Source organism: Pinus tabuliformis, chromosome 1_1 (genome assembly GCF_031772625.1).
Source record: "Pinus tabuliformis cultivar Carrire ecotype Pingquan chromosome 1_1, CPIR1, whole genome shotgun sequence".
Classification (NCBI taxonomy): Eukaryota; Viridiplantae; Streptophyta; class Pinopsida; order Pinales; family Pinaceae; genus Pinus; species Pinus tabuliformis.
The window spans coordinates 680,865,424-680,937,512 of NC_142297.1; positions in this window are offsets into that span (position 1 = coordinate 680,865,424).

Genomic DNA, 72,089 nt, shown 5'->3' on the forward strand with positions numbered 1-72,089 from the left:
TATATATATATATATATATATATATATATATGTATATATATATACATATACATATGTATATATATATATATATATATATATATATATATATATATATATATATATATATATATAAAGTAGCAAGAACTATAAGAAAAAATAAACTTCTTTACTTTAAGGGTACTTACACTTTATTTTTTAATTTTCAATTATTATAACAATAATTCTCTCTCTCTCTCTCTCTCTCTCTCTCTCTCTCTCTCTCTATATATATATATATATATATATATAACTCTTAATTTTAATTTAATATAAGATTCTAATATTATATTTTATTATAAATCGTATTTCAAAACAAACATCTATTTCTATGATTAATAATATTATTTACGTAAATAAAATTATGGAAATCAAATTAAAATAATTCTTATTATTATATTTTTTATCCTTTTATTTCAATATTATATTTCTTTTTAAATATAACCCATACATATATAATTAATAAAAATTATAGTATTATATTATTATTTTATAGATCATATTTTAAAATTGGCACCCATTTAAATAGTTATATATATATATATATATATATATATATATATATATATATATATATATATATATATATATATATATATATATATTAATTAATTTAATTATAATTATCCTAAATCCATCTTAACATCGGATCTATCAAGCACTGAGAGGGATCGAATCTTTCAAGGTGAAAACCTATTTTTTGAGTGCAAAACTTGAGGGAAGCTTTACACATCGAGAGATTTGATCTGTCTCGGCACTTGATAGATCCGATGTTAAGATGGATCTAGGTTGATTTTAGTTCTGTGCGGCCATACAAAATTTATTGAACATCCAATTATTTTGATCATTTTAAATATGCTAAATATGTCTAAGATTAATTTGGTCACTTTAATTTAGAATTTTCTTCGTTACCTTAGTTTGTTGAGATGAGAGACTGTTAGTAACTTGAATGATGAGAAATGATGAAATACAAATTTTGAGTGGAAAGTGTCAATGTAACAATTTTGATAGATAGAAAATGTGAATACTAAGAATATAGTCAATTACAAACAATCTTCATTGCAATCAATTCGAAATTATTTTCTTCTACTATTCCTATTGCCACACCTATTAGTTTTTCCTTTATCTCATATCGATCATACGAAAAGAGTAGTTGGAATCATAAACCATTCAAATATTTAACTCGAGCTATTGTATTAATCAACATACCTTGTCTCTGTTTCTCTCGAATATTAATAGTAGTTTTCTCGAAGTTCACTCATTGTGATTTATGGAGTGTTAAACCCTAAATAATTTTCAATGGTAGTTATTTTCTATTACCGCATTTGAATCCAAAGTAGTTAACAATGTTGAATGATGGAAAATGGGAATAATAAGAATGTACCAAATTATAAATATTTTATAGTTTCAAGAAGAAAACATTGGGGGTAAGCAAACATTTTATTCAGGATGAAAATTCAAGTATTGTATTTATGGTTGAATAGTTTTTATGTGCTTACACTAAGAGAGTGTGTGTATGTTTTTGGGGTGAGAAGGAGAGACAATGGGAGATAGAGATATATATGGGGGGAGAGGGGGTAAGAGAGAGGCAAATACAGGGAGGGAGGAAGAGTTATCGATATGGAGAGAGAAATGTTAGAGAGAGAGAGAAGGGGAAGAGAGAGAGAGGGAGGGGAGAGGGAGGGAAGGAGAGAGAGCTAGTTAACTATGGAGAGAGAGTGTATGTGTACAGGATGAGATAGAGAGATAAAGAAGGAGACACAATGGGAGATAGAGATATAGATGGAGGAGGTATAGATGTTCTTACACCGAATTCAATGCACACTATTAATCTAATTACATTGAAATTAATGTAGATCATACATCTTGTTGCATCAAATTAGAAATAAACATCTACACTAAAACCAATGCATCTAGTGCAAAAAATCGAGTAGGATTAGAAATCAACATATATATTGAAATCAATGCATCTACTGCAAGAAATCAAATAGGACTAGAAATCAATATCTACACTGAAGCTAATGCATCTAATGCAAGAAATCAAATATGAGTAGAAATCAACATCTACAGTGAAATCAATGCATCTAGTGTAAGGTATTAAATACAATTCAAAATTGAAATCAAACTGAAATCAAATCATGTAGTGAAAGTGATCAAATAGGATTAGAAAGATCAATGTCTACACTAAAACCAATGCATCATGTGAAAGCAATCAAATAGGAGTAGAAATCAACATCGAATTAAAATCAATGCATCTAGTGTAAGGTATTAAATAGAATTATAAATCGACGTCTACACTGAAATCAATGCATATAGTGCATGTAATCAAATAGGATTAGAAATCAATAAGCACATTGAAAATCTAAAATATTCATGACTTTCAGGATATAACTTCTATATTTGTATTTGTCTCTGTGAGACTCTTTCTTCTTCCCCCTTTCTCTACCTTCCATTCCATGTCTCTCTCCCTCCCCCTCTCCTTCTCTCTCTTCCCCTCCCTCTCTCCCCTCCCTCTCTTATTTCCTCTCTCCCCCTGCTATCTATATTTATACCTCCATCCATCTCTCCAGATTTGTCTCTCTATCTCAAACACCTAAAAATATGACATGCTCTCTCTCTCTCTCCCCATATCTATCTATCTATATATCTATCTCTCCCTCTTCCTTTCCCTCTCTATCTCTTCCCATTCTCTCTCTCCCTCCCTCTCTCTCTATCTGCACCTTGCATCTATATCTCTATCTCCCATTTAGCCCTCTTCCTTCATCCCTCTCTTTGCCTCTCTCTTCTTCCCCTTCCCCTAACCCATCTATATCTCTATCTCCCCTTGCCTCTCCTTCTCACCCCCAAAACATACACACACTCTCTCCCTCCCTCTTCCTCTCTCTCTCTCTTTCTATCTCTCCCCCTCACGAACTCTCCATCTCTCCCTTGTCACTGCCTCTCCACCTTTCACTCTCTATTTCTATCTTCCCCTTCCAACTCCATCTCTCTCCCCCCTCTCTCTCCCCTCTCTCTCAAGTCCTCTCTCTTTTTCCTTCCTCTCTCTCCCCCTCTCTCTCCTCTCTCTCAATTCCTCTCTCTTTTCCCTTCCTCTCTCTCCCCTTCTCTCCCACCTACCTTCATCTCTCCTCCCATCATACACACACTCTCTCTCCACCCTCCAACTCTGTCACTATCTCCCTCCCTATCTCATTATCTCTCTCCTCCTCTCTCCCCCCTCCATATCTATGTCTCTTTGTCTCTCTCTTTCCCTACTTTCCCTATATTTATCCTCTCCTTTTCTCTCTCTTCCCCTGTCTCCTCTCAACCTGCTTAAAATATGTCACTCTCTCTCTCTCACCCCCATATATATCTATCTCTCTCTCTCTCTCTCTCTCTCTCTCTCTCTCTCTCTCTCTCTCTACCCCCTCCATATATATCTCTATCTCCCATCTATCTCTCTTCCTACATCACTCTCTTTGCCTCTCTCTTCTACCCCTTCCCTCGCCCCATCTATATCTGTATCTCCCCTTGTCTCTCCTCACCCCCAAAACATACATACTCTCTCTCCATATATATATCTATCTCTCTCTCACTCCCTCTTCCTCTCTCTCTCTACCTCTTCCCCTCACTGACTCTCCATCTCTCCCTTGTCACTCTTTCTCCACCTTTCTCTCTCTATGTCTTTCTTCCCCTTCCATCTCCATATCTCTCCCCCCCTCTTTCTCGCCTCTCTCTCAAGTCCTCTCTCTTTTTCCTTCCTCTCCCCTTATCTCTCACCTCCCTTCATCTCTCCCCCCATCATACACACACTCTCTCTCCACTTTCCAACTCTATCACTATCTCCATCCATCTCTCCTTCTCTCTCTCCTCCTCTCTTCTTGAGGAAAGCTGGCATGTAGAGGGTTTTTGCTTCCATGTTTTTTTTCTGGGAAAAGCGAACAACTAACACAAGGCATGAAAAATGTACAATTAGCAGGTCCTACTCAAGACTAACAGAAGGCATTCGTCAAAAGGGGAGAGGGAGAAATTTTTCAAATTCTAGATTTGGGCTAATCCAAAACAGTATTCAGAATTGTTTAATGCTTCTATCTTATCTTGGCAGGTAGAGGGCTTTTGCTTCCATGTTTTTTTTTTGGAAAAGCGAACAACTAAATAAATTTACAGTTGTCGATTGCCACTCATGGCCCCAACATTTTCTGGAAAAGAAAAAACAAGTTGGTCTCGCTCCAGCTGCAATAGTTCGGGTGCAGAGAGAAGTGGATAACATGCTCAAACCCCTGAATATGAATCGAACTTTAGTGGCTGGTGAGTTTTGAAATCGAAACTTTATTAATGTCCACAGATTATCAAAGTAGGTAACTGGGACGCATGAATTCTATCTTGTCCATAGGAATTTGCAGGCTTAGCCATTTTTTCTCATTTGGTTGCTGCCAGGATGGTTGATTCAAAGTTTCCCTTTGTGTTTGGATATTGTCTGACCCATGCGGGTAGGGCCCATACACAACTTTCATTTACTATTGCAGACAAAAGAATTTGGGTAATAACCTTCGACACGAAGGAATAAAATCACACTATTTGTGAAGTTAGGTATTGCCTATGTGATGTCCCATTGCTCTTAGCATCAGACTGAACCTGTAAACTCTTAATATATCCTAACAAGAAATGTCAAGAAAATATGACAATTACGAGATATTAATAAAAAATGAATTAAGACCTGTGGGAGCTATCAGACAGGGGTTTACATTCTAGGGTAGATGTGAGATTTGTCTAAGACTATATTTCGAGAGACAGAATTTTCTCCTTGAGTCATGGATTGGATACTTTACCTAGTCATGTCAAGATCTAAACACAATTCCTGAGTGGCAAAGAATATCTATTTTGCTAGAGAAGCATAGATACTTAAAGAGCATCTCACAAGTTTAGTCAGTTAGTTACCATCATGTTAGGACACATCCATTTCTTGATATATACAATCAATGATAATAATTGATTTACTTCTTATGTACTTCTGGTTCAAATTTTCTTTCAATGTACCTCAACTGTTTGGTTGTAATTGTATAGCTAGGTTTTTAGTATGTTTGGATTAAGGACTTTTGAAGACAGAATAAGAGATATTGCCTTTTGTTATAGAATACAGTTGTTTGTTTCCATGGCATTTCCAATCAATGTGTAGTTATTGGAGGTTACTAAACAAGCAAGAAAATGATTCAAACTGAATACAACCACATAAGTAAAAACTTAAGATTTATGTTGTAAAACCCTGACAGGGTGTCAAGGAAACATCCACGGGGCATTGGATTGGAATTTATATTTAATCAATAAATAATTCACCTTACAACAGTTCGAGTATTCATCAGTTTTATATGAGCCTCCTCATTTACATAACTATTGATTCAGTATGAAACTAACTTTTCAATAACTAATAAAATTGTTGCCCAAATTTACATTAATTATTGGTCAATTACCAACAAACTCCACCTTGACAACAATTTTCCTTATCCCTTTCCAATGCCCATTCATCATCTCTTCTGCAAGCCAAGAGAAGTTAAACATCATCGCAGTTTCTCTACTATAACTGGCTTTGTTAATATGTCTACATAATTCTCCAATGTATGGACCTTTTGAAGAGTTGCTTTTCTGCCATCGATCACTTGTCTCAGAAAATGATACCTTACATCAATGTGCTTGGTTCTGCTGTGATAAGAAAGATTTGTAGCCATGTGAATAAAATTCTGACTGTCACAAAGTACATTCACTTTCTCCTGCATCCTTCCAATCTCATCAAGTAGACCCTTTAACCAGATTGCTTCTTCACTGACATATGATGATCTGATAATCACCCTATGAGTGACATCAGTTTCAAGATTTAATTAGTGAAGGGTATTACAGACTCATGTGCTAGTGTGTGTGTTTTGTGTTATTGAAACAATGGATCGATCAGATTGCCAATACATAGAAAATAAAGGGAAAGACAGCAGAGAAATATAGTAAGCAACATAAAGACACAACAATTTTTAATAAGGAGTTCACCCTATCCTCGAGAGCTACATCTCCGGTCCAGCTTCTAGTGGTGGCCTTGTTCTATTGTGTCTTCAAGCAGAGAATTACAATTATAGGGACTCAATGCGAGTTATCCTGAAGGAGGTTTGCTTGGTAGGGTGGTTCTTGGATTCCCCAAGCCACTCAAAGTACACAGACTCTTGTTCTTCCTACCAGCTCTGTGACCCTTGTTCTACAGTGGAAAGAGCCAACTGTGATGCTTAATCTGGACAGATTCGTCTATGGGAAGGCTTGAATCTTCAAGCTCTCTGGTGCTCGATGCTGCCTTTGGTCAGCTCGGCCCTCTGTTGCCTCTGCTTGGCTTTACTGCTCTCTGTGTTCAGTCCTCCTCTCATGGTTCACTGTTCGCTGTCTCTCTCGGTCGCTCGAACTCTTCTCTGTTCTCCCTTCTCTATGTTCGACTGTTTTTGTTCATGGCTTTAGCCATTCGATCCCTGTGCATGTTCGGCTCCTCTCCCACCTGCGTTGATTCACCTTCTACAGCTGCGCTTGGAGTTCCTTGTTCGACATCAGCATGAACGCTTGGGAAGTGGCCACGTGTCTCCATCTAACTAGTGCCAACATGATTCGCCAGTTCGTTTCTTCCATTACATTGTATATGTGTCCTTTCTCCACCGTGGCGGTCAACCGGACTCCAAATCCTTTTAGAATGCGGCTTAATCCCCCATCGATTCTGCTTCCTCCATCGGGCGTGATCTCAACTCTCCGATCTAGGCTCCTCCATATCCAATTTCATATGCACGTCAAGCGCGGTTGACTTGCTCGACCAATAGTGCATGATCACTGTGGTTTTTCTCTCACCTCCGCTGCCATGCGTCGATCACTAAGTGGGATTGCTCCACTCCCCTCCAAAACCTCTTACCATTCAAGGGTGCCCCGATCAATACCGCTGGTTTTCCAGAGCGCGGGTCCCGCCTTTTGTCCTTTAGCGCTTTTTCCTTCTCTGCCCGCAGTTCTCTAGCTCCCAATGTGACCGAGTGCTTAAGGCTTTTCCACTTTAGCCCTTTTTGCCTAGCGATGCACGATTAGCACTAAGCGCTAATCGCACATAAAAAACCGCCTACTTTTCCTGATCTAAGGCTCCCACGGGCTGTTTTGACCTCCTGCACAGTCTCCATGGGCCTCGGTCAGCAGGCTTTGACCGAGGTCCTCGCCGTTCCATGTTGGTGGCCATTGCCACTGGTTCAAGGCGTTTTTTGATCGTTGTTTTGGATTTCATTAGAGATTTGTTCAACTTGTTGTTTTTAAGGTTCTTGACAGTCTTTTTGTGGATCCAATTCAGATCACGACCTCCCTACTAAAAAATCTTTTGGAAGACCAAAAGTTGGTTTTCTTCAAGCATCGACTAAGTGAGGAAACTGTTGCCTCACATGTCCAATCTCAATCCACTTCGCACAACTCGGCTTCAAATCTTTAAGCCCAATCCTGAGGTATTCCACTTTTCCACTGCGTGTTGTCCTTACCTTCCTGTCCAGCACTGTGTCTTCCTGTAACTCATTAAGATATTCGGGTAGCAGGTCATCAATAGAAGGTAATTGACTCTGCTCTTCAGGGTCCTTAATCATTGAAGGTTCAAACAATCTCAATCAATCTACGTTCATGACTGGGTAGATGTGCATGTAGGCTAGTAGATCAAGGCAAAAACCATTTTCACCAATCTTCTCAAGTATCTTGAAAGGTCCATACCTAATAGGTTTTATCTTTTTACCTTCACCTTGCATCATGTCCTTGCTGATATACAGCCAGACTTGGTCTCCAACTTGAAAACTATGCTCCATCTGATGGTTATCATGCCTAGCCTTGTACTTGGCCTGGATCTTTTCCAGCTATTCCTGTACTTCCTGGTGGATCTCCTAGATCTGTTCAATGAACCTAGTTGCCTTGTCGACATCACTATGTCCTTCAACCATGGTATCTTTACTAAAGACAAAATCCAAAGGAGACCTTGGTATGAAACCAAAACAGGTCTCAAAAGGAGATCTATGTGTAGAAGAGTGTTTGGCTCTATTGTAATCATGCTGCACATAACACAAGTGATCATCCCAAAGATTAGGATGTTTGCTGCAATATCCTCTCAGTAACTGGATCACCGTCCTGTTAACTACTTCTGCCTGGCCATTTGTTTGTGCATGAAAAGTTGTGCTTTTCTTTAATTTGGTGTCCATCAGTTCCCACAGACTTGACCAAAACTTCCCCACAAATCGGGTGTCTCGATCAGATACAATAGAAGTGGGTAATCCAAAATGAGCCCATACATATTCCAAGAATAATTTTTCAGTTTGTTTAGTTGTAATCTATTTACTACAGGGTATCAAGATACACATTTTGCTGAACCTATCCAAAACAACATATAGATAATCATGACCTTTTCTAGACATAGGTAGTCCTCCAACAAAATCAATGGAAATGCTTTCCCAAGGGTGAGAAGGAACTGGTAATGGAGTGTATAAGCCTAGTTTTCTGTTAATGGGCTTGCTTTTAGCACACATAGCACATCCCTTTACATATCTGGAAACTGTCTCATTCATTTTTGGCCAATAGCAGAATCTTCGTAGTTGTGCAACTGTTTTACTTACCCCAAAGTGACCTAATATAAGAGAAGTGTGTGCTTCCCTAATTATCTTTACTCTCGTAGTTTGTGGAATGCAAAGTTTCCCATAATGATATAAGAGTCGGTCCTTCACATGATAGTCAAATTCTTCTACTGTTTTGCCTTGACTCAAAGTTGCATATACATCTTTAAAGTCCATATCCTAAGCATATTGTTCTATGTAGTTTTCATGCAGCACAAAATTATGCTTAAGTAGGGTAGATGCATTTATAATGGGTCTAGATAACATGTCTGCAACTTTGTTATGTATGCCCTTTTTATGTCTAATGACTAAATGAAATTGTTGCAGAAAACCCATCCATCTGTAATGTCTTGATTGTTGCAACTTAGTTTGGGAGTGTAGGTATTGAAGTGGCTGATGATCAATATGTATTACTGTCTCTTTTCCCATTAAGTAATGTTTCCACTTTTTCACACTCTGAACTAATGCATACAATTCTTTATCATAGGTAGGATAGTTAACTACTGCAGGATTAAAAGCCTCAGAATGATAACATATGGGTTTACCATGTGGTGTCAACACTGCTCCCATGGCATAGTCATTGGCATCAGTTTGGATCTCAAATGGTCTTTTTAGATCTGGCAGTGCTAGTACAGGTGCTGTACTATTCTTTTCTTTCAAGGTGTCTAAGGATTTTTGTTGTTTGCGACCCCACTGAAATACCTTGTTCAATCCTGTCAAAGCATGTAAGGGAGCTGCAATTAAGGAAAATTTTGAAATGAACTTCCTCCAATATTGTGCTGCTCCTAAGAAGCTTCTCACTTCTATAGCAGACTTGGGTTTAGGCCAGTTTACAATGACTGCCACTTTAAAGGGATCTATTTTCATTTCACCTCCCCCTACTATATGACCCAAATAATTTAGAGAGGTTTTGCCAAATTCACATTTCGAGAGTTTAACATAAAGTTTTTCTCTTCTCAAAACATCTAATGTCTACTTAACATGCTTTAAATGTTCTTCCCATGTTTTACTAAAAATCAGAATGTCATCCAGATACACAATAACAAAATCATCAAGAAAAGGTCTAAGTACATCATTCATTAATCTCATGAAAGTAGCAGGAGAATTAGTTAAGCCAAAAGGCATAACCAGCCATTCATACAATCCCTACTTTGTTTTGAAAGCAGTCTTCCATGCATCTTGCTTTGCAACTCTGACTTGACAGTATCCACTGTGCAAATTCAGCTTGGTGAAATAAACAACTTCCTTCAATTGATGTAAAAGATCATCTATGCGAGGAAGAGGATAACGATTTTTTATTGTTATCTTATTCAGTGCTCGGTAATCAATGCACATTCTCCACGAGCCATCTTTCTTTCTCACCAAAATGATTAGTGACCCACATGGTGATGTGCTAGGCCTGATGAACCCTTTCTTGAGCAACTCCTGCACCTGCTTCTTGATTTCAGCATTCTCTAAAGTAGATAACCTGTACATCCCAATGTTAGGCAAAGGAAAATCTTGCTGCAAAATAATATCATGTACTATTCCCTTTTTTGGTGGTAGACCTTTAGGTTCTTGAAATAATACATCATACTCTGAAACAATCTTTTCGATATCAACTTGCTGACCAGCATTACAGCCCTCAAATACATTGGTTTTATCAGATTTCTTTTCCTTTACAACCATTAGTAAGAACTGTTTGCATGAATTTATCAATCTTTTCATCTGTCCTGAGTTTATGAGAGTATAATTATTCATGAGCTTGTGAGCTCTTACAAAGTATTCGATTCCATCTTTGACAAGTAGATACTTGTTCTCAACTCTATAGAAAATATCCTTTCCGTCATACAATTAAGGGCTTCCTAAAACAATTCCACATATATCTAAAGGAATTACATCTAACTCAACCTCATCTACAAATGCTGGCCCAAAAGAAAACTTGAGTTTGCACTATCTAGTCATTTGTAGTTGTGATTTATTGTTCAACCATCCTAATGAGTATGGCTTCTTATGAGGTGTAGTTGCTAATCCAAATTTCTTTACAATTGCTTCAGAAATTAGATTTACTTGAGCCACTATCAAACAAAGTATCAATATTTTGATTTTTGGAAACAACTCGAATATGGAAAAGCTCATGTCTTTTTCTCTCATGTTCTTCATCAATAACAGATTGAGCAGAATTACTAGTAGATGCTTCAGAATTCTTACCTTTTATACTTATGGCTACAACGATTGTTTCATCTCTCGAGTATGACCCCAAATCTTTCTAAATAGCTGCAGCAACCTTCTTCTTCTTGCCCTCGGACTTCTTAGGTCCCAGCTCTGGATACAGAATCCAATAGTGCTCATCATCATGCCCCTCCTTGTTACAGTGAGTGCATGAAGCTTTTCCTTCTTGTGCAGTGTTAGCCTTCCTTGCTTTCCACTTCTACTTTTTCTCCTTGCTCTTGCTTACATTGGGTTGGGATGGTCCCCCAACTTCAGGATTTCCATTCTTTCCTCTAGCTTCTAGATGAGTAGCTTGTACAGATACCTCATCTATACTAGTGGGATTAAGCATGAGGATGGTATGCCTCATGTAGCTGTGTAGACCACTAATGTACTTCAAAAGAGTCTTTGGTGTGTCAAATGAGATGCCCAACATCAGTGCTCTCTTTCTGAACTCTTGAGTATACCCTTGCACACTTTGCCCTTTCATCTGCCGAAGAGTTTTCCAACTAATCATGGCTTGTTGCATGTAGGCCAATGGATAAAACTGCCTTTTGATTGCAACAACAAATTCGCCCTAGACAGAGATGGTCTTAGCATTTCTTTTCATATCAGCGTGGGTTCTACCTTCCCACCAAACCAAGGCAGTGCCTCCTAGGCGTAGGCTTTCTAGCTGAATCTTACTCTTGTCTGAGTCTATGTTCTGTACTCTACAATACACATCAATCTGTCTAATCCAATTTTCCAACTTTTCAGCATTTAGCTCTCCATCATATATAGGAAAATCAAATTTAACATCTAACTAAATCAAAGATGCCTTCTTATTATGCACAGGGCTATTAGGAGGTATGAGAAATCTTTCCTCTTTCCACTTTCCTTTGGAGTGGTCATGGGAATGAGACTCATCTTTTTCCTTATCTTATTTAGAACCTGATGAATCTTCATCCTTATGCTTTCTAAAGTCCATATACATTTTTTCTACCATAGACTTTATAGCTAGGAAACATTCTATGAATTGAGGGTCTGGCCCCACAGAATCTTGCTCTGACATTGTCTTCCGAGAATAGACTCTTCCAATTTCAGGATTAGTTTCCACCAACTCTCATTCTCCTAATTTGAGCTTTGATCTAGTGAGCATTCACAGCTAAACCAACACAGGCTTGTCTAACCTTATAGCCTAAAGCTCTGATACCACTTGATCTAATAATCACCCTATGAGTGACTTCAATTTGAAGATTTAATTAACAATAGGTATTATAGATTCATGTGCTGGTGTGTGTGTTCTGTGTTATTGAAACAACAGATCAATTAGATTCCCAATACAAAAAAAATAAATGGAAGGACAACAGAGAAATACAGTAAGCAACAAAAAGACGCAACAATTTTTAATAAGGAGTTCACCCTATCCTCGAGGGCTACATCTCCGGTCCAGCTTCCAGTGGTGGCCTTGTTTTATTATGTCTTCAAGCAGAGGATTACAATTACAGGGACTCAATACAAGTTCTCCTGAAGTAGGTTTGCTTGGCAGGGTGGTTCTTGGATTCCCCAAGCCACTCGGAGTACACAGACTCTTATTCTTCCTACTAGCTCTGTGACCCTTGGTCTACAGTGGAAAGATCCAATTGTGATGCTCAATCCAGACAGATTCCTCTATGGGAAGGCTTGAATCTTCAAGCTCTCTAGTGCTCGATGCTGCCTGTGGTTAGCTCAGCCCTCTGTCACCTTTTCTTGCCTTTACTGTTCTCTGTGTTCAGTCCTCCTCTCAGGGTTCACTGTTCACTGTCTCTCTCAGTCACCTGAACTCTTCTCCATTCTCCCTTCTCTGCGTTCAACTATCTCTATTCATGGCTTTGGCCATTCGATCCCTGTTCCTGTTCAGCTCCTCTTTTGCCTACGTCGATTCACCTTCTGTAGTTGCACTTGGAGTTCCCTATTCGGCGTTAGCATGAATGCTTGGGAAGTGGCCCCGCGTCTCCATCTAACTAGTGCCAGCATGCTTCGTTAGTTTGTTTCTTCCGTTATGTTGTATATGTGTTCTTTCTCCACCGTGGTGGTCAACTGGACTCCAATTCCTTTTAGAATGCTGCTTAATCCCCCGTCAATTCTGCTTCCTCCATCAGGCGCAATCTCAACCGTCCAATCTAGTCTCCTCCAGATCCAACATCATACGCACGTCCAACACGGTTGACTTGCTCGACCGATAGCATGCAATCGCAACGGTTTTTCTCTCACCTTCGCTACAACGCATTGATCGCTGAGTGGGATTGCTCCACTCCCCTCCAAAACCTCTTACCATTCAAGGGTGCCCCAATCAATACCACCAGTTTTCTAGAGTGTGGGTCCCGCCTTTTGCCCTTTAGCACTTTTTCTTTCTCCAGCCGCAGTTCTCCAGCTCCCAACGTGACCAAGTCCTTAAGGCTTTTCCACTTTAGCCCTTTTTTATTGCGCATCGAAAACCGCCTTCTTTTCCCGATCTGGGGCTCCCAGGGGCTGTTTTGACCTCCTGCGTAGTCTCCATGGGCCTCGGTAAGTGTGCTTTCACTGCGGTCCTCGTCGTTCCACGTTGACGGCCATTACCACTGGTTCAAGGCGTTTTTTGATCGGTGTTTTGGATTTCATTAGAGATTTGTTCAACTGGATACAGTCAAGGTTATTGACAGTCTTTTTGTGGATCCGACTTGGATCATCTAAAACAACTATATATTCTGCTTCAGCAGTGGGCAATGCAATTGTTTCTTGAAGATTTGACATCCAACTAATTTCTCCAGCCACAAGAGTAAATACATAACCTGTAGTAGATCTTATTTTGTCCAAATCACCTGCATAATCAACATCTACATATCCGCAGACTGATCCTTCACTACCATTAAATATGACACAATGGTGACTTGTGCCTCTTAGACATCGAAGCACCCATTTCACTACTCACCAATGTTCTTCACCGAGATTCTCCATGAACCTGCTGACAACTCCAACTGCATGTCAAATGTCAGGTGTTGTAGATACCATCGCATACATTAAGTTGCCTACAAAATTTTCATATGGTACATGAGACGTATACTACTTTTCTTCATCAGTTCTAGTACTCAAAACCGAAGAAAGCCTAAAATGTGAAGCTAATGGAACATTAACAGGTTTCACATTGTTCATACAGAACTTTTCAAGTACTTTCTCCACATACTTCTGTTGTGATAACCAAAGCTTACCATTTTTCCTATCTGTGTGTATCTCCATGCCCAAGATATGTTTTGCTACTCCAGGATCCTTCATATCAAACATCCTAGAGAGTTGAGCCTTTAACCTATTGATCTCTTCCATGCTTTCGCTTGCAATAATCATATCATCAACATACAAAGCTAAGATAATGAATATGCCATTGAAACTCTTGAAGTTTACACAATGATCATACTCACTTCTAATAAAGTTATGGCTCACCATGAAGGAGTCAAACTTATTCTACCATTGTCTGGGAGACTGCCTCGGACCATACAATGATTTCTTGAGCTTGCAAACTAATAATCTGTTGTAACCTTGTACAAAACCTTCTGGTTGTTCCATATATAACTCTTCGTTCAAATCACCCTGTAGAAAAGTTGTTTTAACATCTAACTGTTCTAACTCAAGGTTAAGTAATGCAGTTAGTGCCAACACAGTACGAATAGAAACAAGTTTTACACCTGGTGAAAAAATCTCATGAAAGTCGATACCTTCAACATGAGAATACCCTTTTTCTACAAATCTCGCCTTATACCTTTCAATACTTCCATCAAATTTCTATTTGAGTTTGAAGACCCATTTGCATGCAACAACACTTCTCCCTTTAGGAAGTTCTAAAAGATCCTAGGTATTGTTCTTGGCTAAGGAATCCATTTCTTCTTCCATAGTTGCTATCCGTATCATCTATTGCTTCTTGATAACAAGAAGGTTCCCCATCTTCAGTAATCAAAGCAAAAGATGAAGCAGAATATTCATACCTTTTGGGAGTTTTCCTTTCCCTTGTAGACCTTCTTAGAGTGACGGGTTGTTGAACTGGTTCAGAAAATTCGATAGCTTCCTTTGTATTTACAACACTTTTTTCTCCAGAAATCTCTTCTTGCTTTTGATTGTCATCGAAAGGTCTAGCCTCCAACTAAATTTGTTGATTTGGTGACACCTCTTCCTGTTCAATTCTTTCAACATTTGATTTTAAAAGAGAAGATTCATCAAATGTTACATCTCTGCTAATGAGTATCTTTCGTGATGTAGGATCCCACAACCTGTACCTTTTCATCACATAGTCATACCCAACAAGGACATAACATTTCAATTTAGGATCTAATTTTGAACGCTAATTTTTAGGAATAAGAGCATAAGCATCACAACCAAATATCCTTAAATGTGAATAATCACAAGACTGATCTGACCAAACTTCTTCAAGAATCTTACATTTAATTGCTAATGAAGGTGATCTGTTAACTAAATAACAAGTAGTGGATACTGCTTCTGCCCACAACTCCTTTTGCAAGTTAGCATTGTTGATCATGCTTCTGGATCTTTCCATAAGAGTCTGATTCATACGTTTAGCAACACCATTTTTCTGAGGAGTATAAACAATATTTTTATGTCTAAAAGTTCCTTCATCCTTACAGTATTGTTCAAATTCTATTAAAGTAAACTCACCACCATTGTTAGTTCTTAAACATTTAATTGATTTGCCTGTCCCTTTTTCTACCATTGCTTTAGATTGTTTAAAGACATTGAATACATCAGCTTTCTTTTTCAGCATAAAAACCCAAAATTTACGGGAAAAATCATCAATAAATGTTAAAAAATATAGAGCACCTCCATATGATACAACAGGAGATGGTCCCCACAAATCATAATGAATATAGTCTAAAATTTATTTACTATTATGACTTCCAATTTTAAATATCCGTATACACTATTTTCCATACACACAATGTTTATAGAAATCCAACCTCAAAGATTTCAGATCAAGAATTGATTTACATTTCATCAGTACCTGAAGACCTTTCTCACTCATGTGACCCAATCAGTGATGCCATAAGTGAGTACCTTCTTCTTCTTTTTCTGGCACAATCACTGCTTCACTGACCTAAGTACCTCCTTTGAGTCTGTAAAGGTTTTCAACCTTTCCTACTTTCATAACAAGTAGGGCACCTTTAGAGACTTTTAGCACTCCATTTTTACCTGTAAACTTATAAACATCAGAATCCAACACTCCCAAAGAAATCAAATTTTTCTTTAATTCAGGTACATGTCTAACACTAGTTAATGTTCTAACCGTGTTATCATACATTTTAGTCCTGATATTTCCCAACCCAGTAGTCTGACATGTTAGATTATTACCCATAAACAAAAAACTACCATTTACATCTTCATATGAAGTAGAGCAATTTCTGTGCGGACACATTTGATGAGAAGCACCAAAGTCTAACAGCCAACTTTCAAAACCCTTAGAGACATTACATTCAGGTAATGTTTCATCTATCATACATAATTCTTCTCTAGATAAAACTTCATCTATCATACTTGAATCAACTTGATTTGCTTCTTTCTTCGGGTTCACAGACTCTTTGCCTTTCCAACAGTCTCTCTTAAGGTGTCCAATTTTGTCGCAGTGCCAACATTTTGCCTTACACTTCTTTCCCTTTGATTTAGATCTGGAAGACCCACTTGTTTTTTCTCCTCTTTCCTTTAACTGTCCTCTAGCTATCATGGCTTCTAGTGCAACTGTTTCAGTACTGGATTTCCTTCGTACTTCTTCAGACAAGAGAGCTCCCACAACTGATTCAAATTTCAAAGAATCAGTGGTGCTCAAACTAATTGAAGTTACAAAGTGGTCCCATGACTCGGGCAAAGAACACAACAAGGTTATAGATTTGTCTTCTACCTAAATTTTAACTTCCATATCTGATAATTGACATATAAGTGTATTAAAAACATTTAAATTCTCTGGAACTTTTGAACCCTCCTTCATTCAAAGACTATACAATTATCTTTTCAAATATATTCTATTGGTTAACGACTTTGTCATATATAGTTTTTCCAGTTTTTCCCATAATCCTGAAGCTATACTCTCTTCAACAATGTTGAAGAGAACTTCATCCGCCAGGCATAACTTGATGGTACTGAGAGCTCATGCATCCAAGTTCTCCCAATCCGAATTTGTCATGTTTGTAGGTTTCTTACTCACCTTGTCCAATGCCTTGTCCAACCCTTGTTGCACTAGCAAATCCCTGACTTTTAGTTTCCAAACAGCAAAGTTGTTCTTGCCAGTAAATTTATCCACCTCGAACTTTGCATTCGTCATCTTGCCCATTTCTATCTAATTCGCTTCTAAATTGTACTTTTAGGGTTTATTTATGAATTTGAATTTCTCCACAATCTACCTCCAACTAGTAACTAGGGTTTCTTTCTTTTCAACAAAAAAACTAATTTTGTTTCCCCTTTTTAAACCTTGATTTTTGTCTTCAACTAGGGTTTCTTTCTTTTCAACAAAAAAACATAATTTTGTTTCCCTTTTTTTAAACGCTGATTTATTTCTTAGAATTTCTTTTACACTTATTGATTACTTCAAATATACATGAAACAATTCAATTTCCAGAAAAATTGCTTCAAACCCCAAAAAATTTCATATTCACCAGCATCTCAGCAACAAATTCTTATTTCTATTGTTAAAAAAAAACCAGACTTATTTCTGCTGATTGAATTCCTCTGGCAGCAAGCTCTTCGACAGGCCAGGCTCTGGACAAGACAGCAAACACACGAAGGGTATGCACTAGCATGTAATGGCCTCCTCGCTCTGGTTCTGCTCGACAGCTCTATGCCAGCAAGAGCTCCTCACTCCGCTCCAGTTCTGGATAGGGCCAGCAATGTGGTCAATGCAGAGAGCAGATATGACTTCGTCGACGGGTGGCAATGGGTAGCAAATGGGCCTCCTCGCCAGTCCACACAGAGACATGGGCTCTAGCTTCCTCGACCAGCATGCACAAGTCTTCGATGTAGCCAGTAAACACACACAGGCTACACAGTAGCACATAATGTCCTCCTCACACTGGTTCTGATCGACAACTCTAGGCCAGCAACGGCTCCTCACTCCACTATGGTTCTAGACAAGGCCAGCAACCTAGTCAATGTAGAGAGCAGCTTTGACTTCCTTGATGGGTGGCAACAGGCAGTAAACAGGCCTCCTCACCAGTCCATGCAGAGACATGAGCTATGGCTTCCTCGACCAGCACACAGAGGTCTTCGACGCACAACGGTGCACTCCTTTATGGCTTTGGTAGCACGCAGAGGTATTCGATGAGTGGCAAGCTCTTTAAGCTCTGGTCCATGCACACGGAGAGGGCAGAGAGAAATCGTTGGCCTCTTCGTAACATGCAGCAGGTCCTAGATAGTTCTGGACAACCTCTTCATAACACGCAGTAGGTCCACGATGGTTCTAGATAGCCTCTTCGTAACACGCAGTAGGTCCATGATGCAATGTTCCCTTCCTCGATGGAGTGTTACCTTCCTACTCTCCTCGACGCAAACCAGTAGTTCTTTCACTAACATTTCAACTCAATTGCTTCAATACCATTTGTAGTTATTGGAGGTTACTAAACAAGAAAGAAATTGAAACTGAATTCAACCACACAAGTAAAAACTCAAGATTTACGTGGTAAAACCCTGATAGGGTGTCAAGGAAACATCCACATGGAAAGGGATTGGAATTTCTATTTAATCAGTAAATAATTCAACTTACAATAATTTGGGCATTCATCAGTTTTATATGGGCCTCCTTAGTTACATAACTATTGATTCGGTATGAAACTAACTTGTCAATAACTAATACAATTATTGCCCAAATTTGCATTAATTAGTTATCAATTACCAACACAATGCAGTTCAAACTAAATGAAAATGATAGAGGCCTGAAATAACTTTCACCCTGAAATTTATCGCAGGATAGTGACTCTTCTCTTCTGTTATAGGATAACGTTATTTATTTACATGGTTTTCAAAAGCAATGCAATTCAAGCTAAATGAAAATGATGGAGGCTTAAAGTAGTGGTCACTCTAAAATTAAGGGAATCATCCTTTGTCTCTGTTTAATTAACTTCGAAAATTTCAACCAAGTGATTGTTTTTATCTACAAGTAACTTTTCTTTCATGTTAAATGACATTGAACCATTGGTGTCTATATCTGCTGCCCCAAACAGTTTGGGAAATTAGTGATTAGTGGCCTTCTCATATTACTAATCTTTAGTCCATCTTTGAAATGAAAATAGTAGAGTTATCTCTAACTTCTCTAAATCCAGGCCAATCGAAACAGTATCAGGCTAATGAGAACATACACAGAACAAAACAGAGGATATAAGAGAGGGAGATAAAATAAAGAAAAATGACCTATTCAACCTAATGTTTTTTTGTATAACATGAGTCAAACATGCTAAGAGGAACAATGTATTGCAGTGAAATTACTGGCATAAGGCTTCTAGTTTTCTTTTCCAAGGACTGATTGCTCTGAAATTGGATGATTAGGATTTTGCATATTGCAACTGATTGATGTGCTTTTGATGCTATGGGCATGACTATTCTGGCTTTTTATGTAATTGAAATAGTTTTTCTATCGATGTTTCTTAAAGATCCTACAACCTAAACTATTTGAGATGGTAAATTATATCACAGATATCTGGTCATACAGTTGGTGAAGTAAATTATGTTGTTGACATGCATGAAATGAAGATTGAAATGGTTTGTCAAGCTGATGCTTTTATTGCTCTTGCAGGTGTTTTGATACTTTGCATTTTTAAGAAACTTTTTGGGGTATGATAAACAGGATGGTTTGCTGTTAATTGCTTAATTTTTAATTTCACCTTGAGAAGCTAGGTGCACTCCATAGCCGCAACATTTTTCTACGCTGAAATTGTGATCCAGTTAAAACTTCATGTGGATACGGGAAAGGGCAGACTGAAATCGATAACTAAAGCGCTTGTTCCTAGGGGTTATTAAGAGGTAGGGGATTGAGTTCCAAGATCAATGTAAAAGGTAAATGAAGCACCTGTAGTTGACCTTGTTAATTTAGTACTGGAGCCTAGTTGAGAAAATCTGATTCGAGGTGAAAATATAGTGTCTTAATCACCAACATCCTCATGACTTCTAACTTCGTAGCTCGCTGGCGTCCCTATTCTGGTATGCTACAATGTTTCCCCTAATGAGGTGCTGACATCTTTTAGAGTTCCTAGGAGTGATGTTCCAATATGTGAAATTGTTCTTAGAAGCAATGTTACAACATTTGCTAGTGTTCCTACAATTTATGTTCTGACATACGCTATGTTCCTAGAATATTTTGTTTTGGCATTCAGATCTATTCATATAATAATGGGTTTTCCAACATCAAATCCCATCCAATGGAATTTTTACCTTGTAATTATGAAATATAATATTTTGTTTCAACATTCGGATCTGTTCCTATAATAATGGGTTTTCCAACATTGAATCCCATCCAATGGAAATTTTACCATGTAATTATAAAATATGATATTGATCCAAGAAGTGATGTTCCTACATCCCTTCATGTCCCAACTTATTTTCTAGCATCCCTCAGTAAGAGCATCCGATATAGCCAAGGTGCAGGTGGGATAAGCCACAAAGAAAGGAGCAAAGGTGGTAGCACATGAAATTAGACATTATGAAAATCTAGTTGAAAGCGCTCAAGAAACCCTATTTAATTTCTCTATCCCTACCCCGCACATTGAGACCGAGTTGGAGTTGAAACAAACCCAGTTGAATAAGCTTCTTAATAACCAGCATAAGTTACTATCTAACCACCACCATCAAATGAAGAACAAAAGCACGAGTTTAAGCCATGACAATGACTGTTTTTATAGCCATAGTCTTTGGTTCTAAATATTTGGTTCTTGGTAGGCAGAGGGATTTTGCTTCCATGTTTTTTTTTGGGAAAAGCGAACAACTAAATAAATTTATAGTTTTCAATTGCCACTCATGGCCTTGATTTTTTGGAAAAGAAAAAACAAGTTGGCATCGCTCTAGCTGCAATAGTTTCTGTGCAAAGAAAAGTAGATAACATGCTCAAACCCCTGAATATGAATCAAACTTTAGTGGATTGGATACTTTACCTAGTCATCTCAAGATCTAAACACAATTCCTTAGTAGCAATGAATATCTATTTAGCTGGGGAAGCAGAGATACTGAAAGAGCATCTCACAAGTTTAGTCAGTTAGTTACCATCATGTCAGGACACATCCATTTCTTGATATATACAATCAATGATAATAATTGATTTACTTCTTATGTACTTCTAGTTCAAATTTTCTTTCAATGTACCTCAACTATTTGGTTGTAATTGTATAGCTAGGTTTTTAGTATGTTTGGATTAAGGACCTTTGAAGACAGAATAGGAGCTATTGTCTTCTGTTATAGAATACAATTATTTGTTTGCAATTTAAAATCAAAGCAGTGTCTCTTCTGTTATAGGATAACGTTATTTGTTTACATGGTTTTCACAAGAAATGCAATTTAAGCTAAATGAAAATGATGGAAGCTTAAAGGAACTGTCACTCTGAAATTAAGGGAAGCATCCTTTTTCTCTGTTTAATTAACTTCAAAAATTTCAACCAAGTGATTGTTCTTATCTACAAGTAACTTTTCTTTCATGTTAAATGACATTGAACCATTGGTGTCTATATCTGCTGCCCCAAACAGTTTGGGAAATTAGTGGTTACTGGCCTTCTCATATTACTAATCTTTAGTCCATCTTTGAAATGAAAATGGGACAGTTATCTCAAACTTCTCTAAATCCAGGCCAACCAGAACAGTATCAGGCTAATCAGAAGGTACACAGAACAGAACAGAGGATATAAGAGAGGGAGATAAAATAAAGAACAATGACCTATTCAACCTGATGTTTTGTTGTATAACACTAGTCAAACATGCTAAGAGGAACAATGTATTGCAGTGAAATTACTGGTATAAGGCTTCTAGTTTTCTTTTCCAAGGACTGATTGCTCTGAAATTGGATGATTAGGATTTTGCTTATTACAGCTAATTGATGCGCTTTTGACGCTATGGGCATGACTATTTTGGTCTTTTATGTAATTGAAATAGTTTTTCTATCGATGTTTCTTAAAGATCCTACAACCTAAACTGTTTGAGATGGTAAATTATATCACAGATATCTAGTCATACAGTCGGTGAAGTAAAGACTGTTGCTGACATGCATGAAAGGAAGGCCGAAATGGCTCATCAAGCTGATGCTTTTATTGCTCTTCCAGGTGATTTGATACTTCACATTTTTAAGAAACTTTTTGGGGTATGATAAATAGGATGGTTTGTTGTTAATTGCTTAATTTTTAATTGCACCTTGAGAAGCCAGGTGCACTCCATAGCCACTGAAATGTGCCTTGACGGTAGGTAATTCTAATAAACTAAAATGAAAATAAAATGTGAAGGTCCAATTATCAATGTTAAGAAAGGAGCTCAGGCCATTTGTAATTATGTAAAAAAAATTAAAATTAAATTGACATAGATCCATCATACCTGGTAACTAGAAATTTGAATATCTTTTTGTTTGTTTGTTAAGTATATCTCTCTATGTTTAATAGATCAAAGGTTACGATGAATCTATGCTAATTCTAATAAACTAAAATGAAAATAAAATGTGAAGGTTCAATTATCAATGTTAAGAAAGGAGCTTGGGTCATTTGTAATTATGTAAATAAAATTAAAATTAAATTGACATAGATCCATCATACCTGGTAACTAGAAATTTGAATATCTTTTTGTTTGTTTGTTAAGTATATCTCTCTATGTTTAATAGATCAAAGGTTACGATGAATCTATGCTAATGGTGAATATGCATTTTAGGGCCTGGTGAGAGACAATATGCAGATAATTTATAATAAAACTTCCAAATCCTTTGATATTCCATTCCCTGATTTCTTCAAGATTTGGCTGATTGAAGGTGGTTATGGGACAATGGAAGAGCTGCTAGAGATGATCACATGGTCACAACTAGGCATTCATGATAAGCCGGTACATATCCACTATTTAATGTTGAATTGTTTTAGAGTTCATTCAGTGCCCTTACCATTGATCTTCAAGAGTATTGCCAATTATTGAGAGTATTGATCAGTCATAACTTACTGAAAGTGCAGGTGGGTTTACTTAATGTTGATGGTTATTACAATTGCTTGCTTGCCTTATTTGATAAGGGTGTTGAAGAGGGATTTATAAAGCCTTCTGCACGGCATATTGTTGTGTCTGCTCCAACAGGAAAAGAACTTATAGCCAGGATGGAGGTAGGGAGAATGTTATGGAAGTGATTCTAGCTTGATGTTTGCAGTGTCTAGAAAAGAACATGGTCAGGGATTGGTATCCAAAATAAAATGTTATCATTAATGGATTAGAACTTTTGACTGCTTGCAGTGTCTAGAAAAGAACATGGTCAGGGATTGGTATCCAAAATAAAATGTTATCATTAATGGATTAGAACTTTTGACTGCTCATCGTTTAGTTATATATTCATATATTCTGGTGACGGGGATTAAAAACATTTGTAGTTTGGATATTCTGTGCAGGAATATGTACCTATACACGACAGGGTTGCTCCTCGAAGAAACTGGGAAATTGAATGACTAGGATACCCTGCAGCCTCTGATTTGCATTCATAATAAATTTGACCTGGCTTGGTCCCCAATTGTGGGCAGTTGTTGTTTGTTTTGAATGATTCATTGTTGCAACATTTGTAAATTATGTGGAATGAGCTATTCCATGGAATCTAATTTTTTGTTCTACAAATGCCTGCCAAATTATTGCGGGCATTAACATGATTGCAATATATGACATTGATATTTATTTGATCTTTTAATGTGTCCTAAATGTGTTTTGGGTGTTTTTGTTTTCTCTATACCCAAGAGCACAGTGAATGCTGGAAAAGTTGGGCAGAAGCTCCTAAAAAGAATGGAAAAGAAAACTTTAATTTCTTACTATGTTTGTTTGTCTATAGTTGAGTATGTACATCTTTATAGATTTTGGTAGTCAAATCACTGCATGGAAGTGGGTCCTTTATCCTACAAACAAGAGGTCCTAAAAATATTGTGTATTCAATCCCTCTGTGAACTGTGCTTTTGTGGAGTGTTGTGTATCCAATCCCTCTGTGAACTGTGCTTTTGTGGAGTGTTGGCAATTTGTAGCCACATTTTGCATGAGATCTACTCAAATTCATCTCTTTTCCCAGATAGGAAAAAGACAGGAGCCAGTGTTATAGTTCTTTCCATGGTTAATATGTTTGCATAAACTAGAGAGATCGAACGTTCTGCCATGTGAACCGTATAGCATTTAAAACTTTCGAGGAAAAGGTCTGATAGAAAGCTCCCTTCCATATTTGTAGGATTAAAATCCCAGTGCGATTGCTTTACCCGATGAATGGATGTAACAAATGCGATAGTTTATATTACTTGGCTAATAAAGCAGCAATATATGAATGGTCATGGATGTGTCCATGGTATTGTAGTTTCATTTCATTCATACAATGTTGGTTAAACAGCCATATTACAAGTAGATGAACTATGATGATCGAATGTATGTTTAAGTGAACACAGATTCTAGAAGATGACCTAGAAGCATCAAGCGCTGAATCACTTCTTGAGGTAGAGAAAGTGCGAGGTGTAAAAGATCTAGAAAGGAAAACAGGTCATGATTATGGAGATGCAAGTAGTGTGGCATGTGCAAATGGGGAGGAGGATGATTTAGATGATGTGCTTCAACAACTATTGTCAATGAACCAAGAAGGAAACTCTGGGCAGATGCCAATGCAAAAGAAAAATATGTTGATGAAGAGGAAAGGATTAGGCGTGTTAGAAAGGCCAACTTAGACAAATGGCTCCACAATTTGCTGCACAACACAAAGGCACTAGAACAACATTGCTTTAACATCATTGTTGTATTATATGGTGGGATTCTTCTCCAATTTATGCCTTATGGTGTTTCCTTTGCAATATTTCATACAATTGCTAATATCTTTTGATATTAACATTACAATTAGTTTTCTAATATAACTTTCAATTACCTTTCCATAACGAAAATTAATTTTTATATCATATTGTAACTCATATTCCAAAATGAAGATCTATGATGAAATATAGTTATCACTTATTTTATCATAATACAAAATATATCTATTTGCTATATAATATAATATTATAATATAATATAATAACATAATATTATATTATATTTTAAATTTCATACCGATTTAAAAAATAACACTTAAATAGCATTAAATTATAATTGATTACTATATAAATTATAATTGATTACTATAATAATATAATTTTTTGTTTATTTATTTTTTATAATATTATAATAATATAAATCTTTGTTTATTACAATATTACATTTTTTTATACAACTTTTATTTTGTATTTTAACCCTTTTTTAATTATAACTTAATATTTTAATTATTGTGTTTTAATATATATAAAATAGAGAGTTGTATATATTTATAATTTTGTGATATCTTTACTTTAAGATGTTATATATATTTATATATAACTTTTAATTTATATTATAATATAATATTGTAATATTACGGTCTATTATCAATTATGTTTCAAATTAAATGTAACATCTGACGCGATTGTAAATATTTTAAAAAATATCACTATGGTTATTAGGTGAACTTGGTAAACTATATATGTGAAATAATATTGTGGTCACGAGCGAGACATTAGTATTTCTCTTTTTCACTAGACAGTTAAAAGCAGTTATTCCCAAGAGTTGAGACGAGGCCTGGAATTTGATGTCTTGTGGAACGTATTTTGACATTTGTTGAAAAATTTTCAATGTCTATTTTGACATGTGTTATAATAAGTAAACTGTCAAAATGATTTCCAATTTTCAAGTTAAACCGTCAAAATCTATAATACTTTAACGCAAGTGAAAGTAACCTACAATAGAATATTATGATACCTCATTCCAGTAAATAATTGGTACAAATTATAGTACATTGCATTAACTTTTTGTCAATAGATTGGTGAGAACACCAAATGATGTGACATTTTAATACTATATGTATACTCCTATTTATTAGGATATCAAACCCCTATGAATGGAAGACAATTAGTATATCTCTGTAATTAGTATTATTTTTCCCCTTTTGTTAGCTTTTTTAGTTATCATCCACCAATATTGGGTTTCAATTCAATCTTGAATGTGTACGGAAGTATCCTTCTATGCATCATTGCCTCCTTGAATGGGCTGTTGAAGAAAGCTTATGAGGTCTCGGCTCTGCGATGCTAAAGTGAGACTTATAATTTTCTCCCCAGTAGGGAAGTTATACGAATTCACCAATCCCACTCGATGAGTATTTTCTCTGGTGCAGAATTCTTTGGAATGTTTGACTTCCCTTTTGTTAGCTAGACTAAATGTTTGATTTCTCTTTATTATTTCTAGACTCAATGAAGTAATGAAAGAGTTTTAGGGATAACTCTTTGGAATGTTTGATTTCCCTGTTATTAGCTAGACTGAACGTTTGATTTCTCTTTATTATTTGTAGACTGAATGAAGTAATGAAAGAGTTTTAGGGATAACTGTAAAGAGATCTCCTCTTGGAAAGTCTCTGCCATTATTTTGAATACAACATGAATAAGCAATCAGATACATGTTTGATTATCATTAGATATATTTTTTATTATCATTTTAGAGTTCAACATAAATGATTCACTGTTCTTTCATGTTCAACAACAGAGAAAATTTTCGATCTTTCATTGGACTTGTAAAGCTTTAGGGTGATGACACTTTAGAACTGAAATAAACATCTAGCAATTGATAATTATGTAGTCACTGGGTCAGGTTCCAAGGGTTTCTATGCCGAAGAAAGCTTTCCTTACCCTAAAACTCGAATAGAGTTATATTGGGTTTCAAAGCAATTGAAATGGATAACTCCTTTGTATCCATTTATTTAATTTCTCGATTAGCAATGTGTGTAGGGAAAATATTCAATGCCCTCAACATTGGTGAAAACAAGGTGTTCCTCTTAACTAGGCAGAGGTTGTAGTTCTTAGTTAGTAGAGGCTGCAGTTTTTAGTTGGCATCGTGCACTCTATGAAAAAATTGAAACAGTTTGGAAAGTGGTTGTCTAAATAGGGAGTTTGACATTCCCAAATTTATTTAGAACGTAAAATGAAGGGCATAGAAAATGCAAAAATGTCATGAAATTTTTGTTTGACGGCCAAAAGGGATTTGAAATTCCAAGCTTGGTTGAGACAGAGGAGGGAGAGGGAAAAAGAATCAAATACAGTAAGCTACCTAGAGGAATTCCAGAATTAGACTAAGAGTCAGTGGAAACTATAGATCTCACACTTGGTCTGTGGATGAAAAAGTTCTAGGTTGGACTGAGAAAGAGTCTCGACACCTGTGAATGGTTAATTGTTGTTAAAGCACTGTTCTAGACTGAGAAGCACCAGGAAGAATTCTAGGTTGGACTGAGAAAGAGTCTTGACACCAATGAATGGTTAACTGTTGTTAAAGCACTACTCTCAACTGACAAGCACCGGCGATTGGTGGGGTCGGGTGACAGGGTATTGCCTATAAATTTCAGAATCTAAACTAATAGATAAATGTCTAAATGAGTCTCAAGTTATTTAACAAAATTTATCATAGAAAGTAGAACTGTGATAAGGAAAAAAAAATTGAATCGTTTTGATTCTTTGTTAAATATTATGATTAACTATGCTTGGTATAAAAACAGCATAAGATAGGTTATGTACATATTATATGAACGAAAGGGTTAACCATAGCATCTTATGTATGCTAAAATAAATTTTGTGTGAGGGAAAACTGGAGGGTTAGGCCTGATATGCTCTTATTTAAAGTGTGAATGAAAAGAAAGAATCAGAAAGTACTCTTTAATTCCTGTTTTCTTTGTTAAGAAAGATTAACTATATAGTTAACGTGATTGTTCTTGGAATAAAATAATTTATATGTGTTATAAAGAAGCAGCCTAGACTTACATTAATTCCATTATCACAACAATAAGTAAATAAGGAATTATTAACCTCAAGGAAAATTATAATGGCACAATATTGCCAACTGTAAAAGGAGAAATTAACTTACGGTGGGCATGAGATGAAACCTTGCTATATATATACAGGAACGAAAGTCCATAATCACAACAATAAGTAAATAAGGAATTATTAACCTCAATGAAAACTATAATGGCACAATATTGTCAACTGGAAAAGAATATTAACTTGACGGTTGGCATCACATGAACCCACGAAATTCCATAATCACAACAATAAGTAAATAAGGAATTATTAACCTCAACGAAAATTATAATGGCACAATATTGCCAACTGTAAAAGAAAATTAACTTGACGGTTGGCATCACATGAACCCTTGCTATATATATACAGCAACGAGGGAAAAAACGCTTACAATAAACCAAAAGAGAAAAACATGAGGTGTCAAAATAGTGAATGCAGTAAAATGAGGCATTAACCTATTTTACCATACATAGTAAACTCATCATCCAAATTTCTAGGAAACAAAGGAATTTCATTGATAACTACTAAATGAAAAACAAAATATACACGCATGATCCATAACGAAGTAAGAAGGAAACATTAAATAACACGAAGAGTCTTTCCCACAAGAAAAGAAGAAACCCAGGTCTTAATACTCGAAGGCTAAAAATGATCAGAAAGAAGTAATACATATTGGGTAACTTAAAGAAGCATTCCCACACGATAGCTTAACTTAATTAATTATAAGGCCAAGCGAGCTATGACTTAATCACCAACTAACAACCTTAAACACATGGCTAATATAAATTCCCCTAAACCATTTGTATTACAAGAAAAAATTCCAAGAAAACCTTTAGAGAACTTCATTAAGATAAAAGATGCACTTGGTTACCAAAAATATCATACGAGATTGTTGAAGGAGTGAGCAAAGTCTCGAGCATGTTGAACCGAGGGTTCAAACCTTGGAGACAAGAAAACATAGAGCATGATTAATTCACGGTTCTCCCATATCTACTCACGCAACTGGCCATTCAGGTTAAATATGGGAAGAGAGGCCCCTATGATATGATTTGACCTCCTTACTCACCAATGAAGTGGAACCAACAAAAGCACACCATATAGATATTCAATATCAGCTCGACACACTCCCGAACAAATCCAACGCTTTAGAGACCTTACCCGTGGGTCCTACTGAACTTTCTGACAACTTAACCTTCACTCACTCTCAAGCTATAGGCATGATAGTGTCAAGATACCCAAAGTCGCTCTCGCATGCTTGTTGTGAGCGTCTAGAGACTAAAATCGTCATTTCTATCCCAACGACCACAGAATTTGAGCTACTTTTTCGCGCCGAGAGCCTAGGTCACTCACCATAACTTCATGACACTTTGAGAATAGTAAAATCACATGGAAATGATAGTACTAAAGAAAATATGTGTTTAAAAACTTGACTCGACCCCTACTAGCCATGACAAAAATTTCGTCAAATATATTACGAATATGTAATCTACACATATAAATAATAGTTCTTAGCATAGGGCTTGCATGCTTAGCTAAGAATTGCTAAGGACCATTGATGCCTCAACACATCAACTTCCATTCCATCCATTAGGTCATAAATCATTGGTCATTCAATTAAGAGTAAAAACATGTTGAAAGCCATTAAACGTTGCTACCATAAAACACGTACATAACTAGCATAATAGGATCATGAACACTCATGGAAGTACATTATTATAGACTACATTTAATCGATCAAAATGCTCGTATAAATAGAAGGAGAAATACCTTTTCATTAATGATGAAAAATCTAAACTCAGAATGAAACTTCCATGTTCCACCTGACCGTAGAATGGCTGGGTCAAATCTCTCTTCAGTCATTCACCCCTGTGCCATATGCCAAGCATGAACCTGGGATATTGTAGAACACATCAATCAAAACTCATCCAAGGATTCCAGAGGCCATCCACCTCAACCCATCAAACAATGATTCCACCTCATGGTTAGACAACACAAAACCATAATCAAATTGGTCTCCATCCAAGCCTTCTTGGGCTTGTAGAGCATATCTTGCAACCAAGGCTTACATGATTAGTAACTCAACCCACAGCTGCTGCTAGGATCCCAAAGCATTTGTGCAACCAAGGCTTACAAGACTAGTAACTCAACCCACCAAGGGCTTCGAGACTATTTTTCAAACCATGCCTTCCAATAATAGTAACTCAACCCGAGCTTTTATAGGGCTTTCAAAGTGTTTGTCCAACTAGGGTTTCTAGGAACTAATAACTCAACCCAAGCTAAGGAAACATGAGAACCAGCAAAAACAAAAAAAGAAATAAACCCACAAACTCCATGGTTATCGAAGAAATGGAATGGCTAGGAAATCCACTGTCAATCAAGGCAATACTCCATGCCAATGCTAGATCATGACCAAGAATCAACATGCATGTGCCATGCATGCCAAAACTATTGAAGAAATCATACATGCAACTTGGTACCTATAAGAATATCTAATGTAGTTGTTGATCCTCATGCCATCTTTCACTTTCTTGATTTTCCTTTTCCTTGTTTTTCCAAGAATTAAAGTATGCCACACCCACCAAGAGTTCTCCAAGAAAACTCTAAGTCTCAACTAGTATGAGAGAGAGAGAGAGAATAATGAGAGAGCTCCAAAATTGAACTAACAAAAGGTTACCCGCTGATCCTCATAAGCCTTTTTCTAAATGAGGCCTTTATTTTCTTCATTTTCCTTTATTTTCCTTCCTTTTCATCCTCACATGCAGCATGTAACGTTTCACCTCCTTTTTCTCCTAATTTTCCTTTATTTTCATAAATAAATGTACCAAAAATACTACTTTTCCTTTCCAAATCATTAGCCATAAATAATCACAAGTGACCCCCATCACTAGAATTTTGCCCAACATTTAACTTGGAATAAGTTTCCCATCATTTATGTTTATTACTTTTCTGTTATATAGTTTTATTACATGGAATTTTCACTAGGGTTGTTACAGAACCCTCCACCTTGGGAGAACACCATCCTCGGTGTTCAACAACACCTATAACCTCAAAACTATTCTAAGAAAAATATAATGTGAATGGAGATTTATAACTTAGCTCGATGCAGTATTTACAATGATTAGCCTATTGAGAATCAACCAACATGAAAACATAACAACATAATATCATAATGACATGACACCCATACCTCTTATTGGAGCTTTATAACACAAATCACAGTTCTATTTACACCAATACATATGTACATATAACAAAATCACCTCAACATATGCCAAAACATATACCAAAGCATATACCAAAATCACACGAAAACACCAAGAAAAAATTTCTTTGCCTCAACCGACGAACAAGGAAGGATACATAGTCCTCATCTGACCCACCATCTCCCATGTTTCTTCATCGGTCCCAAGGTGCTTCTATTACACTTCAACTTGCTTGATTCCTGTTAGGCCCCTATACTACTAGTGTAACCCTTACTGTTATTAGTACAACCCCCTTATTATATTGTTATACCCATGTAGTCCCCATATTGTTACTATTGTGCCCCATAGAAGCCCACTATTGTTATTATTGTGCCCTTATATTATTATTGTTATGTGAGCTATGATTATATTATGACTCCTCAGACTCCTATATATAGAAAGGAGGTCTTGTCATTTGTATCATGTAAGAATTGTTCATTTGTGTAATGTAAAGGAGGTTTCCCCCTCGAAGAGGCTTATTTCTAAGGCGTTCATCTATCTCTTCTATCCTTTTGTGAGCTGGTTTCATAACATTTGGTATGAGAGCTTTGGATTCTAGGGTTTCGCTGCTCCAAATAGGTCATAGTGGCATTTTCTCTATAACTTTTTTTCTGCGATGTTCAGAAGCTGAAAAAAAACCCATTTGAGATGAAATTACATTGAACCTCAGTTCCAAATTTCAGAGCTTTTTGCACTATATTTTCAGAGATATGATCTGAGGAACTTGGTCTTTTTGCAGACTCTTGAATTACATTCCAAACAGGTGACCTGGGGAAAATCGTCATAATTTTCTCTTTGAGCATCGGATTGAAATTTCATAAGAAGGTATAGAAAGAGGATGGAATGTAGTTTCTTGTATATACTTTTCAAAGCCAAAGGTCGAAACAGTGACACATGGCACCTCATACAAGTTCGCTCTTCTAAAAAGGTATATAATGAGGTCATCTTAGGAGATTTGGCATAACTCTTCCTTGGAGAATCCAATTTGGATCAAACTAGTGGCATTGGAAAGAGGACACAAAGGGCTACTGTAGGTCGCAATTTCAGAACTAGAAGAACCAAAATTGCAGAGTTATAGTCGTTTCAAGATCGAGCTCTTAAATTCAAGAAAAGACGGTATGAGGAAGTTTGATGGCAAGGATCCGGTAAATTGGATACTTCAGATGGAGAAATATTTTGATCTACATGGTGTACCACTGTTACAAAAGGTATGTATTGCATATTCATATTTAGAACTGCATCAATTTTTATGGTATAAAGGGCTTTGTTCTCGTAAAAAACTTGTTACGTGGTCAATTTTCAAGGAGGAATTGATAGCACATTATGAGGATACAAAGAGCAACAACTTCTTTAGAGCAACACCACAACAATTGGAAAGAGTAAAAGAGCTTTGTTACATAGTGGAAAGTAAAATTATGGCAACAAGGAAGTCTACCCCTCACAACTATAATAATGGAAGTGTTGTTTCTCCTAAGCTTCCACAACTTACAAGGGTTACACCACAACAATTGAAAGAGAAAAGAGAAAAAGGGCTTTGTCACAATTATGATAGCAAATGCACTAAAAGGCATAAGTGTGCTGAGAAGAACTTATTTTACATAGATTATGAAGAGGAGGAAGAAAATGATCAAGAAACATTAAAAGAAGAGTATATACACCAGAAACTAACCCTAGAGAAAGAAGAAATGAATCCGACCAGATCTTCTAAAGCATTGGCAAGAATTACCACTCCTCAAACTCTCAAGATAGAAGGACATATCAAGAAGAAAAAGGTTCAAGAAGTGAAATATCACATCGAGAAAGAAGAAATGAATCCAACCATATCTTGTAATGCGTTGGCCGGAATTACCACTCCTCAAATTATCAAGATAGAAGGACATATCAAGAAGAAAAATGTTCAAGAAGTGAAAGATCACATCGAGCATCAAGAAATGAATCCGACCATATCTTGTAAAGCATTGGAAGAAATTACTACTCAAACTCTCAAGATAGAAGGACATATCAAGAAGAAAAAGGTTCAAGAAGTGAAAAATCACATCAAGCATCAACAACAAGTTCTCCAACTTTTAAAGGATAACGCCACTTTGGTGCAAAATCGAGTGAAACAATAGGTAGATCAACATTGTAGTGAAAAATGTTTGATGTAGGTGATTGGGTATTTTTACTGCTACATCTCAAGCAAGCTATTTATGAGAAAGAAATGTTGGAAATACTACATGCACTTAAGAAATGGCAACCTTACCAAATGGGAAGACACTTCAAGGTAAAAATGGATCATGATAGTCTTAAATACTTTTTAGAACAAATATTATCTATAGAAGAACAGAAAAAATGGGTCACAAATATATTAGGTTATGAGTTTGACAACATCTATAGAAAAGGGAAGCAAAATTTTGTTGCAGATGCACACTCAAGAAAGGATGAGGTTGTGGAAGCATTGTTTTGTGCTATTTCTATTATCCAACTAGATTGGATAAGTGAAGCAAGGGATGAATGGAAGAAGGACGAAGAAGTGTGGCCACTCATTCAAAAGTTGCAGAAGATCCCAATTCAAACAATATTTCCAAAACTTGAAAATGATGGAAAAATCATATTGGAACCTTGAGCAGTCACAGAAACAAGAACCCAACAGCTACGAAATCGATCAATTTCAGAGTATCTCATCAAGTGGAAGAACTTACCCGCTGAAGATTCCACGTGGGAGGAGGACAAGAATATTCTACAGAAGCATCGAGAACTACTCAAGCGTTGAGCACAACACTTTTTGAAGGAGAGGGGCATTTTAGGCCCCTATACTACTAGTGTAACCCCTTATTGTTATTAATACAACCCCCTTATTATATTGTTGTACCCATGTAGTCCCCATATTGTTACTATTGTGCCCCATAGAAGCCCACTATTATTATTATTGTGTCCTTATATTATTATTGTTATGTCGGCTCTCATTATATTATGACTCCTTAGACTTCTATATATATAAAGGAGGTCGTGTCATTTGTATCACGTAAGAATTGTTAATTTGTGTAATGTAAAAGATAATGCCCCCTCAAAGAGGCTTATTTCTAAGGCATTCATCTATCTTTTCTATCTTTTTGTGTGTTATTTTCATAACAAATGCTAAGTTCGAGAGCATGAGCACCTTCTTCTGCAACATAAACTGAGGCTCTAGCTCCAATTCTCCATTTGGTTCAACTTGCAATACATACTAGTCAATCACATGATCAACATATTTAGCATTCTTCTGAAGCAATGAAACCTGGAAAAAATCATGGACTTTCCCTATTGGAGAGAGTGCAAGTTGATAGTCTACTCGCCCAATCCTCTCAACAATACTGAAGGGTTCACAAAATCATAGTGCTAGCTTGACACATGAACCAATCCACAAGGAGCTCTTCTTTGGCTTGATGCACAAGTACACTTGTTACCCAATCTAGAACTCCTATAATAACCTATTCCAATCTGAATATCTCCTCTACCTATCTTGTGGTGCCTTTAGATTCCTCTTGATCACCCACACTTCCTGTTCCATGTCTTCCAACATATTTGGTCCAATCAATACCCTGTTAACCAATCTGCCTATCTTGTGGTGCTTTCAGATTCCTCTTGATCACCTGCACTTCTTGTTCCATGTCTTCCAACATATCTGGTCCAATCAATACCCTGTTAACTAGATCACTCCCACTGATGGGAGTGTTGAAACTCCATCCATACAATGCCTCAAAATGACTCATCCTTAATGACTCCCGATACCCATTGTTGTATGCGAACTCTACCAAGGGGAGATGCTCTTCCCACTTCCACTGCTAATGCATCACATAAATCCTCAACATATCCTCTAATATCCTGTTGACCCTCCTTTTCTATCCATCTATCTTTGGATGATAAGTTGTACTAAAGGCCAACTGTGTACCCAAACCTTCAAATAAATCCATCCAAAACATGGAAATTAACTTTTCATCGTTGTCTGAAACAATATTCTTTGGTACACCATGCAGTCTAACCATATATCTGATGAGTACCTATGCCACATCACTAGCTGAGAATGTAGACTTCAGCGAAATGAAGTGTGCAACCTTTGTCAATATATGCATGATAACTATGATGGAATCATGCTTTCTCACTGTCCTCAACAACCCTATGATGAAGTCCATGGAAATTACCTCCCATTTCCACATTGGAATTGTGATCGATTATATGAGTCCACCTAGATGTTTACACTCTGCCTCCACACACTAACAATCAAAACATGTAGCTACAAACTGTGGTACATCCCTCTTCAGATTCGACCAATAATAAAATCTCTTCACTATTGTCACTATCTTCTAGAAACCTTGATGACCTAAATATGGTTTCGCATGCAACACCATCAATATCACCTTCTTGAACTCACCCTTATCTGGCACATACATCCTGTCTCAGAATCTTACCAATCCATCTATTGTAAGGCAATAGTCCACATCTTATGCCCCTGCACCTATACTCATATCACTACCTCTACTTATACCATAACCTGTATCTGTACCAATACTCTATTGTAAATTGTGCATAATCTCGATGTATCTCACATCCTACTGACCTGCCTACAAGATCCTAGCTTGTAAGTATATCCCATAGGAGCTCATGGACGCTAAGTGATTTACTTGTACCTAGATGATAAGACCATCTGCCACTCTGTTATCTTTACCTTTGATATATTGGATATCAAAACCAAACTTATTGATCGTAGCCAACCACTGACCCTACCTACCATTCAGATTTGGTTGGTCAAATAAATATCCCAAACCATTGTGATCACTCATCAATGTAAACCTCCTACCCAGAAGAGAGTTTATCAAGATCTTCAATGCATGTATAATCATTGCCAACTCAAGATCATGCGTGAGATAGGTCTGCTCATGCTAATTCAATTTTTTGCGACTCCTAACATACCCCTTTTCCATACTGCATAAGGACTCTAACAAGTCCTCTCTTGCAAGAATTTGTTCATACTACAAATTCTTTGTCTGGGTCTATAATCTTTAGCACTAGTGCATGTGTCAACAACTACTTGAGCTACTCAAAACTAGCCTCACACCTCTCTATCCATTCGAACTTCTTTCCTATCCTCTGCAATGATGTGATAGGATATGTAATGCGTGAGAAGTTCTTGATGAACCTACTGGAGTAACTTTCCAAGCCCATGAAGGATATCTCCTCATCCACATTCTTAGGATCTACCCACTACATGATGGCCCTTATTGTTTCTAGATCTAATGCAATTCCCTCCATGGAGATAACATGCCCCAAGTAGTGTACCTCATTGTGAAATAAACTGCACTTGTTGAGCTTAGGATACAATTGATGATCTCTCAACAATCTCAACACTTCTTCTAAATGTATGGCATTCTCCTCCTTATTTTTAGAATATACCAATATATCATCAACGAACACAATAACAAAATTATCTAAATATAGACACAACACGCTATTCATCAAACACATAAATGTAGCTAAATCATAGTTAAGACAAATGGAACAAAAACAAACTCATAATGCTCATATCTAGTCTTGAACACAGTCTTGTAAATGTCTTCCTCTTTGATGCATAATCAATGGTATCCTGATCTCAAGTCTATCATAGAGAATATTGCTACTCCCTTCAGTTGATGGAACACGTCATCCATCCTCGGTAATGGGTACGTGTTGTTGATGGTCACCTTGTTCAATTGTCTGTAGTCAATGCAGAATCTCAAAGTACCATATTTCTTCTTCACAAACAATACTAGTGTGCCCCATGGTGATACACTTGGCTTAATGTAGCCCTTGTATAAAATTTCCTTCAGCTACAACTTTAACTCAACCAACTCACGTGTGCTCATTGTTTAAGGTTCTTTTGATGCTGGAGCGGCCCCTGGAACTAACTCAATAGAAAAGTGTACCTCCCTGTGAGGTGAAAACTTTGAAATATCCCTAGGAAATACATCCTTGCACTGATGTTGGCTTGATAGAGCCTGACCCAGGTTCAAAGTTAATTAGCCAAACAAATCCCTACACTACTGGCCCTTTCAGCAACAGCCCGTGGGAGTGCAGACTGAGGTCTCACACGAAATAGTATGGGGGGACGATGGAACCAAGTTTTTGCACCTTTCACACACTATCCTAACCTACAGTACCTTTGCGATATGCTATAATCACCTTCGCATAGCCATAACAGGGGAGTTAGGTGATTTTATGCTACTAAGGCAGCAAACTGTGCTATTTTCCCAATACACTCCGTGTATCTTACTTATCTTCACGTAAACAGATACTTTATCTCACATTTGCTTAATTAACATAATCATATATTTTCATGCACCATATAACAGTGAAGATGCAATTCATACCCAATATATTCAATGCATAAAGACATGAAATAGATACACAAAATTGATATCAAAACTTCTCTTTATTAATGCTTCAACAGTTACAAACTTGGTAACCTTGCGCACTCAGCTGCAGGGATCCACACACTCAGCTGTGGACTACTAGGCCTCTATGCACACAGCCTTCTCCTACTCTATGACCCAAAGACTCAACCTTACACTTCAACTATCACTTAATTATTCATCCTTAGATCACTACTCCATTCATTCTTTTACAACTTAGAGCCTCACTCTATTTATACAATTCCATGGTCTGCGGACCATGGGTAGATCTCTAAAGCCGACATTACATTACAAAAATGAGGGTGGAAAACCCTATGACTCATTTACAAGTTTGCGCTCCATGCCCTCAAAACGCAAATTCTTTACATCAGATTTACACAAAATTTAGGCTTTAAGCCCCAAAACTTCCCTTGGGGGATCCTGCGCCCAACAAGCCCCCAACACAAACATCATTACTCTCCCTTGAGTCACTCTGTCAATGCAGAGATCTTCGTGTGAAGACAACCCAACTCTTCCTGAACCACTGCAAGATCGACAATGCACTGATTGACTACCTGCGGTACTTCCTGCGGCTAGTCAGATGGCCAGGCCACTTGTGTATGGCTTCAAACAACTACTGTTTACTTTTCCTGGGAAGAGTTTTCCATTCAGTTTCACCAACTGCACTACGCCACCATCTATGATTTCCTTAATAACATACGGTCCCATACAATGCATTTGGGGCTTCTTCGAAAATTTATCAAACTTGCTGTCATATAACAACACCAAATCATTCACCTTAAAAGTTCGCAACTTGATATGTCGGTCATGCCAGGCCTTTTTGCATGGTTTTTTACCTGCTGATGGAATCTAGCCAAAAATCATTCTTCTTTGAGTTCTTCCAACTGTGCGAGCCTCTCCTTTAGGTCTCTGCAATCCATCATACCTATGAGCGTTGTTATGTGTAGACTAGGCACGATATACTCCATCGACATTACGACTTCCACTCCATAGACCAACCTAGAAGGCATCTATCCCATCAGTTTCTTGCATGTTGTCCTATAAGCCCATAATACTGTTGGTACGTGCAGGTCCCAATCACTTCACTGCACAGTGCATACTTTTGTCCGCATGGTCTCCAAGACTTTTTTAAATGCCTCTAAGGTCCCGTTAGCCTGAGGATGATACAGTGTGCTTTTCTGATGATACACCTGAAACTCTTCTGTCAGTGCTCTGATCGTTTCATTTAGGAAATGTGTACAGCGATCCCTCATCAAGATCTTCAAACAACTGAATCGTGTCAGGACGTGTTCAAACAGAAACTTCACAGTTGTCGTAGCCGTGCAATCTTTTACTAGTTGTGCTTCTGCTCAACATGTCAGGTATTCTGTTGCAGTAATAATATATCACGCACCTACCTTTTCTTGCGGTTTGATAGGTCCTACAAAGTCATTCACCCACTTTTCAAAGGGCTGCAACATCATTTGCGGATTCAAAGGCATCTCGTCCCTCCGTCATGGCTCACATGTTCTTTGACATGCATCACATGCCTTTCAATGTGCTTTTGAATCTTGATGAAAGGTTGGCCACCACAACCCTACGTGGAGAATATTCTGCGTGGTTTCTCTCCTTACATAATGACCTCTGGTAGGGCCCCCATGAGCATCCATGAGGATGCTACTTCATTGAAACTCTGGTTTATAACTTCGCAGTATCTCATCATTCCCCATCTTGTATAGATGCCCTGCAATGACAAAAAGATATGCCACGCGGACAACTAGTTACTTCTTCTACTTGATAGAGTAGCCATTCGGTGTAGTTCCAGTTGTTAGAAAGTGAATTATATCTTCAAAATGTCCATCTGCTACATGCACAGCAAAACGTTGCATGTTAGGAAGTCCTTCCTCCAAACTGGTAGGTTCCTCCCCTATCTTAATGCGTGACAAGTGATCTGGTCTCGTGTTTGACCGTCCAAGCTTCACAATAACTTCAAAATCATATTCTTGGAACAATAAAAGCCACCTGCATATGCGCCCCCCCAACACAGGCTTATTGACCAAGTATTTCAGTGCAAAATGATTTGTATACATCTTGAAGTGTCCTCCTATCAAGTAGTGTCGATATTTCTAGAGTGCATACACCATAGCCAATCCCTCGTGTTCAGTAGTGGAATAGTTCTTTTCTGCTTTAGATAATCTACGATTTGCAAATGCGATAGGTGATCCAAGCCTTCTCCACCATTTTGTGTGACTACTGCCCCTAGCACTATACACGATGCATCAACATGAACATGAAATTCTTTCTTCCAGTTCGGGAAGACAAGAATCAACGCAGTAACCATCTTCTCCTTCAATATATCTAGCCTTTTCTTACATTCATCATCCCAATAGAGGGTGACATCCTTCTTCGGTAGTTTTTCCATCGGCACAGTGATCTGGGCGTAACTCTTGATAAACATTTTGTAGTTCCCAAGATGTCCCATGGTAGTGCGCAATAGTTTCACACTCCGCGATGCTTCCAAATTCACAATCACCATAATTTTTGTGGGGTCTACCATCAGCCCTTGTCTAAAAACCACATGCCCTAACAAGTTCCCAAAAGGAACGAGGAACATACATTTCCTGAGGTTGAGCGTGATTTTGTACCTTCACCATGTATCCAACATCAAGCACAGGTTCAGTACATGGCACCTAAATAGCCCAAATACAATCTAATCATCAAAGTAGACATCTACGAACTTATGAATATATTCCCTGAATGATGCAACAACTACATGTGAAAAGATAGTCGGCGTGTTCTTCAAGCCAAACAAAATGATAGTGTATTGAAAGCAACCCCACTCAGTCACGAAGGTTGTCTTGCTCCTATCCTCCAGCGCGATTCTGATCTGGTGGTACCCTGAGAACCCCTCAATGAAAGAATATGCTTCCTGACCACCTACACTATCCAACACCTCATCTGTGAATGGAGTTGGGAATGGGTCATGTACACATGCATCATTCAACTTTCTTAGATCCATGCATATTCTTATTTCTTCCTTTTACCTCTTTTCTGGTACCACCATTGGACTTACCCAATCAGATTCCTCTACAGGCTTAATAATGCCTGCCGCGAGCATCTTGTATAATTCTACACGGACCTTCTCCTTGTATTTTAGGTTTAAGTGATACGGTCTCTGCTTAACTGGCTTCATGTCAGGCTTTAACGTAATATTCATTAACCCCAAATCTCCGATTATTCCCTTTAGATCCGTAAACTTGGTGAGGAATAAGTCTTGATATTCATGGAGTAGTGCAGTGACCTTATCCACTGTCGTGACATCCTAGTAGTCCCCAATCTTCACAAATTTAGGTTCTGCCTCTGTACCAATATTTACCTGCTTAGTTTTTACTGGCACGATTATGTCAGGGTTCTCAATTTGTGGTCCTTGAACCTCGTGCTAGTCTTGTGTCTCTGGAATATCAATGTTCATTAGATCTTCCTCCTCTTCCTTAGAAATTACATTATAACACTCCAGTGTGCAACTTAACTGAGCATCCCATTCAGGTTGAATCAACTCTATTAACTCCTCTGGCATCCTAAAGATGGCTGCTTTTACTTCTTGTTGCACTTCATCAATACTATCCTATCCATCCTCAAACTTGAAGGTCATCACGAAGCCTCCGCGTAAAAAATCCCATTCACCTGTCCCATGGTAGAGCTCTATTTCTATATACCAGTTCATTGGTATAACATATAGGGTGTGACAGAATAGGTGCACCCACTTAGGATGTGGCCTCTCCCCATAGGCTTGCGTCCACTTTGCCAGCTGTGTGCACAGATCATCCTTCGCATTGTACTTATCCACTAATCATACTTTAGGCTTCCCAAACCATGTGTCCATCATCCTCCTACATTCGTGCCAGTCTTCAAAGCTTCCTTTGTGTGTATCCCACCACCTCGTGGGCATAGCACTCAGTACCCAATTCAAGGCATGGAAAAGTTGTTTTTCTGTCACCTCCCTTTCAAATCTATCCAAGAAGGCATCTACCTCACCTAATCCATCATAGGTAGGTAGATCTCTCACTTCTGTTGACACGGAGCATAGTGATCTTGTCATCATATTACAATTAAGCGTGGTTACCTCGTGTAACTAGTTTTGCCATCGCTCTATCTCCTCATCTGAGTCGGAAGTATAGGAGCTTTTGCACTCCCATGAAATTCATCCATCCACGGTGGGATTTACCTAGTCCTGCTCTCACACAGTTATCTTGTAGATGCATTCCAAGTCATTGTGACTTTCATAGTCACGCACTTGATCTGTATAGCACGATCCTTTACCAGGGTCTAAGGATATAACTACATGCAAGGACTTCTTCTCAAAAATCATCTTATGCTTCTTCAGATTAATCACCTTGTTCATGTCATTGGGCCAATCAATTCCTAGGATAGCAGTGTCGAGATTGGTGTCATCAACAATCTCTATCACCTCGAATTCTGCTAGTGCACTCACTTCCTCAATATCCACGGTGATTCCCTGCAATCACCCCAGGGGTATTATCTTCTATTGGTTCGCCATTCACAGCTGAATAGGAGACAACTACAGCATAGGTCTCCCCATGCACTCCCATGTCTGCTTCGGTAGGACGTTCCCATCCAATCCTAAATCCAAAAGCACTTGGTCTATCTCATATTCTCCAATTTGTGCAGTCAACCTCATTTCTCTTCATCCTAGTCTTATGCTTTCCAATCTTCTAGATGACACGTGGTTCTCCTGGCGTGGTCCTAGCACATTTATTAATGAGTTCCTATAGTCCCTTTATAGCCTTACTATCACGTAGTAATTTTATACATGTTTCCAAGAACATTGTGAGCATAGATGGGTCCATCTCCAGCTCCGATTTATCTTTTCTTCCTGAAGTGGAGGCATTAGCGAAGCTCTTCTTAGCTTCCATAAAGGTTTCTTCAGCACGCTCCAAATCAAACTCCACTTCTTTTGCTGGAGCTTTGTGAACCCAAGTACTATCTTCTAGCTATTTGCCTTTGTCATTTCCCATCGCAATTCCACTTCGGAGGACAATGTTCACATTTGGATCTTCCTCACACGGCTCAGACCTCATCATCTGTAGGTTCTGAGTCAAGGGATGTGGTAGCACTCCCTTGTTGTGTATCCTAGCTATAAGCATAGGACAATATTCCATATCAGGATCAAACAAGGTGCAATATAGACATGAGGGGTGCGTTGTATTCATACAATCATAGGCATAATGTCCTCGACCTCTTCCCAGTCCTCCTCCACCTTGGCCTTGTACGCGCCCCTGAAATCTGGTTCGTGCCATCCCTGCATTCTGGTCTAAGGGCCATGTTTCGGCCTGAACCCTATAGGTGGGAGTTCTATCCATCATCAGCTCATAGCTTCTACAATTGTGCTCGTCATGTCCCACAGATCTACAAAAAATGTAGAACAATTGTTGCGAATTCTGTGTGTACTTCTATAACAAATGGTAGTTGTCTTTATCATGCTTTCCACCTATATGACAAATCACGCACCACAAAGCAGGCACTGCGCTAGGTTCTGCTTGCACTCTCAGTACTAACAACATCAGTCCTCCTCCCGCGAGGTAATTTGTAAACATCAGGCAATGGTCCTTATCATGACCCTGACCCTTTCATTTTACACACCACACCTCTTTGCGCACTTCTAGTCGAGCTATCCTGTCCTATTTCAAACTCTGCATCTCAAGGCATAAATTTTTCAACTGTGTGTGGATCTGCTAAACTCTCAAGTTAGGATCATGCATTGGGGTTTCATTTAGTCTCATCGTGATCTCTAAGGCCTCTGCCTGAGTCGTTAACTTCTGCTGTGATAGTGCACTCCTCAAATGTGGTGTTAGCGACACTACAAACCATTCACAGTGCTGTCCATTTGTCAAATTCATATTAGCTTTGTGAATTGTACAATTCAGCCTCTTATCTAGCTCCTAAGGAGTCTTTCCTAGTAGCATCGTGATCTCCTTGAACCCAATGAGCGAATGCGCTTCTGAATTCATCCTGCTAAATTCCTTATTTAGCGCAATTTGGATGTCTGTGATTCCCAATTTCGGATTATCATTTGAGTGCTTAATATCCCAGGTCAGCGCACGATCCTGCAAGTTGCTAACTAGTGTTGCTTTCTTGATATTATTATTTGTAACTCCTTGCACTTCCCACAAAGCTTTTACAATGAACCAAAACTAGTCTAGATCTTCATTCCCCGATTCCTTGAACACAAGCAACTTTATTGTGCTCGCGATATTGAAACACGGTGGTGGCCGAGGTGGTATGAGTGAATATGGAGGTGATGGAGGTGAAGTTGGTAGCAGTGTGGGTGGGGGTAGTATGCGTGCAATTCTCTACCTTAGCAAATGGATCACACTTCGCAGAGAGACCTTCGCGAGCTCCTCCTCATCCCCTCATGGAGAGACCTTTGCGAGCTCTTCCTCATCCCCTCGCGAAGGTGAAACCAAGGGGCTATTCTCTAGTCCTTTACTCCCTTCATTTCTGTAAGCTTTCCCACTTCGCGTAGCCTCGAAAATCAATGTAACTGCATAATTTGCTTTTCACACAATAGCATTTTAATCCAAGTATTCAGAGACTTTACGTACTTACCTCGTGGTCCTTTGAGAAAGCGTTTTTCTACCTCGCTATAGTTGATTGAAGTGTCTACCGCGAATTTAGTGATGAATCCTCCTATAATCTGATCGATCTGGTGATCAACAATGTGTGTGATCTTATCCTCTGATGTTTCCAATCTGCGCACCAACTCTGGGGTCCACACAATAGGATTGTCGAGCTTCCACCTTTCTTGGCTATCTGCTAGATTTGCGATCCACTCACACATCTCAGTAGGAAAAGATGCGATGTAGATTTCATGGATCTCTGAAGTAGAAGTCTAGCCACTCTTCCTTTGATAGTCACGGATTCCTGTTCTCCTCCACCATGAACTCGTGAATTCTTCTTTCCGACCAGCCTTCAATTTCCTCTTAGTTGGATTCCATTGATAAGACATCAGACATCTCTATGCAAATTCCTGTCCCGGCAATGGAACCATTTGTTGGTTTGATGGGGCCTAACCCAGGTTTGGGGTTAATTAGCCAAAAAAATCCTTACACTATTGGCCCTTTCGACAATAGCCCGCAGAGCGTGGACTGAGTTCTCACCCAAAGTAGTATGGGAGGATGCTGCAACCAAGTTTCCGCACCCTGGAGGTGTCTAAGGGGTTGATTTAGTACAACTGTGAATATCTTCATGCAGGTCACTTCGCGCACTATTCTGACTCGCGATACTTTCATGATGTGTTATAATCACCTTTGCGCAACCCTAGCAAGGGACTGAGGTGATTTCACGCTGCTAAGGTAGTGAACTGTGCCATTTCCCTTATACACCCTACATATCTTACTTATCTTCATACAGTAGTTAGTTATCTTCATGTAAACATATGCTTTATATTACATTCTCTTAATTAACACAATCATATATGTTCACGCACCATATAACAGTAAAGATTCAATTCATACTCAATATACTCAATGCATAAATATAGCAAATAGATACACAGAATTGATATGAAAACTTCTCTTTGTTAATGCTTCAACGGTTATAGAATCGACTCACCCTACGCACTTAGATGCAGGGGTCTGCGCACTCAACTGTGGACTAATAAGCCTCTGTGTACTCAGCTACAAAGTCTTTTGCTACTCTATGACCCAAAGACTCGACCTTACACTTCAACTATCACTTAACTTCATCCTTAGATCACTACTCCATTCATTCTCTTAAAACTTAGAGCGTTTCTTTATTTATACAATCCCATGGTTCTCGAACCATGGGTAGATCTCTAAAGCTGACATTACATTACAAAAATGAGGGCAGACAATCCTATGGCTCACTTACAATTTTGTGCTCTGCGCCCTCAAAACAGAGTCCGTACATTGAATTTAGTCAAAATCTAGGCTTTAATCCCCAAAACTTCCCTCGGGGGAACCCGCACCCAACAACAGCTGTAGAATTGGGTACCTGCTTAACGCATCTACATCCTAAAATTCCTTACCTTTATCACTAGAAATGTACACAACAAATAACTTGCACCCTTTCGTCTGGATGTGCTTTGCTTGGAGTACTATCACCATACTGACTGATGTAGATTTCTTCTTACCCTATAAGACTCTTGGTTCTTGATGAGGCTCATCAAATGGGTAAATTATATGGACCTTAATGTCACTCTCAAGCTTACTAAAGTAATTTTTCCTCACATTTCTTTACATGATTTGTTATATTTTGTTAATGAGAAGGGTAAAGATGGGATGTCATGTCTTGTCCTCTAATGTGCATTGATTGTGGGTTTTCGAGAAAATTTTAGCTAATTAAAGTGCAAGAAATCAGAGTATACAAGCAAGAGGAATTTTAGGAGATTTGATTTCCCTCCTTAATTCCTCACTCGCTCGAATATTAATCCACCTGATCTCATCATCTTCGAGTTCCAAGATGCTAAGCCATTTAGATCATTGGCAGCTAAGCGAGTGATAGTTTAAGGCCAACTGATCTCGAGTTTGGGAGCCAAACCTACCTAAATTTACGGAAGGTGTTGGAAACTTTAGTTGTATAAATAAGAATGCCTAGAGTCTCACTAGGATTGGACCTTTTTTTATTGTAGCTGTTAGCACCTAAATCTGCCTTAGGCTGAAGGAAGGCAAAATTCACGGTAACCACAAACCAAGCTCAGTCTGGTAGCTAGCCCTACCAGAACAGGAGAGGGCTCTCTCCGAGTCACACTCAGTGAATAAATAAATGAAATGGACTGAGATGACTTACAGTGAAATATATATCTTAGGCTAGTAAGTGAATATGGATACAAGAAGTGATTTTTATGAATGATTATGTTTCTGGGATGGTATGGGACCAATGGATCTCAATGAACAGAGAATTTAATATAAAGACACAGATTACTTCGTGAGGCAAGATAGGCGGAGAGTCCAACAATTTAGTTTGAAACAACGCGGAATGGAGAGATTGCTTAGGAGAGTGAAAAGGCAATACGCACATGAATCCTTTTCAACAAAAGAAAGAAACACTGAACATGAAATTTTCCGAGAGGCAGAGCAATAAAATTGAATTCTTACCTTATCTAACATAGAAAATTTCACCGGAAATGAATATGAAATGAGCTATGAAACATAACAAGATACATATGAAACATAAGATACACATTTGCTACACTCACAACCACATGAATCTCATGAAACAGAGCCACTGCCTTTCATTAATCCTCTGTAAAAATATAGAATGAAGAAACAGAGTTTCTTTCCCACAGTCTCCCAGAAGTTACAAGCCAACCCACCCTTTGCAAATAGTTTGCATACAATATATAGAATGTGCCATGAAGAGATAGAATGCCCAAGGGTTGGGGAGTTACTCGAATCATTACAAAATGAAGGTGGAGATCCAAACATCAGCTACAGGTGCAGCGTCACAAACATGAAAAATGTCTTGGGTGATTGTTTGCCTTCCTTTGCCACTTGGATAGAAGCCCATATGGGGTTAAAATACTTTCAATGTCACCTTTGGTGCCGAGAAGGTGAAGTGTAGATGAGAGGGCCCACTTATGAAAAGTCGCGAATCGAAATTTCATGAAACAGAGGCAAATTGGGCCTTTTTTCCTATATGAGCCGCGCCACCTTGGGGCCAGTTTTGAGGCATTTGTAGGAGTCCAAAATGTGTTCAAGTGTGCTTGTTGGAAAGCCTGTCCTGTCTACTTTCCAACCCAAGTGGAATTTTTGAATTTGGAACTCATTTGCCCCTCCAAATCTTCATTCTCCAAAGACTGCTTCCTGTGTGTCAAAATAGGGGCAGTGAGGCCATTTTTTGGGTGTTTTTGACATCCTGGAGACTCAAATCATGCTCAAATTCCTTTCTCGAGTGCCAGTAGTCGTGATTTTGCATGCTGAATCCAAAAATGCAAGCTATTTCCCATTTGTAGCTCCCAATCCTACGCGCCGCGCCACAGGGAGAAAAAACTTGTGTTTGTGACCAAAAATTTCCATGTGACCAAAATTGTCCCAAATTTCTTGAAATTTGGGCTGGAGGTTCTCTAAGAGGAACTATGCTGGGCCACAGAAGCTTCAGCCAAGATTCGAAGCCAATCTTTCTCTTTTGCCTCTTTTGTTGCTCTACTCAATTTGGCCTTCAAGCTCCTTATCCAGGCCTTTGCACTCATGTTCCGTGCCCTATAATGACAAGCCATCCTAATAAGTATGGTTTTGTCTCTGTTGGCCTTCTCCAGCAGTCTCTCCAGGTGGATATTGATCCACTCTAGCCATGACTCATGGTCATTGTTGATCTCTTGCTCCAAGGTAGTGAGCTCGATCTTCCTTTGCTGGGCAGCTTGTCGATTCTCACGGATGTTTTGCAGCTCCATGACCACATGCTGGTCCTCAAGCTGCTTGTTCCTCTACTCCAGATACTTGATGATCCATCTAGCCCTCTCCACATTGAGTGACAAGTCTTGGATTTCCGTGTTCTGCTCCTGAATAGTCATCCTAAGTCGGGCATTCTCCACCTCTGCCTCATCATCCTGAATGAGGATGACATCGGTCTCCTGTTCACCTGATGGCCCCTCATCATGCACCGGCTTCTTACCCTCGTCCAGTACCTATGTCGTTGATGCCAAAAGTGAGGCCCATTCCACCCTGGGTGAAGATAACACTCGCTTTGCTGCTGCAAACAAGTGCCTACTGCCTCTCTGATATGTAACAAAAAATGGCATGGTAGTGGTCTCATGGTGCTCATACTGATGAGAAGGACCACCCCTCTCCTGCTCTAGCTCTGATAGTACCTGTGATGTGCTGAAGAAGTCACGGGAGATGAAGTCCTCCCAAGAAATGCCCTGCAATCCCAACTGATGATCCACCAAAATCTGGATAAGAGCAAAGTGATACACATTGTTAAGCTGTTGTTGAGGGGTCTTATGCAACATGAAGGTGTTCATCCTCTCTATGTTCCTGCATATGAAAAATGGAAGGTTCATCATCTTCACCCCAGTAAAGTGCATGAGAAACCTGATGTGATAGGCATATAGTCAAGAGAACCTCCCCTCAGGCTGAAGTATTTCATGATCAATCTCATGAGTGGAGCATACTCATCTTTCAAGTATCTGAAGGGAAAGACTCTTGTGAGCTAACTCAAGAATCTAGCCTTGATGTAAGGCTCATAGTGTTGCCTATCCACCTTCTTCTTCTTATGCCACTATTCCCCAACATTTGGTATGTCTGTTGCCATTGATATAGTTTCGGGTGTCAATGTGAAAGTGACCCCGGCCAAGATAGACTGACCTCCATGTAGATGAAGCACAAATAGATGGGCCAACTCATGATGAACTCTAACATTTGCCACCATTTGACAAAATTCGAAACATGCTAGGTGCTGGAAACATGACATGGCAAGAGGGCATGCTTGTAATTCAGTGAGGGTAGTGGGCTCATCCCTGACATGTTTGCCACTCTTGTGATGTCTCCTGGGAGCCTGCTCTTCTGAGGATGAGTCACTCTGTGTCTCCATCTCATACTCTGATGAATGTTGTGAAGCCATGACTATTGTGTGTACTGTACCTAGGCTGCCCTTTGATGATGGTGTGAAGTTGGGTGCCTTTGTGATATCTGTCACCAAGGGGAACAATGAAACAAGGAGTATTAGGAAGGGAGTAATATGATGGGAATAGGGTTATAGGGAGAAGTTTGTTTAGTGATATGGGAGGGGTTTGGGTATTTCGATAGTGTAGGGTTTGGGGTTTTGTGTTGACCAAAGAGTGGAGGGGTAGGGGAGAGGGTTTGGTAGTATTTTAGGGTAGGGATAATAGGAAAAATGAGAAAGCGAGAATAGGAAAAAATGGTAGGTGAGGGGAAAATGATGGGTGGGATGGAACCTTGGCACTAACAACACACTTTTGCAACCCTATCCATCATGGTTTTTGGTGATTTCTTGTGGTTTATTTAATGAGTTTGGTTGCATTCAGACATCGCCATAAACCACCATATCATATATAAAATTTGATGAACAAGTGATGTCATAGAGCCTACCTTTCAATTTGATGGGCTTCACAAAAAATTTGAAGTGATTTGGCACTTGTTTCGGCCCTTGGTCTGTGTGCACCACGCACAAAACCCAGTGCGCCGCGCCCTGGGTGTGCGTTGTGCCAGTGGAAAATTTGAACTGCGGGTTGGATCTGTGTGCGCCGCGCCCCTAAGTATATGTGTCGCGCTCCTTGAAACTGCCTCCAACTCACTCAAACATGCCCGATGCACACTCACACCCTTTGCAATGTTTCTCCAAGGCTTGGATTAGCACAATGACTTTGATTTTGATGAAAAATTGTATATATAGCCTTGGAAGTGACGGGTTAAATTTTTGCTTCCTCGAAATCCCATTTTTTCTAATGTTGTGTTTTGACACTTTTTCACTGACTTTAAAACACACTCATCTTCACTTTCCCTTTGAAATTTTAGCTCAAATGATGAAATTTTCAGCACTCTTTGTAGGGATTGCACAACAGGACATTTGGTCATGAAAACCATGATTGTATCTGAAGAAATCAACTGACGACTTTTTTTTGAAAATTTTGTCATAAATGACACTGTTTGACTTTTCTTCAAAACATAGTTTTGAAGAAGAGTCGAAGTCTATCCACATGATGATGAAGCTCTCTGAATCGTAACTATGTAAGGGCCTCACTCTGACCTGCATGGCTTTACTAGACATGTTCAAAGACCAAATTGATGAATCCCTAGACCTAGAAACTGAAATGACTCTTTTTGACCAAAACACCTTTTCTGACTGTAAATCAACTTCGATGAACTTTGATAACATTTGACCAGCCTAGCAGGTATAAAACATGAGGGAACAAGTGAAGATACCCTTTCGTCAGATAATGGCATGCCACTAGCAAAATGCAACTGGGTGAATTCAGCGAGACACCTAAAAATGAAATGTAGAAAGAGTTTTCATCTCTGACGAAGGACTGACAAGACCAACTCTATCAGTAGCCAAGAGGAATTTTTGAGCTAAGACATTGTGATTGTTGACACTTGTGTATTTTTTATATTTTAATGAAAATCAAAAGCATTCCCTTGATCCAACACTAAGTTCATTGAGAGGGTTGAAGTTCTTCAGTCAAGGCCCAACCCTAGCAACAAAAGTTCATTTTTCCATACATGTATGCTTACATTACATTCATAGTTAGCTGCTAAAATGATTTTGGTTTTGTTAATTTGCAAGTATTTGGATGATTAATTATTTTTCTTCCATTTGTGAATAGTTAGATCAATGGTATCATAGTGACAGAAGACAGTGCAGAAAAGTTGGTGATAGTGGCTTTCACATCATCTCCTTTATGGGATCATGACTTGAGGGTTCCCTTCATACAACCCAAAAACATATTTCATGCTTTACTACATAATTGAGGGTTTCTTGATGAGTAGGTCATTGTCTTTGAGTTTCTTAGGATGAGTTACAATTGTAATTTTTTATCTCTTAAGTTTTTCATTGGTTTCAAAGCACTTCCAATAATGAACTTAGCCACTAGATCGTACTAACTCTTTTTTCTTCCATTTAATAAATATTTCCCATGTATAGATGAATTTGTGCATAAATCTAGAACAGAATGTATGTTTTTGTAGTAGCTTTTACATTGCAGTGAGATTTTCCTCATCCAAGGCTTATCCACCCATGTTTCCAAAGTCCACTAAACCCTAAATCCAAATTCTTGTTTTGTAAGAAAAAAATTCATTTCCATTGAGCAAATCCAACCATCTTGAAGCATTTGATTGAGCCCTGGATAGTGTTCACCTCATGCATGCCTTATTCCCCATCATATACCATTTCCCACACTTCATTTCACCTTCTCTACCATCTCCTAAGATTTTGACCTATTTCCTGTAGTAAAACAGGGTATCCTGTAGTAGAACTAGGAAATCCTATAGTAGTACTACACGAAACCCTGTAACAACCCACTTTGAACCCGAATTTAGCAAATTTGTCATTTAAGGTTGGATTAGGCCTCTAGTTGGCTTCCATACCCTGAATACCGGTCTAGACCTCTTCCTCCATACTTGTCTCCCTTGGCAAAGGACAAGTAAAGATTAGCATTTTCATTCATAAAATGAAAACATAAAAAATGAGCTTCTTCTACAATTTATAAATTAGCACATGCGTGCAACAGTTATAATACTCCCTAGATCAGATTCCATGCTTAGTTAGATTAGATCATCACATGTTATAAATAAGTTTAATCTAGGTTTCATTTGCAAGAAAAATGCTTCAATGAGTAGCTAAAGGATTTCATGTCACTTTACAAGCATCTTCCAAATCATTCTTTCATTCTTTAAAGTGGGCAACATTCCTTTTCTTTCATTAAGGATAATTTTCCCTTATCCGTTTGGTAGTCAAACTTCTTCTAGTCAATAGTAGACTGGTTTGAGAAGCCCTAGTGGTGTATTGCCCCAATTGGAAAGTGACAAGAGTAGAGCATTAAATCTATTTGTGTATACATCACTGTCACCTCCAAGTTTGTACGAACCCTGGGTTTATGAAGTATAGTTGGTAGCCCCAGGAGTTGGAACATTCTTGCTACAATACTGGCACTCATCACCTTTTGGCATCATTGCTGGAGAGGTGTATTAGTAGATGTGATTTCTTCTTTCTTTCTTTCTTTCCTTATTTATTTCTCATTCTACGAATAGTTCCATTCAGTGGACAATTGCAATATGGTTTTTCTTTCTTTCCAATTCTGCAATTAGTTCCATTTAGCAAGTAGTTACAATTTGGTTTTGGTTTCTTTCCATTCTACAAGAAGTTCTAAAAAACCCTAAAGAAAAAAAATAAAACTCCTTTCATGCCTCCTAGGAGTAGAGACAACTGAGGGAATTTTTACCAAATACCCCCACCACATCAAACAACCAACAATCCCTCTTCTTTGGTGGTTGTGAGCTAGAGGACCCATTAGGCGAACAACCAAATATTTTTGAAGAGCCTATTGGGGAAGAACCATTCCACCAACTTACACCATGGATGAAAATAGAAATGAGATTGGAGACAGAGAAGGAGCTGAGAATAGAGTTGAGGGTTCTTTTGCCATTAGTGAAACTAATGGGGATGCTAGGATGAAAAACATAAGCCCCTCTGTTCTTCCTCATTTCCATGGCCTAACCGTAAAAGACCTAAATACTTTTTTTTTCAAGTTTGTTGTCATATGCAGAACTTATGATTACACCTATGATCATCATAAGTTGAAATTATTCCCATCCACTCTCAAATATGCACCCTTACGATCGTTCATGGGTTTACCTGGGGACAATATTAGCACCTGGGCTCAGATGCAACAAGCCTTCAATAGTAAGTATAGGGACTACTGTGGGTCCAAAGCTATCAAAGATAAAATATTTATAATGACCTTCGGACATGATGAATCTTTACAAGATTATGAGGAAAGATTCCAACTGAGCTATGAAAGGGTTAGGTCCACCCCTGACCCTGAATCACTTAAGCTAGTCCTTCTTACGGGGATCAGGGAAGTTCTCCTAGAAACCCTGAACCTACTGTCAAGAGGGGACATCTATTTTTTGCGCTATGATGATATCAAGATATTTTTGAGGAATAATTCTAGGGCAGCTAGAAAGAATGGTAGGGCTAGTCAAGCTTTGGGCAGTTGGTCCTCCTCCAACACATCTATAAAAAGTGAAATTGGGAACATGTTGGAAAAATTTAAGAGTGAAATGATGCATACCCTTACTCTACAAATGGAAACCATGCATATCATGAGAAAGTAGGAGGAAGAAGAGAGAGCCTTAGCTATCTTCTGCCCTAGATGCAGTAGGAGGCACCCTCAAAATGAATGTCCATTAAATAGTTGAGAAATCTGCTTGATCTGTGAGGAAAACCACTCCATAGAAAAGTTCCATTCTCTTTTTGTATTAAAAGCTGTGTATCAAGGAACTGAAGGGGTGACTGAACAACTCTACTACATCAACCAAAGGAGGCCTCAAGGACCTCAACCATACCAACAAGGCATGCAAGGGGCATCCTATTCATATTAAAACCCTAATCACAATACATCCATTCCCCGTTAGTGCCCTCCTACACATCCTTCATGGTCCACACCTTCTCCCTGGTATTTTACATCTCAATACCATTCCCAACATGCCAACCAACCATTTCATCCATATTCTTCTCCACAAGCTCAGTGGAATGCACCATCGCAAGGGTGGAGGGCCCCATACAACCAAGATCTAGATTTACTACCTCCACATCCTTATTGACCAAAGCTCCTACACTATGCTCCACCTAAACAACCTTAGATGCCTGCCCAACAAAATCTGAACCCGAAAAATAGATAGGGACAATAGGTCTACAATTGAGAAACATCCTACCATGCCTGTACTGTGGAAATTCAAGAAATTAACCTTAGGCCTGGAAGAGTACTTCTGGATAATCAACCTCCATATCCACCTGATAAGTGTGAAGAGTAAAAGGAGGAAATTATCCCTCAAGCAAATGCAACTCCTTTTTCTGAGAGATTAAGCCATCCTGTCTAGCACACCCCAGAAGAGACTGAACCTCTAAGTGAGATGAAAAATTTATTTGTTAAAATTCCACTTCTCCAAGCTATCAAAGATGTCCCCATCTACAACAAGTTAATCAAGGAGAATTGTTTCAAACATATGGGAAGCTGAAATAAAGACACCCCTACCATTAATGTCATTAGAGAACTATCCAACATAATGTTGGGCCGGGTGATTTGCCCAAAGCATCTAGATCATGGAAGTCCTGTAGTAGATGTACACATCGATGGCACCATTGTCCCCCATAGCTTGATCGATTTTTGGGTCTTCCATCAATGTTATGACTAAGGAGACTATGGTTAAATTGAATCTCTAGGGATTATTAAGAAATACCACAACAATCTTGCAGCTTACGCACAAGTCCATAGTAGCTCCTAAGGGAGTTGTTGAGGATTTGATGGTCTCCATTGATTCTTGGGAATACCCTGCTAACTTCTTAGTTCTCCAACCTAAGACCAAGTTAAGTGGTTATCCTCTCATCCTTGTGTTGGAAATAATACTGAGAGGGGGGGGTGAATCAGTATTATCAAATTATTTTCAGTTTATACAAACATTTGCAGATCTAACTATTGGAACATGCTTATACCTTCTAGACTTATAATTTAAATAATTCTTCAGATGTTGGTCATTAATCTATATGTAAGAACCATATAATAAACAGTCACACCAAAGAACACAAGATGTAAGGTGGAAACCCAATGTGGGTGAAAACCACCTGCTACAATATGTCTCTATCTTCTTTCAATTAGAAACTTCTTTTTACAATGATTTTGTACTGGTGCAGTCCTTTACTAGTATGCAGGCTGCAACCTACAGAGAGCTACAACCCTCTCTCGTTTTCCATACTCTCCTAGAAGGGAGCTACAACCCCCTTAGCTCTTGTACTAGCTGAGATACTAGTACGTAGCTACTGACCTACAAAAGGCTTCAACCTTCTCTCTTCTTTTAGGGACCATGCTTCATAAATTTTCAGACTAGATCCATGAATATCAAATAATCATCAAGTATATGTGCATCAACCAATCAACCAATAACTTCTCAGATAAATAGTACTAGTAACCAGACACTAATTTTATACCCAGAACACTGCAGCAATAGACAAAATCAGCTAAAATATACTTCAAGAAAAGTCCGCAACTTCACCAATAGTAACCTGCAGATATCCACACTTTCTCTATCTGTGGCCTGCACAGCATCGCTCCTGCGCAACTTCGCACCTGCACTTCCGTCTGCTCTGCGCACCTCTACACCTGCGCCGTCTTCTGATCTGTGCACCTTCGCACCTGCACGGTTGTCTGCTCTACGCACCTCCGCACCTATGTCGTCTTCTGATCTACACACCTCCGCACCTACGCTGTTGTCTGGTCCGTGAACCTGTGGGTATAGGTGATTTATCTGACTTCAATTATACCCAGACTATCAGATTTACAAATCTGATCATGCGCTAAAGGGATCTCGACTCCTCACTAGATCTGACTTGTAATGCTTCGGTTTCTCCTTGATTCAGGTCCAATTATAACTTACCAACCGATTATCAAAAATTCATATCTTGCTATTCTTAAGATATTCAACACACTTGTTTCCAGCCAAATGATCTCCTTCCCTTTTTATAGCCAAGGCCTTACTCAAACCATGGACCAAAACCATTGAGAAACAATACTAGGGACCCAAAACCCGGGTTCAATATTTTAGATGTAAAACCATGGACCAAAACCATAGGATCAAAAAAGTTGGACTAAATACCATGGACCAACCATAAGATTTCCTACGTGCGTGTTTTTCTCTGAATAAAAGTTCGTGCACTTTAGGTTCGTACCTTTTGTTCAGAAGACCTGCGAACATGTCCGCACCTTTTCAATGGTTCTCCAGCGCAATCGGCCGATGTCTGCACCTTTTGATTGGTGCACCTGTGGAACCCAAAAATAACACTGTTGTACTATAACTTGTCATCTGATTCCTGTGTCCTGCATCCCATGTATTCTGTCACATATGATATTTCTTTTGTAGACTCATCTAGTTATATATAATTGAGATGTTCTTCTATGAGTGGGTTGCCATCAAGTACAACATATGAAACATAATGCCAACAATCTTCCCCTTTGGACTTGATGGCATCAACATCCAATCACTCTCCCCCTTTGACATCAAGGGCAAAGGGCAGACCATCCTTTGATAACCATTCCGCTGACCATACTCCCCTTGAGTACCTGCTGAAATCTCTGAACGAGCTCCCCCCTTTATACCTGCTCTATGCTGAAGTGTTGTTCATGTTCCCCTTGACTGTAAGCAATGTCTGCAAAAGGATGTTCTACAAGAAAGAACATGACTCCATACATCATAAGTAACCTTCCTATCATCAAGACTCATACATACATCCATCTCCCATCCAAGTGGGAATAACAAGATAAAGCAATAGCAAAGATCATTCATCCCAGGCATAGTGGGGAAACCAAAATAGGTCGTTACATGACCTTGATATGAAAGGAAATACATGACATAGAGACAAAAAAAACTATCATCAACAGTATCTGCCAATCAACCTTCAGACCAACACCTATTGATCTCGTTCAGCATCTATTCCACCAAAAACACCTGTGAAATCAAACCAAGGACTTCTAAGATAATGCCAACAATGCATTATTAGAAGAATATATGCTCCCCCTGAACTTGTGCCAGATGGTCTCTGACAAACCCATATCGGACTCTCTTCACGTAGAGCTCGACCCACATAAACCGGCATATGTATGCATATCCACCTGCGTACAACAGACAAGATTCAATAGCAAGATGATGCATCAACGACCCCCAGCTTCTATCTGAGGTATTCAAATGTCTCCCTGGGCAATGGTTTGGTGAGTATATCAGCAACTTGTTCCGTGGAAGGAACATACTCCAACTTGACCTTTTGCTCAAACACTTGTTCCCTTAGAAAATGATACTTGATAGGTATGTGCTTAGTCTTCGAATGCATGACAGGATTTTTTGAAATACTGATTGCACTTGTATTATCACAGACGATGGAGATAGGTGGAGCACAGGTGATTTGAAAATCTTGCAAATTTTGCATCATCCAAAGAATTTGTGTGCAGCAAGATGCAACAGCCACATATTCTGCTTCAACTGTAGATAAAGCAATTGAACTTTGTTTCTTGCTGAACCAAGATACTAATCCGAACCCCATAACGAATGCTCCACCACTAGTGCTTTTTCTATCATCCACACTTCCTGCCCAATCTGCATCTGTATATGCATGAAGTGTGAGATCTGCATTTCTAGGATACCATAAGCCATAGTTTTGAGTTCCTTGAAGATATTTGAAGATCCTCTTAACTGCTTGAAGGTGTGGTTCCTTTGGATTAGCCTGAAATCTTCCAAATATTCCCACCACATGCATGATGTCTGGCCGGGTTCCTGTCAAAATAGAGTAGACTACCAACCATGGATCTATAGGTTGGCTGATGTACTGCTGTTGATTCATCATTAGCGCTGAGGCTGCATCCTGTTACCATAGGAGTACATACCGGTTTTGAGTCTTCCATGCCATATTTCTTCAAGATCTGTTTTCGGTACTTGGTTTGTGATAAAAAGATACCATCTTTATTTTGTTGGATTTGTAAACCAAGGAAGTATGTCAGCTCACCAAGCAAGGACATTTCAAATTCCTTTTTCATCACTAAAGCAAAGTTTTGACTCATCACTTCTTCATTGCTGCCAAAAATGATATCATTAACGTATACAACAAGTATTAGCAATTTATCATTATCAATTTTTATATATAGATTGCTATATGTTGAGCCTTTTGAGAAGCCTTGTTGATGAAGGTATTTGTCCAGACAATAGTACCATGCCCTTGGAGCCTGTTTAAGACCATAGAGTGCCTTCTTAAGTCTACGTACAAGGTTTGGATCATTTACAAGAATAAACCCATCATGTTGTTCAATATATACTTCTTCATTTAAGTCTCCATTCAGAAAGGAAGATTTCACGTCCATCTGGAATATTTTGAACTTCTAAAAGCTAGAGAGACCAAGGAACATTCTTATAGCCTCAAGTCTAGCAACTGGAGCAAAAGTTTCTTCAAATTCTATGCCTTCTTGTTGTGCATACCCTTTACAAACAAGTCTTGCCTTCTTTCTAACTACATCTCCATTTTCATTTAGCTTATTCTTGAAAATCCATTTTGTCCCTATGACATTTTTATCTTGTGGTCTAGGAACCAACTCCCAAGTATTATTCCTTTCAATCTGCTCAAGTTCTTCCTCCATGGCCTTGACCCAGCATTCATCCTTGCATGCCTCTCTTACATTCTGTGGTTCAGTGGAGGAGAGCAATGCTAGATTGCTTGAAGCTTCTGAAATGGTTCTCTTTGTTTGTACACCTACCTCTTTCTGCCCCAGAATTTGAGATTCCGGATGGTTCTTCTGAACGTATCTGGATGCAGTCTTCTCTTCTATCCTTATCTATTCTTCTGGTGCCTCATGAGTTTCTTCTTTGTCTTGACTATGATTTGACGTTGATGGATAGTCTTTGCCATCTTCGAAATCTTCAGATTTTGCCAGTCTAGAGGTGTTTCCTTCTTCATCAACCACTACGTCAATGCTTTCAATAATTTTTCCAAGTATTTTATTGTAACATTTGTAAGCTTTGCTGTGGGGAGAGTAGGCAAATAAAATGCCTTCATCTGCCCTAGGTTCAAACTTGCCAAGATTTTCATCTGTCCTTTCAATGTAGCATTTGATTCCAAAAATTTTGAAGTATTTTACCGTGGGAGTCTTACCATACTAGAGTTCATGAGGAGTCTGAGTGTTGTTTACCTGGATGTTTGTCTTATTGAGAATTGTAACAGCGGCAAATGCGGCTTCACCCCAGAAGGTAGCAGGAGTTCCAGACTCATCAAGCATAGCATGAGCCATTTGTTGAACTGTTCTGTTCATCCTTTCCACTACTCCATTTTGTTGAGGAGTCCTTGTAGTAGAGAATTCCCTTCTTATTCCATGTTCTTCAGAAAAATAAAAAAATTCATCTGAGGTAAATTCTCCTCCTCGATCAGATCTGAGACATTTGATCGAGCGGTTTGATTCGTTTTCAACCAAAGCTTTGAATGACTTGAATTTTTTGAAAGCTTCATCGTTATACTTCATGAATCTTATCCAACACATCCTTGAAAAGTCATCGATGAACAATATGAAGTACTCTTCTCCTCGAGGTGAACTCTTCCTAGTTGGACCACATATATCGGTATGAACAAGTTCAAGTGGCCTGCTAGCTGATCCTTCCTTCTCCGGAAAATTAGTTTTGGTTTGCTTACCAAATTGACATGATTTGCATCTTGTATTGTCTAGAATTCTGATGTCACGAAGATCACGAACCGCTTGATATTTGCATGCTTTCCTTATCTGGGAGAAGCTAGGATGCCCCAATCTTCTATGCCATAGCCAGTGCTCATCATTCTTGCTTAGGTACCATTGTTGTTCTCCTTTGAATATGTATAAATTATTTGGAGTTCTTGTGCCTTTAATCACAGTTTTTCCTTTGTCAAGCTCACGAAAAATACATCCATTTGATCTAAATATTACCTCAGTTCCTTGATCACACATTTGACTAACACTCAATAAATTATGCTTTAAGCCATCAACATACATAACATTACCAGCTTTGACCTTCCTTTTCAATTGAGCAGAGCCTTTACCTTCTATGAATGCAGGGGTGTCATTTCCAAATGATACCTTCTTTTCCCTTTCCAAAGCAGTATATGACTGAAGTTTTTCTTTATCACTTGTCATATGTTTTGAGCATCCACTATCAATATACCATTGATTTTCCTGTCCTTCCATATATAAGGTTATCCCACATCTGTCTGATTGCGGTTCTTTCTTTTTCAATATTTTGGGATTCAATGAAGCTGGCTCCTTCTGAATCGTTTGCCGAAATCTACTCCTGCATTCTGAATCTTCATGACCGAAGTTGTTACAAATAGAACATTCTATTTCATGTTCAAGAGCAAAGAAGTTATTGTAGGTCTTTTTCATGATCCCAGTCATACTTCTTTGTTTTTCAGCTTCCCTAGTCATGATAGTCTTGTATGCGACACATTGAGAAGCTTTATGACCAAAGTTATGATAAGAGAAACATTGGCCATTGAAGAAATTCCTGTGATTATCAAACCTACCAACCGATTGATTGTAGTTTCTATGAGAATGATTTACCTGAGGTTGATTGAATTTTTTGTTCATCCTTGAAGTGGATTGCCCCTGACTTACTTGGTAATCTTTGTTAATTCTTGAGGCAAATGGTCCCTGATTTATCAGATAGTCTGCATTATACTTTTGTTGTCGATTGTCAACTTGTTCACTTCTCCGCGCTGCACCAAGATAACTTTTGGAGGTGGATGGCTTCTGTGCTTGAGACGTTTCTTCAGAATATCCAAGACCTGTCTTGATTAGAGGAGAACGCTGCACTTTGATAATCTCATCTAAAGTTTCAGATCCTTTAGAAAATCTATGATTAAGAGCTTTTGTTTTCTCAATTTCTTTTCTAAGTCCCACAATTTCACATTCTAACTCTTCATTGTGTTTATCTCTTTCAGCAAGTTGGAATGTCAAAGTGTCTATAATCATGTTTTTTCTTCTAAACAAATTTTGAGTTTAGAAATTTCTTCATAAAGATCTTCTTCATTTATAGCATCCAAGAAGTCATCATCTTCAAAAGCCATCAAAATTCTATTATCATTACCTTGTTCATCTTCATCACTATTTGAAAGTCCATCAATGTCTTCATGAGTATAATAGCTTTTCTTACTTATATTCTGTTTTCTATTCCATATGACAGGTTCCTTACCTTTGTCTAGTCTATCTTTATGAGTGCAATTTGCAGCATAGTGACTGACTCTTCCACAAGCAAAGCATTTGAAAGGCAGCTTACCTCTGAATCTTCCAGTTCCTCGTTGAAGGTTCTTGACAAAGTTTGATTCTTCTTCTTCTTCAAACATATATCCTGGTTCATTGTAATCTCCTTTTCCTGAGGCTTTGAATGCGACTTCTCTCCTATCTGATGGTCCTCCTTTTCTCATTTCGTATGTAGTTAGAATTCCATGCAGTTGTGACATGGTAAGGCTCTGTAGATTCTACTTTTCTTCTATGGCAGAAACTTTTGAATCAAACTTAGGAGACAAATATCTTAGAACTTTTTCAACCAAAACAATTTATTTTATTTCTTCACCCAATTTTTTCATACAATTTACGATCTCATCTATACATAGGAAATAGCTAGCCACGCTTTCATCATTATGCATTCTGAGACTTTCATATTGAATTCTAAGAGTTTGTAATTTTGCTCGTTTTACCTGCTCATCTCCTTCATAGCTCAGAACGATCTTGTCCCATATTTATTTTGTGCTTTTGAGCTGCATCACCTTGACAAATTCTGACTGAGATAGACTTCCCAATAGAGTATTGATAGATTTTTCATTTGTTTCATACTACTTCTTCTCTGCTGGATCTATAGGAGTTGCTGACGGAAATGTGTATCCTGTTTCCACAATATCCCAAACTTCTGTACCAAGAGATTGAAGATAGGCAGTGATTCTTACCTTCCAATAGACGAAGTTGGTCCCATCAAATATCGGTGGCCTGATAGATGCTTCCTTCTCGTAGTAGCTCATGATGATAGATCTACCTTGAAGCGATCAAGCTTCTATTGAAGGACCTACTCTGATACCAATTGTTGGAAATAATACTGAGAGGTGGGGTGAATCAGTATTATCAAATTCTTTTCAGTTTATACAAACATTTGAATATCTGACTATTGAAACTTGCTTATACCTTCGAGACTTATAATTTAAATTATTCTTCAGCTGTTGGTCATTAATCTGTATTTAAGAACCATATAATGGATAGTCACACGAAAGAACACAAGATGTAAGGTGGAAACCCAATGTGGGTGAAAACCACCTGCTGCAATATGTCTCTATCTTCTTTTAATTAGAAACTTCTTTTTACAATGATTCTGTACTGGTGCAGTCCTTTACCAGTACGCAGGCTGCAACCTGCAGAGAGCTACAACCCTCTCTCATTTTCCATACTCTCCTAGAAGGGAGCTACAACCCCCTTAGCTCTTTTACTAGCTGAGATACTAGTACGTAGGTGCTGACCTACAGAAGGCTTCAACCTTCTCTCTTATTTTAGGGACCACGTTTCATAAATTTTCAGACGAGATCCATGAATATCAAATAATCATCAAGTATATGTGCATCAACCAATCAACCAATAACTTCTCAGATAAACAGTACAAGTAACCAGACACCAATTTTATACCCAGAACACTGCAGCAATAGATAAATTCAGCTAAAATATACTTCAAGAAAAGTCCAAAACTTCACCAATAGTAACCTGCAGATATCCGCACTTTCTCTGTCTGTGGCCTATGTAGCTTTGCTCCTGTGCTGTCTGTGGCCTACGCAGCTTCACACCTCCACTTCCATCTGCTCTGCGCACCTCCACACCCGCACTGTCTTCTGATCTGCGCACCTTCGCACCTACGTTGTTGTCTGCTCTGCGCACCTCTGCACATGTGCCGTCTTCTGATCTGCGCACCTCCGTACCTACACTGTTGTCTGGTCCACGAACTTGTGGGTATAGGTGATTTATCCGACTTCAATTATATCCAGACTATCAGATTTACAGATCTGATCATGCACCAAAGAGATCTCATCTCCTCAGTAGATCTGACTTGTAATGCTCCGGTTTCTCCTCGATTTAGGTCCAACTATAACTTACTGTTGTGGCCACCAACAACCCCCCCTTCTTATCTAGTGTTATTGCTAATACTAAATAAGTGGGGGACCTTAGTCAAATTTTTTTAAAAAACTCCTTAAAAAGATATCGCATTGCACAAAGGATGATAAGGTACCTTCTTATGAGCCAAAATGATAAAAAAAGCGAGATTGCGACGCAAACTCCATCGCATTGCATGCATTAATGAGCACTTACATTGGAAACCTTAAAATTGCCGATATGAGATATCGCATATCGCATATCGCATATCGCAAAACCGCATAAAATACACATAACGATTAAATGACATTGTGATATTGTGACATAGCGATATTGCGACATTGCAATAATCCGGTGCAGCGATATTGTGATAATGCGATGCAAATCGCAGATTTTCCTGGCTCAATATTCAAGAAAAAGTTTCATAAACCAAGAACTGGTTGCGCGCTTTAATGATAATTAATGAGTTATATGCCAGTTGTTAATGAAATATTGTTTTGTGTTTATCGAAAAGCCAGTTCACGTAAGGTGGCCTATTTTTGCATATCTTTGGTATTTAAAGATTTCCTGTCATTATTTTTGTCTTTACTTTCACCTCATTTGTGAACTATAGGAACGAAGAACAAAAGTTATACAAATCAATGTGCAGGAAACTATGGGGAAAAAGGGCAAGGCTTCGATGTCTAAAGACAAAGAAATGGCACCCGTATACGTAGACACCGCAGGCAACAGAGCTGCAGGTTCACAGAATTCTGTTGAGCCATCCAGTACAGATCTCTCATATACAGCCATGGTTAAATGGGCACTGAGCGATGCAGATATCAGAAACAGACAGTTTAATGCTCAGGGTCAAGAGCTCACGAAATCATTATTTTTACAAATTTTGAGCTTTATACCCGAAAAGAGAAAGAGGTGCAAAAGGCGAAAGACGCATCAGAGAAGCCCAGATCAAAGAATGGAGGCAGTTTCCGATGCGCAATTAGCTGAGAAAATTGCTCGTTAAGGAAAGCTTCCAATGGCTCAATTACCTACAAACCCCAAAAAAATTGCAAGAGGCGACGATGGAAACAGGAAGCTAAAGAAAAGGTAGAAGCAATCCAAGGGTTAACCAAGTTGAACTGAGATTATTACTAGGCATACACGGTAAAGGCACATAGTCAGTGGATGACTTTCAAAGATATCATCGATTATGCTGGGAAGATAGTGCTAGCTCTTGCCAATTCTATTTTCTTAGCTCAATTAAAAGTGGGAGACAGTCAGCTGACTCTACTCAAAGCAAATACTGAATGCTTGCAGCGTTAAGGAACAAATGCGGAAATAGTTAGATATTAGATTTAATTTTATAAATAGTTTTTCTTAGAAAAAGGATGGTCATTTAAACCGAATCCTGAATTTTTGAAAATAAGTTATTTAGTTAGTAGTATTTAAACCCTTCTCATCCATTTAGAGAGGGATCCAAAAATTTATCAAAAACTTGTCCTCAGAACATGCACTTTTGCACCCTCCGAGGAGGTTTTGATGAATGAATGGAACAATATTTGTTGATGTTTGCATTTAATATCTGCTACTGATGTTTCACTTCTGTACTCTTAGTGGATGTTAGATCAAGAAGAGATAAATCATTGTCACCTGAAGCTCATGAGTAGGACTAGTTATAAATGGTACTTTTATCTCTTAACCATTTCTGCTTATGTGTTAAATTGATATACAATTTTTAGTTGTTTGTGTATTACTGCATGAATTCCTGAGTTATCATTTGGCACTTTTGTACGGTGATAGCTATTTATTTATGCTTGATGTATGAATAGCTCATTATGCGGTATATTTTTCACAACTGTTTCGTCTAACTTTTTATACGAAGTGGTTCATCCTTATTGATTTCTTTTCTCATAATAGCTGAATGATCTTTATTACCAGTTGTTATTTGAAATCTCTTTAGATCGCATAATAGAAGAATTACACCCCGAGTTAGTATAGACTTAGATGTTGCTGCTTATTAGAATACAATAGCATAGCATTAGATTAAAGTTATAATTAGAATATCTTAATTAGGAACTGTTAGATCACGAACATCAAATTCTACACACACATATTCATAAATTGAGAAACTGGTCCATATCCCCACTCGGACCGGCTATACCAAACGGATAAGGAGTTGCCAACCAAGGTCCGGACCGGGCGGGTATCCCCCTTGTTGTAGACCTGATTTTCAAGGCTTTAACATATTTAGCGCGAGAAAGAGGGCCTGAAACTATGAATGGCAATTAAATCTAAATCAAAATACCATTCTGAGAGTAAACCGCCGTCAACATCTCCCTCGACTTATCCATTACATTTAAATCCCAGAGTTAGGAGTCGCTGCAGCATCAACCGCTGCTACAAACCCTGACATTTCAGAACAATCTACTATTGAACCTCCTGAAGTCGAATCTCTAATTCACAAACTTCAACGATTTTCCATTTCTCCTCAAAGATCTGATAAATCTCAAGGAAGCGTGACTTCGCAATATAACCCTGCTCATCCCCTGACCAGATTAAAGAGTGAAAAGTTTGGCATTAAACCAACCGAATTACTTCTTCCCAACACGAAAAGAGCAAGGAAATCACCCAAAGGGTCTGACAGCGAGACTCTTTCATCAACATCGTCCATCTCAACCTCTTCACCGCGAAGTCAACCATCCACTCCTCCACTTCAGACCATTGTCAATCCACCCACTGGAACCCCCACAACTCCTCCTCAATCATCTGCGATCGTAATATCCTCATCCTCCCAACCACAGGGATCATCTTCTGCACTTTCCTCTGTTAGTAGTTCAGCAATGGCCCAAACTCCATGGAATAACCTTGGGGCAGTCTTAATGCCTGCACCCTTGAGTCAAATACCAGCCCATCTTGAAAAATGGCTGCCTAAGTTCAATCCCGAGGCAGGCATGCTAGCAGAAAAACACATAAACAACTTTATGCTATCCATTAATCTCAATGGGGTTACTAATGAAGATGTTGTTGTTCGATTTTTTCCTTACACTCTGCAAGGAATAGCGGGATCATGGTATTTCTCATTACCCTATGGATCTATCACTACTTGGGACATCTTCCAAGAGCAATTCCTAACCAAGTTTGGTGATGACAGGTCTACGGCAATGCTAATCAGCGATCTGTCTAACCTTAGGGCAAAAACAAGAGAGCCTATCAAAGATTTCAATCTACGTTTCAATAAAATTCTAAACAAAATTCCTGCTGCTTCCCAGCCTAGCAAAGAGGTAAGATGTGAATTGTATATCACTGCTTTACCATCAAATATAGCAATCTTTGTGGACAGGGCTAATAAAACAACCTTAGCTGAAAACATGAAAGAAGCCATAGCAGTAGAGAAATGTATAATAGCCCTAGAGAAGAAATCCACGATAGAAGAACGGAAATCCAAGAAAGTCACCTTCAAAGAATATTCCAAGAAGAAACAAGCAAAAGATCCATTCGATTTAGAGGGATTTCAAAAAGTTCTGAAGACCATGTCCAATGAAATGGTCAACATCAAAAAGCAAGTAGCAGAAACTTCTTCAAAAACGCCCTAAAGAGCTTTTAAAAGAGGCCCGTCAACGGATTCAAAGCCACCCAATGCTATTACAAGTGCTGAATCCGAGGAAGAGGAAGAGGAAATTGCCACTGAAGGGCAAACCGATGATGAAGAAGTTGTAGAATTACAAGGAATGTGGGATTTAATCCTCCCACAAGAAGAAGATCAAGAAGTATACCCAGTTAGCACACGAAGTAAAAAATCAGCTTGATCCTCCCCAAACTATCCCCAAGCCAAAGAGCACAAGCTCTGCAATAAAGGATAAAGTCACAACAAAGAAAACGACATCTAAAGTGACTCAAACCAGCCCAGTCCAAACAGATTCATCAACTCCATCTAAAACGTTGATCGTCTCGGATGAAATGGAGTACAATATTATTGAAGATATGAAAAAGACTAGGGCCAACATCACTCTTTACGAATTGAGCAAGTTAAAGCATCAACAAAAGATAATGTTGAAGGAATTACATGCTGTGCCAGTTGCACCTTTGCCTGCCGCTGTACTTTCTCAAGCTTCCTAGAACATGGGAAGACCTCCAACTAATGCGACCAACAAGATTGATCCAAACGACATCCCTTTAATTGGAGGAAGATCGAGATCTCATACTCCCCCGTTTCTCCTTACTTATCAAATTTTCAAAAAAAATGTGCACAATTGCTTAGTGGATTCTAGTGCTTCATCGAATATTTTACCAAAATCCATATGTGCCAAATTAAACGTTCAACCACAAAAATCCGCTGCGCGCATAGTTAAGCTAGATTGATCTCAAGACGAAGTGATCGGCGAACTAAATCAAGTGACCATAAGGCTGTCATCCAACCCAAAGGTATGTCAAGTTATTGACATTTTAGTTGCTGATATTCCAGAATTTTATGGTTTAATTCTTAGCAAGGATTGGTCAGAAAAACTGCATGGATACTTCACAACTGACTGGTCGCACATGTGGCTGCCCTACAATGGTAAGCCGAATAAAATAAAGGTTGAATGAGAACTACACCAGAAATATATAGTAACAGAGCTAGAAGGGGAAAATGAACCATTGGCATACAACAATACCATTATTGGAAATTACTCAGTAGATTCTTTCCTCGGCAATTTTAATGCTCATACGTCACCTTATTTAGAACATTCTGTTTTGTCGCAACTCGAAAATTTTTCTCAAACAGATAGTTCAAAATGTATCAATTTTTTAGATAATCCTGTAAATAAATCTTTGTTTTGGAAATTATTTTTTGATGGTTCTAAATCTAACGAAGGAGTAGGAGCAGGATGCATTCTAATTAGTCCAGAAGGAGATAAGATTATGCTGACATGCAGGCTCAAATTCGATTGCACCAACAATACAGAAGAATATGAGGCTTTAGCCCAAGGGTTGTACAAAGCAATCGGGTTAGACGTCAAGTATCTTCAAGTGTTCGAAGGCCCTGAGATTGTAGTCAAACAGGTACGTAATACTATACATTGCTTGTCAGGTCATTTAAAACATTATCAATCCTTAGTTCAAGATCCGACCAAGCATTTTATAGCATTTAATATTTCTTCATTCCCAGACTCCAGAATGCAAGTGCAGACCTGTTAGCTAATGTAGCTTCTAAGCTCATTCCTTCAGAAGATTTTAGTCCAGATAGATTCTCAATAGAATTAATCTTTAGACCGTCCATTCTTGATAACATCACAAATTGGAGAATATTCAATGACGATCCTGATATCATAAATTTCCTCACATATGAAGGATCTTACTCCAATGAAATAATTGACGAAGACCAACATGATCGACAATTGCAACAAGATAGCACTAACAATGCTATACCTAAGTCGGTAGTCAAGTTAGAAGATCTGTACGATTTGAAAGATTGGTTTAAAAGGTCTACCAATTCAAAACTCCAAAGTTCAACTTTGAAATACAAATTAGTAAACCTAGGAACCGATGCCAAACCACAAAACATTAATCTAGGTCTCGGCCTAGCCCTTGAAGAAAAACTAGCGTATATTCGTCTTTTGAGACAATATAAAAATGTTTTCGCTTGGAACTATGATGAACTCAAAACATATGACACTTCCATCATCCAACATACTATTCCAATGACCGATAATGAAAAACCTGTCCAGCAAAAATTGAGAAAGATCCATCCTAATTTAGAAAATCAGATAAAAACTGAGCTCAATAAGTTATTGAAAGCCAAAATAATATTTCCCGTTAGACATTCTAAATGGGTCTCCAACATGGTACCTGTTAGAAAGAAAAACCGAGATATTGGAATTTGCATTGACTTTTGAAATCTTAACAAGGCCTGCCAAAAATATAATTTTCCTTTACCACCTATGGAACAGATATTGCAGGCAGTGGCGGGCTCAGAATTAATGTCTTTCTTGGATGGATTTTCAGGATACAGTCAAGTGTTGGTACATCCTGATGATCAATTAAAAACCACATTCAGACTAAATGGGGCACATACACATATCAAAATATGTCATTTGGTTTGATTAATGCTGGTGCCACATTTCAGAGAGCCATGGACATCGCATTCAAAGGTTTAGTCAATAAATCTGTAGTAATTTATTTGGATGATATAAACGTGTATTCCAAGAAATGAAGTGACCATCTCATATATTTAAAACAAATCTTCCAACGTTGTTTAAGGTATGGAATTTCAATTAACCCGAAAAAATCCTTTTTCGCATTAAGTGAAGGGAAACTTCTAGGATTCATAGTGTCAAAATCTGGAATTCACATCGATTCCGATAGAATCAAAGAGATTTTTGAAATATCCCTACCTCACAACAAAAAAGCCATGCAATCTTTCTTTGGTCAGATCAACTTTGTAAAGAGATTTGTTCCAGATTTTTCACGAATCATGTCTCCTTTACAAACCATGATTAAAAAGAACTCAAATTTTAAATGGAGCCAAGATGAACACGAAGCATTCAACCTGATCGAACAAGCTATTATTAATTCTCCATCTTTAGCAACTCCGATTTTTTCAGAGCCTTTTATTCTATATACATTTGCCTCAGATAGGTCATATGCTGCGATACTCACTCAAGCAAATCAAGAAAAGGTGGAAGCCCCAATTGCTTTTTTCAATTCAAATTTACAGGGCGCTGAATTAAATTATTCAGATGTGGAGAAACAAGCTTATGTTGTTTTCAAAGAAATCAAATATTTCAGACCTTTTCTACTCAAAACCCATACTAAAATTATAGTACTGTTTCCAGCGGTAAGGAATCTTCTAGTGCGAAAGGATGTGGGTGAGAAAAGGGCCAATTGGGTTACTGCCTTACAAGAATATGACATAGAAATTAAACTAGCAAATATTGTAAGAGGTCAAGGCTTTTGCAAAATGCTAGCTAGAGCGTCACAAATTTCTGAAATTCCATCTGCAGAAGTACAAATCTATGAGGTAAGCCTAAACAATGCAGAATCATTATATGCTGATATCATTTATTATCTTAAGAATGGGTATGCTCCTTCACACCTCGATCATACTAAGAAAATAGCTCTAAGGTTGAAAGCCAAACAATATCAGCTCATAAATGATATTCTTTTTAGAAAAAATTATGATTCTTTTCTCCTTAGATGTCTTGAGAAATCTAAAGCTGAAAAAGTTTTGCAGGAACTCCATGATGGCCCAGCAGGCAGAAACTATGCTGGAGATGCTACTGCACATAAAATCTTGAGTGCAGGGTATTACTGGCCCACGTTATTCAAAGACTCGCACATTTACGTGAGGAAATGTCCAGTCTGCCAAACTACTGCTAGGAGACAAAAGAATCCATCCTTACCACTACAACCAGTTAACGTTGAGCAACCTTTCAGTCAGTGGGGATTGGACATAATAGGTGAGATAGTTCCTCACTCTTCTGAGCAGCATAGATATATCCTTACAGCAACAGATTATTTCACTAAGTGGGTAGAAGCAGTTCCACTCAAGACGGCTAATGCTGAAAATATCATTGAGTTCATAGATCAATTTATAATCACCAGGTTTGGATTGCCTTCCACTTTAATGTTTGATAATGCATCATACTTTTATGGAAATACAATGACTAAATTCGCACTTAAAAGAGGATTCAAACTTAAATATTCGGCCAATTATTACCCACAAGGCAATGGGTTAGCTGAGTTTACAAATAAAAACCTAATCAGGATTATCAAAAGAACAGTTGACCAAAATCATAAAAATTGGCATAAGTCTTTAATGTATGCTTTATGGGCAGACCGAATAATGGAAAAAGCTTCTATCGACACTTCTCCCTTCAATTTAGTTTATGGGAAAGAAGTGGTTCTTCCGACTCCTTTAGCAATTCCCTCTTTGTCTCTAGTTCAATACGTTGATGAAGTACCAGCTTCCTCATTACAGCTAAGACAAATGGAAATAATCAAATTAGAAGAATAACGAGAAAGGCTAAGAAAACTCATGCTCATCATCAAGCACTAGTAAAATCCTCTTTTGATTCAAACATAATGACCAGAAAAGATTTTCAGATAGGAGATTTAGTTTTCAAATGGGACAAGGCTCATGAAGAAAAAGGGAAACATACAAAATTTCAAAAAATGTGGCTTGGTCCTTTTCAAATGGTAGAAATCATAGGTCCATCAACGTTTGTGTTACAGGATCTAGCAGGTAAGAGAGACTCTTTGCCTGTTAACGGACAAATTCTCAAGAAATATTTTCCATAGAAGATTATTCTTCTATTTTGTAGAGTAATTGTTTTTCTTTTCATAATAAAACCATTTGTGAGTGGTTACATTAGGCATTTATGAATAAGATACCAATTCTCTTTCAGATTTTGATTTTTCTCTTGCATAAATAGAAAATCTTTTGGAAAATTGATCTTTATTATTGAAAGATACAGTTAAAGACTCTACCCTAGATATGATACTAGTTTCAACTTCATAAACTTTGATGAAAACAACCTTTAGTGAAGAAATTTTTTTATGTCAGTACAATGAAAGGTATCAATAACAAAATAAAGATTCTCTGTAGAACAGCTATTTCCAAAAACTCTACTATTGTCATCCAGAGCTATCTTAAGGAAACAATGACTTCCTCCCTGTTAAGGAAATCACAACTTTCAGAGGAACTGTTAGCACTCAGGTTGTTCCCTTTGACTCCCAAGGGAATACGGCCGAGGTAACCACTAACCGATCTTTGGGTCACAGGTTCTAGCCTACCTATGACCAGAGAGGGCTCTCTCTTTATGATTTAACTTTGTTTGTATAATATTTTAGGCTAGTTATGATGCTCAAGGTTTTGTTTTGAATTTTGCTGGATGATGATTTCAGTCGAGATAGATATATGTTTACAGGGTGATCTAGGCCATTGGGCATGGAGTCAGTGATGTTTAACTGCTTGATATGTCCGTGTTGTTACAACAGTGATGCTACAGAGCCAGATAAGCGTCCAAGGAACAATTTTTTAAATATGTAATTGGGTGTGATGTAATTAGGGCATGAAAGGCAACTAAGGATCTTTCAGTAAGCTGATATGGAGAAAAGTGGGAATGTTACTCAGGAGCACTGAAGAATTCCTATATAACATTCATATTTATAGAATTGAAGTAAACATGAGCAGTTAAGAATTCATGTTCATGATTAATTCTGAAGAAAACATT